The sequence below is a fragment of the Schistocerca gregaria genome, chromosome 8 (genome assembly GCF_023897955.1).
Source record: "Schistocerca gregaria isolate iqSchGreg1 chromosome 8, iqSchGreg1.2, whole genome shotgun sequence".
Classification (NCBI taxonomy): Eukaryota; Metazoa; Arthropoda; class Insecta; order Orthoptera; family Acrididae; genus Schistocerca; species Schistocerca gregaria.
In genome coordinates, this window is record NC_064927.1 from 104,990,972 (window position 1) to 105,062,663 (window position 71,692).

The 71,692-nt window shown below is 49.8% G+C and overlaps 1 protein-coding gene and 1 pseudogene across 1 annotated transcript; both read right to left on the bottom strand.

Annotated features, from left to right (window-relative positions):
* Positions 1–17,575: 17,575 nt before the first annotated feature.
* LOC126285060 (uncharacterized) lies at positions 17,576–43,401 on the bottom strand. Its single transcript, XM_049984383.1, has 2 exons — positions 43,281–43,401; positions 17,576–17,997 (listed from the first exon to the last, which is right to left on the bottom strand). The coding sequence occupies exons 1-2, from the start codon at positions 43,399–43,401 to the stop codon at positions 17,576–17,578; spliced, it is 543 nt and encodes a 180-aa protein (XP_049840340.1).
* Positions 43,402–70,108: 26,707 nt separating this feature from the next.
* LOC126285501 (5S ribosomal RNA) lies at positions 70,109–70,226 on the bottom strand (annotated as a pseudogene).
* Between the last annotated feature and the right edge of the window lie 1,466 nt (positions 70,227–71,692).

Sequence of the window (71,692 nt, forward strand, 5' to 3'; positions counted from 1 at the left end):
TCTGAAGCGTTGGCAAATGCTTTGCGTTGGACGTGATGGCTTTTTGTAAAGCTCTACTGTGGTGTTCATATGCAGCAGTCTTTGTAGCTTGAGTATCTTTCTAGATTCCCCTGTATTTAGCAAGTAGACTTGAAAATTTCTCATCTTCCTCCGTGAGGCAGAGGTGATTCTACCTTCGGCATCTCTTTCTGTTTGTGGTTGCGCCACCTGGTACACGCCCTGCACCTGAAAGTCACTTTCAAGTAGTGCCTGCTTTACTTCGTTTCGGGTCCAGTGTGGTGTTAATCTTTTTATGAGCACTTGTAACGTGTGTTTGGGGTCAGCATTGTATGTGTAGAATTCAATTTTTCTTTTACAGAATTCGTGCTTCAGGAAATGGTATTGTTTACCAAGCAACCAACTCAGATGACTTCGGTCTCCCTTGTATGTCGTGCTGAGGGCCCCTTGTATTTAGCCGATAAATGTTGTGTACCCCTTTGGCTCAAAAACTGTAATGGGGGGGGGGAGAGGTATTTTTCTTCATCTGGCTTGTAGCACCTTTGATATTTGGGTGGCTTGTGTGGTTTTGTTTTGCGGTGCAGGCTGGGCAGTGTCCGTCACTTCTTGTTGTGTTGTAGTAGGCTCCTGATTTCTTGTATCGCGCCTAGTCCTTTCCTGTGAATTGTTTTTCGGGCTGCCTTGTGCCACTTCTTGGGTTGGCACTGCGATGTTTTTGGTTGCAAGCAACTGCTGCTCTTGTTCATGTGTCACTTTTGGACCATGTGGATTCTGTTCTAGGCTCATAAGAGTTACTCTGTTTCCGTTTCGGAGATGGAGGTGGGAATTTGGTTCTATTCCAGGTATTGCGGAATTAGAGTTGCTGTCAGAGCCAGAAGAGTCAGTATCTACTACGAGCTTATCTCAGTGAGGATGAACGAATTGGTGAAATTAGCGGGGCAGGTGGGGCAGTGGATGATATTGATGACTTTGCAGGTATGTCTATTTTGACTTCCTGAGATTCAAGGTCGTGTGGCGCTCCATGGGGGAGGGGGGGGAGGGGAGTCACGAGGTGAAATGGTTTTCTAGATCTTCCCTATACTTCGACCATTTCAGCGCTGATAAACTTTCCCCTACACCTGGCAAGCGCAGGATACCACTATGGGCCTGAGTCAGGCTGATTGACAATGTGGCTCGGCAGGTCCCTGGACTGCGGCTTCCCTAACGCCTATGGCACTGAAATTATCGAATAATAATGACGATTTATAGCCACCTTCTTGAGGCGCAATGTTAGTCTCCTCTCCGTTTCTTCTCGAGCTATGCCATCTGTCAGAACGAGCGCTCCAGTAGTCCAGAAATTCGCACCAGGTCGTGTGTATGCAATACGACTTTTGCTTTTCTTGATTTGACAATGTTGCTTTTCTAGATAACACACACTCGACCACGTCCGGAAATGCAGAAAATAACGCGGTTCGCTAGTTCTATCAATCCGACAAAACACGCCGCTACAGGGCGAGCACACAAGGCGGCGGCCAAGCACACGAGAACCAAGCAGCGAGGCGAGATCTAGACAAAGGCCGCGAGAGCGCGTTGTGGGAATTTCCAAGGAGCGGCGCGGAGCACAGGTAGACGCAGGTCCGTCCACTTTGCAGTCCTACCTCGGAAAATAGGGCCCCAGTGGCGCCTGGCCTGTCCTGGCACCCCCGCCGTGTACAGTCCAATGGCGAGGACCTCTTCTTGGCGGTCCTAGGGGAGGTATGAAGTTCTAGCATATCTGCTTCGCCTTCTCACTGAAATTTATAGGAGCAAAATACTTAATTTTGCAGCCAATATCGCGTTCATGTCTATGTTTGTGATTTCTGTCTGGTGTTTGTGCACATAGCGGCTTTCATAACTAGTTTTTTATTTATTTTTTACACACACACACACACACACACACACACACACACACACACACACACACACACACACACACACACACGCAGTAAGTCAGGCCAGTCGGTGAACTCGGTGTCCCAGTTGACGAATCATTGGGTTCGGTGATTCTTCTGTCTTGCGGTAGAAGTCCCCTGCAGCCTGTTTGAACCGCTCTCGTAGTGGGACGATGTGTGCCATCTCGTGGAGCTGTACTGTTGGGAATTGGTTGTCCAGGTGCAGCGCTCGTTTCAGGGCGCGGTTATGGACTGCCTGTAATCTCTTCAGGTGTTTTTGGGCTGCATTACCCCACACTGGCGCGGCATACTCCAGGATTGGCCGCACCAAGCTGAGACAAAGGATGACGCCCAGCCTTGGTGGTAATGTTGATGTGGGATTGAGCACTGGACACAGTGCCCGGAGTCTTCAACGTGTGGGGCACCCGCAACTCGAATTTGCTGGGTTTCCTCCATGTGTGTAGTAGATCCAGTGCCAGTTGCACTCTATCTTCTCCTGTTTTTACCTTAAGATATTGGAATTTGGGATTTATTTGGTAGTTGATTTAGGATCTCCATCTCTAGGGATTGATGTTGAAAGGATTTGATGATGTTGGTTGTAAGGAGGTGGCACTTTTACCTAGATTCTAAATATTCTATCGATAGTTGTTTTAGGAGTTTTTACTTGGGGGGTGGATTTCCCTGCCAAGGGTGTTGATGAGATGATGGCGTGTTGATGAGATGATGGCGTGACGCGCGTGAACTCTCGTAGAAGTTGTTGGATTTCTGACGGATGATGTGGTAGATGGTATGCCGGATTTCTTCATTGCTGATATATCTATTTACATCAGCTATGATTCAGAGTGCTTTATTTTGCAATGTTTCTATTTCTGATAAATTTGTCTGCAGCCAAACTCCATACCTCTGAGCCATATAGTATGACTGGCAGAATGATGGTTTTCCAGGTCGTGATTTTTGTTGCGGTTGTGAGACCCCTTCCTTTTAGCAGGGAGTACAGCTGGTAGAGACGTGCATATCCTTTGTTGCATGCGTCGCTTATATGTTGCTTGAATGTGAGGTGTTTGTCTAGTTTGAAGCCCATGTATTGTATCGTCTCCCTCCACTGCAGATGTTGATTGTTTACCAGTAGGCTTCTGAGGGGTGGCTTGCGTTTTGTTGTAAATAGTTTCGCCACATTAGTGTGGGTTGATCTTCGTCTTCCAGACGTTGCACCATTTGATCACATCCCCCAAGTGGCGTTGCAGGCTGGCCACAATGCAGTTTAGATTTCTGCCACTATGGTACAGCGCTGTATCATCTGCATACAGCGCTATATTTCCTCTTGGTGCTTTAGGCATGTCATTTATATACAAGAGATACAGAAGGGGACCATGCCCAGAGCCTTTCAGTATCCCTGCTTCTATCTTTTTCAGTGTACTTTTGGCACCGTCTACAGCGGAGTAAAACTTCCTTTTTGTAAGGAAGGATTTTGTAATTAATACTATGTTGGTAGGGATGTTTAGTTTGAACACCTTGTAGAGCAGGCCGCCATGCCAAACATGATCGAATGCCTTTTCGATATCCAGGAATATGGCAGCTGTGTTATCTTCCTGGGCTTTTTCCTTACAGATGTGTTCTACCAGGCGAATGGCCTGGTGTATGTTGCTATCCGAATTCCTCGGGGTACATGATGCTGTTTGTTTGGAGGTGGTTTAGGAGCGGGATCTGTAATAGGATTTCTAGGATTTTTGAGAGGTGGTTTAGTAGGGAGATAGGTCGGTGGTTTTGTGGAAATAGAAGCTTTTTGTTAGGTTTAGAGATTGGTATGATTTTAGCAGCCTTCCATGCTGAAGGGAAGTAATTTGTCTTTAGGCAATTGTTGAGTATGGCTGTGAGGTGTGATATGGCAGGTTCTGGAAGTTTTTTGAGGTAGGGAGGTTTTATACTGTCGAGGACAGGGGCTTTGGAATTGCCGATTCGCCAGATAAGAGCCCCGACTGTACGTTCACTGACTAGGGCGAAGGAGGTGTCATGTCTCTGACGAAGTTTCCTGGTGAGGTAGTGACGGACTTCTCTTTCGTTCCTTTCCAGTACTTCGTCGTCGTCCACGATGTTCTCTCTGAATTGGCGCTCTAGCGTGCTCTCGACATGGCATCCGCTTTTTCCTCAGGGGTGCATACGTTGCCGTTTTCCCTATGTAGTGGATTGATGGTCCTCTGGGGTTGTCTTCTAGCCCTGATTTTGCTCCAGAGACGGTCCGCGTCTTTGTTTGCCTCCTGGAGGCTTCTTTCCCAGCGGGCATTTCTTAGCATTTGTAGTCGCTGTCGTATTTCCCTGGTCGTTCTTTCCATATTTCTTCTGTCACGTAGGTCTTGGAATCGTTGCCAGAGCTTTCGGGTTTTCTTCTTGTCCACAATGAGCTGGGCAAGTTCGGGTGGTAAATCGCTTCTTCCTTGGTCGTGTATGATTTTATTCGTTGCGATTTTGCTGCAGAAGGATACTATATGGGCGAATTCCCGTATAGCGTGATCTATGTCCCTTTTCTGGGGCAAAATCGGGTATATGCAGACCTATGAGCATTTTGTAGCGCTCCCAGTTGGTATGATACATAACTCTTTTTCTTGCCTCTGGGCCATACCGGTCAGCCTCGAATCTTAGGGTTATGGTCAGAGTCAAGGCCGTTCACCAGTTGTTGTCGCTATAGGTATGTTTTTGTTGAGACAGATGTCGAGTATATCTGGATGGCATCTGGAGTCGTAGTGAAAGTGGGTGGGCCCATCTGGGGCGACTATTTCGATGCCAGGATTGTTGTGTAAGTATCGTAGTAGCCTTCTCCCTCCAGTGTTCATAGTGCGGCAACCCCAGGCTCTGTGCTTTGAATTTAGGTCCCCCCCCCCCCCCTATGATGACTCTGTGATTTCCATTTAGTAAGGTGTCCAAGTCTATGGTGGATTATGTTGTGTTCAGGGGGGTTGTATGCGGCGATTAGGTGGGTGACTTGATCGTCAATGATAAGTTCTATTCCTGTTGCTTCTATGACCTGGAAGAAGTGTTATCTTTTGGTGGCATATCCGCTGTTTAACAAGGATTGCTGTCCCGCCTCCTGGGCGGTTTGGCCTGTCAGTTCTGTGTGTGACATAATTTCTGATCCGGAGATTTTGGTTGGGAGTCAGGTGCGTTTCGTTAATGAGTGCTGTATCCAGTCCATGTTCTTCTAAGAAGAGTTCCAGCTCGTGATGTTGCTCATGTATGCCATTTGCGTTCCAGATGGTGATTTTTGGGTGATTATTTCTATTCTCCACTGTAAAAGATGGGCAAGATGCAGGCGAAGATCAGTGAGTTTTGTCATCATGTCTGGGGCAGCCATGATTTGTGCCAAGGCGTCTTTGGAGAACATGGTTGTGAAGTTGATGCGGGTAAGTGACTTACGGAAGTCCCATATTTGTTCTAGCATTTGCTTTGATTCATTGACTTGTGCCTCTTCACGGTTTTGTGTGGCATGTGGAGCTTCTTGTCCAGAGTGGTGTTCTCTGTGTCTTTGTTTTCTCCTGTTGTCGTTTCCGTCGTCTGTTCTGGTAAAGCAGCAGTCGTCTGAACCACGGCTGTTTCCACTGTTTTGTCCATATCATTTGTTGTGTGGGTAGTTTCTTCTTGCGTTTGCTGGTGTGCAGCTTCCTGTGGCACTTGTGTGTCTGGGGGAGGCACGTTGGCTTTTGGCTGTTTTATACCGTGTTTCTGAGACGGGGGTGGAGTGGGAGGAGTGGATGCTGTGGCTTTACTGCGGGTGCTGGGGGCCGCTTGACAGCTGTTTGTGCTCGTTCCACGATTTGCGGGCGAGCTTGCTTGTGGGGTCTGTTAGCAGGCGAGCGGTTTGTGGTAGTTGCCTTTACTGTTTCTGCCATTGTTTTTGCGCCAAAGGATGAAGTTTCATGAGTTTGGTTTTGCGTCACAGGCGGGTTCTCCGCTGTTCCAGGTGGCAGGAGAGGGTGTGTTCCCTCCGTTTGTGTCTCAGGTTTGGGGGGGGGGGCTTGGGGGCCGGTTGTTGTTTTCCCTCAGGTGAGCTGCACTTCGTGGGCTCACCTGTTGTGTGGGGAGGGTTTGGTGCTTGCTTGAGGTTACTGCAGTTCTTTGGGCACGAGCCTCGATAATTTTAAGCCTAACTGGGCATCCCCTAAATGAAGCTGGTTGCTTTCCTGAGGAGTTAGCACAGATTATTGGGTCGCTAGGCTTCCTGGTGCAGGCACTGGAAAGATGGGGACCGGCGTGTTTAACACAGCTAGGAATTAGGTCGCATTGTTTTGCGCCATGGCCAAACCTTTGACAGAGGTAACACTGGGTGGGGCGGGGCTACTTGGTTTTCGAAATCTCTCCACCGAGATTGTCATGTGCAGTAGTCTTTCTAGCTTGAAGATTTTTTGTGCTTCTGCGGTGTTCAGCAGATTTATCTGGAAATTTGCCCTTTTGTTTTGTGGCTGTGGAATGACGTCGCCTGTTTCTGTGAAGATAGTGACTGGTTTTGCCATCTGGTATACTTTCTTGATTGGGAAGCCTTTGGCAATGAGTGCTTATTTGACTTCTTATGTGATCCAATGGGGTGTGAGGTGCTTGATAACAACTTTTAGTGTTCCTCTCGGATCATCTCTGTAAGTGAAAAATTCCAGGTTTTGCTTTCGGAATTATTATTCTAGGTAGTGAAAATCATATGGGTTGGTCGCTTGGTAGACTATGTGGTCCCCTTTGTATGTTGTGCTGAGAGCGCCGGTTAATTTACTCTGTATTTGGCCAATTAGTGTGGTGTACCCTTTGGTTTCGTAAACCGTAATTGGTGGAAATTTTCTTCCCTGTTTTTGTTGTGGTCGAGGCGTTTGCGTAGCTCCTGCCCCCAGGCACGGTGAAGGTGGTTTGGATGGTGGCTTTTCCGCCTCTTCGGAGGTGCCTCCTGGGTATTTGCCTCACGAGTTTACTGTTTTTGGTTTGGGTGCTGCGGTATCATTGTTTGTTATAGCAGCTGCTTCTTTCGATTGTTCGGTTTGTGCTTTCGTGGTTGCACCTGTTGGCTGTTTGGCCGATTTTGCGCATTCTTTTTTCGTCTCGGTGCTGGTCTTTAGTGGCTGCTTAGTTTCTGCAGTTGTGTTCTTTTGTGCTGTTTGCTCTGGTGCCGATTTCGACATGTCAGTGGCGCTTGCTAATTGCTCAGGGTTGTACTTAAGGAGCCTGTGACTGCGCCGTGGGACCTTAGAATAGGAGAACCATGACTCACCAGTGTATGAGGTCGAATCGGCGTCGGTGTCAATAACGAGACTGTACGCTGGCAGACTGTTGTCGGTGTCAGAAACGTCGCCTGATGATGATGGTGATGATGATGGTGATGATGATGGGTGAGTTGATGGGCCTGGTGATTGGCAGGGTGTTTGGTGTGGTGTGGTTTGGGAATGGGTTTACGCTGTTCAGCGGATGGAAGTGATTCCTGTGGTTGTACCATGATGTGGAATCTGCGAGATGTTACTTATTTACAGGGTTTGGTGGCCCTATATTCTGACAATTTTGTGCTGGTCGTATTTCCCAATAATGGGCAGGCGCGGGATACCGGTAACCACTGCGTGGCCTAGACATTCGGCCACGGAGCGCATCGGGTCCCTGGACCGCTAAGAACCCTATCACCTACAGCACAAAGTTCTCGGCAAGAAGTTTTCTTTGTTCTGCCCCTCCTCTTCTTTCTTCCCTAACTAGCTGGCAGCGTGATACTACTGTCTTCTCGGAGAGCTATGCCATCCTCGAATTTGTGGTGCACTGATGATTCAAGAACTGCGCAGTACGGACTCTGGGCGTGGGAACACGAACAATACCGCCAACGACAATGTGCGTTCTCGCCATAAGCGCCCAACCACCACGAACCGCCAGCCCAGAACAACACTACGACCCCTCGCAGCCTAGCGAGCCAACAAGCACGGCGATACAGCGAGAAACACACAAGGCGATGGCCAAGCACATGACACTCCAAACAAAGAGGAAGCTTCGGTCAGAGACGGCACACGTGGTGGGTTTTTCCGGGTCGGGCAAGTAGTAGCGGAGCGGAGCGCTGCAGCGTCCTTTCACTACGTGAAGACGACTCTGAATGGCCTGGACTAGCTGGCACCTGCCGGAGCAGTCGAATCCTCTGGGTTTCCACCCTGTTTGCAAGAAGATTCAGCGCCCGGTGGCGCTCTGTCTTCTGGTTTAACTTCCCTGAATCTCGAGAGTCGTTTTGTTTTGTCTTTTGGTTTTGGGAGCGTTGTTTTGCCCAAATGTATGTTAGGGGGTGGGAGGGGTGGCTCTTTACCTAGATGGTGGTGGTTTTTGCAGTGAGTTTTACATGTCACGCAGAATTAGCTGTTGAAACTGACGATGAATGGTACTAACGGGTGCTTTTTGACGTGGTTGATCTTCCCCACTGAGGGAGTTGATAAGATGAAATTCCGAGTGACGGCATGATGCATAGAAGTTCATGGATTAGTGCTTGACGATGTAATAGATGGTAGGATGACCAAGCATGACCCTGATCTCGTTGCTGCAGTACCACGGTACATATGCTATTATTCTTAGAACTTTATTCTGTAATCTTTCTATTTTGGTTAGGCTTTTATCTGCCGCCATGCTCCATACCTCTGAGCCATAGAGCACAGCTGGCAGTATTACCAATTCCCAGATTTTTATTTTCGCTCTCTACTTTTGAGTAATGGGTATAGTTGCAACAGTCCTGCCCGCCTTTTTTGCAGGCTTCCGTCATGTGCTGGCTAAAGGTTAGTCTTTTATGAATCTGAAGGCCGAGGTACGCTATTCAGTTTTTCCAGGGCAGCTGTTTAATGCCAACTACGATGTTTCGCAGTGGTGGTTTTGTTTTGTTGGTGAAAAGAATGGCCGGCACTTTTAACCGTTAATTTTAGTTTTCCACAGGTTGCACCATCTGACAACACGGTCCATATGGCTCTGGAGCCTGCACACGATGTAGTTTGTCTCCTCCACTGTGGTATAGTGCCGTGTCGTCAGCGTAGATGGCTATTTGGCCCCCTGGGTCTCGGGGCACGTCGTCTGTATATAGTAGGTATAGGAAGGGACCTAGCACAGGGACTTGATGTACTCCTATTCTTCGTTGGATGGTGCCGACAATCCCATTAGGGACATAGAAATAGAACTTCCAGTCTGTCAGGAACGACTTAATTATTTTTAGTATATGCAGAGGGCAGTTAAGTTGGGAAATCTTATATAGCAGGCCGCCATGCCACACCCGGTATAATGCTTTTTCTATATCGAGGAAGATGGCACCAGTACTGTTCCCCTGTTGTCGTTCTGAACATACGTGCTACACCAGGCGAATGGCTTGCTGTGTGGTGCTTTTGACCAGCACGAAATCCAAATTGTTCTGGGGTAAGGATGTTGTTCATGGTAAGGGACTGTTTTAGTGGGAGTTGAATTAGGGTCTCAAGGAGTTTGGAGAAGTGGTTGAGGAGGGAGATGGGTCTGTGGTTTTGTGGGAATAGATGATTTTTGTTTGGTTTGGTGACTGAAATAATTTTTGCGACCTTCCAGGCTGAAGGGAAATAATTCAATTTTAGGCAGTTATTTAGGATAGCGGTGAGGTGGGATATGGCTGATTCAGGGAGGTTTTTCAGGAAAAGTAGTCTGATATTGTCAAGGCCTGGGGCTTTGACGTTGCCGATTTGCCTGATAAGAGCATCTACTGATCGCTCGCTGGCTACGTCGAACGAGATGTCGGACTTTTGTTGGAATTTCTCTTCTAGCTGGCGTCTGACCTCTCGTTCGTTTCTCTCGACTTCCTCCTCGTCGTCGTCGATATCGTTCTCTTGAAATTGGCGTTCGAGAGTGCGCGACATGGCATCTGCTTTCTCTTCCGGTGTGTAAACTATCCCGCTTACGCCGTGCAGCGCATTTACGGTCTTTTGTGGGTTTCTTCGTGTTTTGATTTTGTTCCAGAACTTTACTGGATTTCTCTCTGCTTCCTGCAGGCCTCGCTCCCATCGCTCGTACCTGAACAGTTGAAGTCGTGTTCTTATTTCGCGAGCCATCCTCTCCATGGTCCTTCTGTCTTGTGGGTTCCGGAATTGTTGCCACAGACGTCTCGTGCGCTACTCGTCGTTAATTAGTTGTACGAGGTCGGGAGGTAGAACATCGCGTCTGCGATGGTGTGTGATTTTTATTGTGGCCCTTCCGCTGCATGTCGTCACGATGCGCGTAAACTTCTCAACTGCTGCGTCGATGTGTCGCATGCGGGGCATTGCTGGGGCAAAGTCTGGTATATGGTGGTCGACCAGTGCTTTGTACCTGCCCCAGTTTGTGCTGAAGATCACTCTCTTCCCCTCTGCAGGGTCTGCCTGTTCGTTTTCGAGTCTCAGGATAATAGGGTCGTGGTCGGAATCCAACGCGTTTACGTCCTCTGTCTCCGTTTCGAAGTTAAGGTTTTTGAGCAGGTGGAAATGGGTTGGTGTACCTGGCGGTGTTATCTCTAGCTCAGGGTGAGCGTCTAGCTATCTTAGGAGTGTCCTACCACTGGTGTTCGTGGCTCGACAGGTCCATGCTCTGTGCTTTGCATTTAGGCCCCCTCCTAGGATGACTCCATGGCTTTGGTTTAGGAGATCGTTGAGGTCTATTGCAGGTATATTGCGGCCAGGAGGGTGGTATGCAGCAATGAGGTAGGTGGTCTGGTTATTTATCATCATTTTGATGCCTGTTGTTTCTATATATTGGAGCTGTGGTAGGGGTATATGTCGGTGGCGTATATGTTGCTTAACTAGTACTGTCGTCCCCCCACCTTGTCGGTTGCGTCGGTCAGTCCTGTATGCGACGTAATTTCTGACCCGGAAGTTGTCTGCAGGTGCTACGAGTACAACATCTATTGCATATTCGTCGCGAAACAGCTCCAGCTCATGTCGTCGGTGGCGAATGCCATCGGCATTCCAGATGCACATAACTGGATGCTTGTTCTGCCGTTCCGTTCGTTGCTCATGTCTGGGCATCTGCCCATGTTGTTTTGAAGGTCTTGTGGCTTTTGCCTTAATGCCTTCTGTCTCAGCTTGGGTTTCCAGAAGCATGTTTTTGTTTGATTTATAACATGTTTATATATACAGGGTGTTACAGAAAGGTACGGCCAAACTTTCAGGAAACATTCCTCACACACAAATAAAGAAAAGAGGTTATGTGGACATGTATCCGGAAACGCTTAATTTCCATGTTAGAGCTCATTTTAGTTTCGTCAGTATGTACTGTACTTCCTCGATTAACCGCCAGTTGGCCCAATTGAAGGAAGGTAATGCTGACTTTGGTGCTTGTGTTGCCTTGCGACTCACTGCTCTACAGTCCTAACATTAAGCACATCAGTACGTAGCACCAACAGGTTAGTGCTAACCACAAACGTGGTTTTGCAGTCAGTGCAATGTTTACAAATGCGGAGTTGCCAGATGCCCATTTGATGTATGGATTAGCACGGGGCAATAGCCTTGGCGCGGTACGTTTGTATCGAGACAGATTTCCAGAACGAAGGTGTACCTACAGGAAGACGTTCGAAGCAATTGATCGGCGTCTTAGGGAGCACGGATCATTCCATCCTATGACTCGCGACTGGGGAAGACCTAGAACGACGAGGACACCTGCAATGGACGAGCCAATTCTTCGTGCAGTTGACGATAACCCTAATGTCAGCGTATGAGAAGTTGCTGCTGTACAAGGTAACGTTTACAACGTCACTGTATGGAGAGTGCTACGGGGGAACCAGTTGTTTCCGTACCATGTACAGCGTGTGCAGGCACTATCAGCAGCTGATTGTTCGACGAACCATTCACAGAAGTGTACCTGTGGAGGCCAATTTGTCAATCCTCATTTCAGTGCAAATGTTCTCTTTACGGATGAGGCTTCATTCCAACGTGATCAAATTGTAAATTTTCACAATCAACATGTGTGGGCTGATGAGAATCCGCACGCAGTTGTGCAGTCACCTCATCAACTCAGATTTTCTGTGGACGTTTGGGCAGGCATTGTTGATGTCTTGATTGGACCCCATGTTCTTCCACCTACGCTCAATGGAACACGTTATCATGATTTCATACGAGATAGTCTACCTGTGCTGCTAGAACATGCGCCTTAACAAGTACGACACATGTGCTTCATGCACAATGGAGCTCCTGCACATTTCAGTCGAAGTGTTCGTACGCTTCTCAACAACAGATTCGGTGGCCGATTGATTGGTAGAGGCGGACCAATTCCATGGCCTCCACGCTCTCCTGACTTTCATTTATGGGGGCATTTGAAAGCTCTTGTCTACGCAACCCCGGTACCAAATGTAGAGACTCTTCGTGCTCGTATTGTGGACGGCTGCGATACAATACGCCATTCTCCAGGGCTGGCTCAGTGCATCAGGGATTCCATGCGACGGAGGGTTGATTCATGTATCCTCGCCAACGGAGGACATTTTGAATGTTTCCTGTAACAAAGTGTTTGAAGTCACGCTGGTACGTTTTGTTGCTGTGTATTTCCATTCCATGTTTAATGTGATTTGAAGAGAAGTAATAAAATGAGCTCTAACGTGGAAATTAAGCGTTTCCGGACACAAGTCCACATATCATATTTTCTTTCTTTGTGTGTAGGGAATGTTTCCTGAAAGTTCGGCCGTTCCATGTATTTTGGTTAGGTACTAGTTCACACTAACACATAAAGTGTCTGGTTAACGTATTCTTAGGGTGCTTATAGTTGACATATAGTGGGTCAGATACAGACCGAGTTCTTTGCTGGACAACTGTAGTGATTGTGGCTATGTTTGTGTCTTTGTGTATGAGTGCGTTTGGTACGAACCAGGGAGTGTCTGTTATTATTCTGAGGGCTAGGTTTTGCGCTATTTGCACTTTTCTTAGGTGAGTCTCTGCGGCCATGCCCCAGACCTTGCAGCCATAAAATATTGCAGGAAGGACCACCATCTTCCAGATATTTAATTTTAGTTCGGTGGTCAGTCCATTCCCTTTTAGCAATGGGTATAACTAATACAGCCTAGCTGAACCCTGATTACATGCGTCGGCTATGTGTGAGTTCCATAAAAGTTTGCTATCGATGTTTAGTCCAAGGTACCTTACTGTGTCACACCAGCGGAGGTTCCTTCCATCAATGAAGAGTTGACGGTTGGGTGGCCTTCGCCTGGTTCTGAACATTATTGCGTGGCACTTGATTGGATTGAGTTTAATTTTCCAGAAGTTACACCATTGTGTAATCTGGTCGAGGTTCTAGGTTCGAGGTATGTTTAGAACGATGTAATTTGGATTCGGGTGGCTGGCATAAATAGCCGTGTCATTGGCAAACAGGGCTAGATGGGTGCTGTCCCGCTTTGGTACATCGTTAGTATACAAGCTATATAGGATGGGCCCCAGGACAGAACCCTGAGGCACTCCTGCCTCGATTGACTTAATGCTACTCTTACATCTGTCCATGAACACAAAACATTTCCTGTTACTTAAAAACGAGTGGAGGATCTTCAGCAGATGCTGTGAACAGTCATATTGGTGGAGCTTGTATAGTAGGCCGCCGTGCAAGACACGGTCGAAGGCCTTCGCAATGTCTAAGAAGACTGCCTCCATATTGTGCCAGTTTGCCCTAGCCTTGCAGATCTGCTCCAGCACATGGGTGGCCTGTGAGATGGTGCTGTGTCCGGCACCAAAACCAAACTGCTCTGGGAATGTGATGTTCCTTTCATTGAGGAAGTCTTGGAGTGGCTTTAGGATTAGTCGTTCGAGATGTTTGCCTAGTATGCATAGGGGGGGGGGGATATGGGTCTGTAGTTCTTGGGAAATAGGGGATTTTTGTCGGGTTTGGGAAGTGTGATAACTTTGGCTATCTTCAATGCAGATGGGAAGTGGTCGTGTTCCAGGCAGGTGTTGAGGATGTTAATTAGGTAAAGGAAATCTGAGTTAAAGAGATGTTTGAGCTGTAGTGGCTTTATGCCGTCAGGGCCTGGGGATTTGGAGTTGCCGACCCCGTTTTTCCCCCCCACTGGAAGGGTGGGATGTGCTCATATAGGGCTTACTGCCTGTTCCGAGCCTTAGCTTATCTTACATTTTTCTGTGATGACACAATTTATTTGTTGTAATTTGGGGATGGGATCTAAATTATTGTTTGTCTTTTGTTATATACCTTTCTTGGTTTTTATGTTCTTATTTGTTTTCTTTGTTTGTTTGTTTTGGGGAGAATACTCAACTCTGGCATTTGCCTTGTGACTGAGGGGAAACCCCTGAGAACCTCAGCTGGAGTCTGGTGAAAGTCCTTAGAATTGTCTTCTAACAGAATAAAATAACATAACAACATAGATCTTTGTTTTCCGTTATTGCTTTTATGTCTTCATATTTGTCTGCGTATTCTTGTTCAGTTGCTATTGCTATAATGTGAGGCGGATAACGGTATTTATATGCCCGTGCGTTTAAATGGTGTGGTATGGTATTGTCGTGATTAATGTCTTGCTGTCTTGATTAGTTGTTAATCTGTCATTTCCGTATGTTGCCAGAACGCTGTATCGTCGGCATACAGAGTATTTGTTCGTTGATTCCGGTCGATTTTGAAATGTCGGCTGTATAAAGATTGTAAATGGGGGTCAGATAATAGCCCCTTGTGGTACACCTGCTTTGGGTTTTAGTGTGTCAGTGATCTGTCGTTCCGTATTCATGTTGTTTATTAGTTGCACTATTTCTTTCGGTATGTTGTGTTGTAATAGTTTCTTTAATAGTCCTGCATGCCACACTTCATCAAAAGCCCCCTCTATGTCGAGCATTAGTACTGTTGAAATCATACCCGTGTTTATTGCTTCGACACTGTTACTAACTAATCTTATTATTGGGTCAATTGTACTTCTATTTTTACGAAAGCCCGCTTGTTCTTCTGGTAGTATGCCTTTCTTATCCACCAATTTCTGAATTCTCTGTGTTAGGATTGCGTCTTATGTTTTTCCGATCACCGGCAGTAACGTTATCGGCCTATATGATTCTGGGTCGTGTTTTGGTTTTTGTGGATTCGGTAGCATTCGTATCTGCCAGTTTTCCACCGTTGCGTTGTCTTTTTGAGCCATAATATTGCATTAGAGAGTTTATGTTGGGGCGGTATTATTGTTTGCGGTGGTATCATTCTGAGGTGTTGTCTGGTGATGCCGTCAGCGCCGGGGTTAGTGACTTCACCACCTGCTATGGCCTGTTTTACTTCCTGTGTGGTTATGTCTGCGAGTAGTGCTGTCTGATCTTCGTCGTAGGTGGTGTAGATTGTATCTTCCAGCTCTGTTTTTGTTTCTATTTCCGTTTTTATTTCGTGTTCTTTGTCGAATTTGTCGTCTTGCGAATGTGTATATACGTCTTTTAGCGCTCCTAGGAAGGCGTCTGCTTTCTTCTTCTTGCGCGTCGTGATTTCGTCCTTTATTATCAGTGGTGCTTCGTGTGCTTCTTTCTGGTTCGCCAGTCGTCTGAATTTCTTCCAGAAGTCAGCTGGATTTTTCGGGTCTAGGTTCTGTATTTTTGTGTCCAGTTTTCTTGTCCTCAACTCTTTGTTTTAATTGGTCATTTAGCCTATTACATTGGTTTTTGATAGTAGGGTCCTTAGTGCGTCTGAATTGCGCGTATACCTGTCGTTTCTGTTTGAGTAGTGTTAAGATGTGTGTAGGGATTGCTTCTTTTCCCTCGATTATTTTTCGTATTGGTGCACTTGTCTCCACTGCGTCTTCTGTCACCTTAGTTACGTTCGCGTTTAGGTTTCCTAGTTTTTCGTAGTTATCTATCTCTTCGTTAGTTGTGCATAGGTTCTGGTTGATGTGGTCTAGGTATATTTTCCTGTCTATATTTCTTCTGTTTTTGTACGTTTTTATTTCTGGTTTCGTCTTTTCTGGTGGTTGAGCAGCCGACATGAAATGGCTGGATCTATACCCATGACGCATTTGAAAAACGCTCTGACTTACGAAATAATCCTTGGTGGTGTGGATTCAGGGGTTATGCGGTATTGGCTAGGGGTCGGTTTACCCCTGGGTAGATGATGTTAGTGGAGGCGGCGGCGATGATGATCTAATTGTATGTTTGCGTATGAATACATATGACTATCGCCTGAATTGGCGATGAATGGTAGTTATTGGTGCTCTCTGGTCAGGGTTTTCATCCATTCCCAGAGAGTTGATGAGTTGCTGTGGTGATGCATTGGATGATTCATAGAATTTTAATAATTTTTGCCTTATGAGATGATAGAATGAGGGCTGTCCGAATATTGCTCTAATCTCCTCGTTGTTCGAGAACCACGGAGCGTTCGCAACGATTCGGAAGGCTATATTTTGGATAAATTCCAACTGTTTGAGGTTCGTGTCTGCTGCCATGCTGCACGCTTCTGATCCGTAGAGTATGGCTGGCAGGATGATGGTTTTCCAGAATTTGAGTTTGGCAGGTACTGTGATTCCCCTGCCTTTTAGGGGTGGATATAACTGAAAGAGCCGGGTGGAGCCCGTGTTTCTAGCCTCTCTGGATAAAAATCTAACATTCACCCATCACATCAGTCTTACCCATTGGTAGGTAATTACTTCTTTCCAGGGTAGTACCAGGTCGCTGTGTGTGATGTTCACTATGGGGCGTTTGATTTTGTGGCTGAATAAGATAGCCAGGCATTTGTCTGCATTGATCTTTATTTTCCACATTTTGCACCACTTTGTCTAGGTGGCGTTGTAGGCGGTAAGCTAGATAGTTTATGTTTCTGCTACTGTGGTATAATGCAGTGTCATATGCACACAGGGCAATGTTACCGCCCGGCTCCTTCGGCAGATCGTTGGTGTATAGTAGATATAGAAGGGGGCCAAGCACAGATCCCTGTGGGACACCCACTTCTATTTGTTTTAGGTCGCTGTTTGCGCTATCTACTGTAAAGCAGAATTTCCTTTCTACCAGGAACTAGTGGACTATTTTAAGCAGGTGAAGTGGGCAATTCATCTTTGAAAAAGTGTTAGACAGTTTGTATAGACCGCCATACCAAACCTGGTCGATGTCCAGGAAAATGGCAGCTGTGCTATTACCCTGGCTCTTCTCTGTGCATATGTGCTCCACCAGATGAATGGCTTGTTGTGTTGTACTATGCCCAGCACGAAATCCAAATTGTTCAGGGATAAGAATATTAGTGGCAGATAGGAATTGCAGTAGGGAGGTTCGGATGAGGATTTCAAGTAACTTACTTAGGTGGTTGAGCAGGGAAATAGGTCGATAGTTTTGAAGGAATATATGGTCTTTATTTGATTTCGGGATTGAGAATACTTAAGCAACCTTCCAGGTTGAAGGGAAATAGTGTGCAGTAAGGCAATTATTTAGGATGGCAATGAGATGGGAGATTGCTGGTTGGGGGAGGGCCTTAAGGAAGGGTGGTTTGATGTTGTCAGGACCAGAAGCTCTTGCGGTGCCGATTCGCCTGATGATAGCTGCAACTACACGTTCGCTGGTCAGTTCGAAGGTCGTGTCGGACCTGGCGCGAAATATGCGTTGGAGGTGTCGTGCTACTCGATGTTCCAGGGCATCGGCTTCGTCCTCTGACATTCTCCTGGAATTGGAGTTTGAGGGTGTGTGACATGGCAATCGCTTTGTCTTCCTGTGTGTATACCAAGCCGTTCTGCCCGTATAGTTGTCTGTTTGATTTGTGGGGTTCTCGCCTAGCTTTTATTATCCGTCAGAACTTTCAGGATTACTTTCAGCTGCCTGAGGACTTTGTTCCCACCTGTAACATCTCATGAGTTTCAGCCTGGTCTGTATTTCATGGGCCATTTGGTTCATGCGTCTCCTGTCCTGGGGGTCTCGATAGGTCTGCATTCTTTTGCTTGTTGTTTCTGCTCTAGCTGGTGTTGGGGATGGTGGGGGGTTTACTTCTTCCATGGGTGGCGCTGGAGGTGGGTTGGGGTTTCTCAGGGGCCCCCTAGGAGGTGGTTCCTGCCTTTTGGGAGCTGATACTCGCTGGCGCTTCCACAACTGGACGATCTTCAATCTTTCTGGGCAGCCCCTGAAGGAGGCTGGATGGTTGCCCCTACAGTTGGCACATATGGCCGGTTCTTCCCTTTTCTTTGTGCAGGCGCCAGAAAGATGTGGTCCTGCACATTTAACACACCTTAGGGTGAGTTCACATTGGTTTGCCCCATGTCTAAATCTCTGACATAGATAACATTGTGTGGGCCCGTTTGGTTTTTGGTATAATTATATGGTCACTTTCATGTGTAGTAGTCTTTCTACTTTAAATATTTTCCTTGCATCCGTCGTGTTTAGTAGATTGACCTGGAAATTGGCCGTTTTTCTTCTTGGCGCTGATACTATGTTTCCAGAGTCATCTATTTCTGTTTGCGGCTTAGACATTTGAAATACGTCCTGTACCGGAAAGCAGACTTCCTCTGGGGTCCAGTAGGGCGTCAGTCTTTTAATGACGACCTTCAGTGTACTCTTCGGGTCGTCGTCGTAAGTAAAGAATACCAGATTACGTTTTCTGAATTCTTGTTTGAGGTATTGGAAATGCTCCGGGTTTGTAGCCTGATAGACGATGCTATCGCCCTTGTACGTGGTGTCGCGTCCCAAGCGTGGGTTTTGCGAGGGATTGAGCGACACTGTTCGTAAACGGGAATTAGCCGGTTGACCTAATTGAGAGGGAGACTTTTGATCTGGCTAAGATGTTAAATTCCCTGGTGTGAAGGTACAAGGCTAGGATGTTGGTAGAAGTAAACTCGTATGGACGTTATAAAAGTTCTAATTTATTCATAAAGAATACAGATCACCCTAACTGCGTAGTGATTGTACCTACAGAATAGCCAAGCCCATTACAGAGACGGTGACTGACTTCCACCGTTCTGGCTGCCTGATAGAACTTTCCAGCACTTTGCTGCCCACACTAGCACCCTACGTCAGAGTCCCGCGGTCGCTGCCTAAACGCTCATCGGCGACTATCTCCAACTGTCTGCCTGCAGCCCGCCCTCAGCCCAAGTCGGCTGCTACTCACGCTGACTACCGTCGCTGCCTAAACCCGAGAGAGAGAGATCCCCGGAGCGGCGTGCCTCCGAGTTTTGTTAGCTCTTCCCCTTCGACCCCGCCAGCGCTTGGCATGACGTAGCGTCGAGTGCAACTTTTCCTTATTAGGGATTGTTTTAGTATTAACTTCAGTACTTTTCTTCAGAAGCTGGGTGGAGGGGTAGAGGGGCCTCTCCCTATATGGTCACGCACTGCGTCCTGAGCCCTTCATTGGCTCCTCATGACGTAGTGCGGTCCCCACCTAGGGCCCTCTTTCTTTCTCTCTCCGCTCCCAGACTTCTCCCTCTAGCCAAGAGTGTTGATACTGTAAGTTATTGCTTATTAAGGGACCTGCCCAGAGCGCCCTTTTTATCTTAATAGCTGAGTCTGCTTCCTTGCTTATCACGCGCAGCTGCCTGGCCGCTTGGACCGCCGCCTCGGCTATCTGGCTGCGTCGTTATCTTTTGTGACCCCTCTGACACGCCTGGCGTCCCCTGTTAACTCTATCTCCCCGTATGATTTCTGGTGTATCGTCTGAGAACAGCTGCATTTAGACTTGGCTTTTCTGCGGTTACAACAGTGGTACTGAGGGCACCCATTAGTTTTCCTTGGATTTGCCCTATCAAGGTCGTGTACCCTTTTGTCTCCAACACAGTGATAGGGGAAACCCTTCGTCCTCTGTTTGGTTTTTGATTTCTGTCTTGCGTGGGGCCTCCTTGTGTCTGGGGAGTTTCTAGACATGCTTCCTCTTGTCCCCTGTCGCCGCCTTCTGACGTCATCTGGGTGACATTTGACGTTGGTGTTGCGCTTTCGGCGTTCGCACTGACATCTATTATTGGTATTTGGCGGGGGGGGGGGGGGGGGGGGGTCGGATTTCGTGATTTCCATTCCCGCGCCCTGGCGCTGTTGTGGCAGTTCAGGATTTACCTGCTCTACTGTTTCGACGTGTTTTGAGTTTACTTTTGCTGAGCCAGGTGGCGTGTGCATTTGGTTCTCCTCCGCAATAGCAGATTGCAGGGGCTGCCCAGATTTTTCCTGTTTTTGAAGCAGCCTCCCGCTTCGCCGCAGACGTCCCTCGCCCAATGATGAAATTGACAACCTTGTCATTGCCACCGACAGCGACACCAGCTCTGAGTCCGAACTAGCGATGGAAGATGGTGATGGGGAGGCGACGGTCCATGGACGAAGAATGAGATGACGATGAAGTCATGATAGATGGCGGGTCCACACTGTGTGAGTCGCCACTTGGATGTCGATCTTGTGGGTGCCCCGTGGCGGGGCAACCACGAAATGAAACGGTTTACAGGATTTGTCCTATGTTTCGACAATTTCCGTGCCAATGAACTTTCCCTACACCTGGCAGGCGCGGGATACCAACATGGGCCTCACAGTCGGTCTGTTTGACTATGTGGCTGGGCGGGTCCCTGGACTGCAGATTCCCTAACGCCTATGGCACAGAAATTCTCGAATGATACCGAAATACAGTGGCTGTAATTTTTTAAGAGTTATCTACAGCTAGCGAGTTTCCTAGTATGAAAATGAAATTTCTTCTTTTACGTTACTGCAAACCGATACTATAAGGTTTTTCGTAAGCTATTGAGCTCTGTGATTGCCAATTACTTGTTTAATGAGGCCCTACGTTTCGGAATTCTGTCTCAGTAGCTGCTGTGAGATGAGTTTGGCAAATTACATTGTGACAAAGGTAGTACAATCAAATCAGTCACCGAGAGGAATGTGGCATTTACTCATAAATGGCGATGCTTCTTCAAATGAGGAAAGGTTAACAACTCTCACAAAAACAGATTGCCAATTTCTGTCACCGTAACCCATGGTATTTTTAACACTGAGCGACTGGAATGGAAACTTACCAAAGGATGTTACTCCTTATCTTGATCTGAGCAGTATTAAAATAATGACGAGCGTTCCTTCAGGCGGAATGATAGGCACATGCCAGATACTGTTTACTCACCTAGGGCTTGCCAAACTGACAATGCGTGATCGCGAATAAAATAGTTGTTATTGAGAAAAATAAACAATTGATCTGTCGCGCAACATAGTGATCAGTGTATTGTCAGCAGCGAAGGATAATGCGTGCTACAGGAATGCACAAGCTAGCCACGTGTGACTTGTGAGATGCAGTTCGAAGAACATTGTCATGAAAGTAGATCTGCCTTTGTCAGCAGCACATTTCAACAAACTAAATATATTAAATCATAACACTCTTTGAGGATATTCCTACTTTCGTAATAACACCGACCATTTTATTCATTTATTTAGCCTGTTGTAGAATTGATTTATTAATGCTGATAATGCACATGCAATAATTCAAATGTTTTTGCTCATCACGGTGAACCAATTAAAACATTGTTATTTGTGACGGCTTTTCGACTGTTTCTAGCTTGCAGTGGAAATATGATGTCCACATGCATGTAGTACAGTGTGTCGTATTACATTATTACATCCATATCAGAGTAATCACAGTGAAACTTCTATACTTCAGATCTTGGACGCTTTTTACTACAAGCACAAAGGGATCACACTTGTGGAGATTACCCCTTTCTAAATTTTTTGACAGATCGTACAGATAAGCTAGCTTACTAGGCAGCGAGAATATAACCTTGCTTTAGTTTCCTGGCTTGATTCTTAATCACATGATTTTATAATATTCCTTGCTTCTTTATTCACTACCCTCTGTCCCTTCTTGCGATCTGAAAACATCACGGAGGCATATGGTGCAATTCCAGCGGCCAATGCCTCATCAGTTACTGAAGTATACATTTTTCTTGACAGAAGAAAAGCAAAACAAAACTATGCAGATATAAATAACAGAAAAGTATAATAATAATAAAATAAATGAATAAAAAGTAACAGTAAAGTATAACTTGCTGACGAGTGAAGCTGGAGCGTTTACATGGCGAAAAGCGCAACTCTACCCAAAGGCAATGAAATTCAGTACACTGTAAGCCAAAATTTATCGTATGGGCAATATTACCACTGCTCATACGCGCCGTTCCGATGTGAGCATATGGCCGGGCTACTTCTCCGCTCCCCGCCTCAAATTTCCCACGGTGCAAGCGAGGCAAGCTCGACGCGCGGCGCGAGAAACTGTGCCTCAACCACAACGCTGCGCGACCTCGTCTTCTTGCCGTACGTACCTGCTAATGTGAGCAGCAACTCCGCAAGGGCTGGAGCTTTGCGTCCCCTCCGCGTCCCGAGATGTCGAGCAGCAACAGCGACAGCAGCGATCCGTACCTCTCCGCAGCCTGTTTGGGGCCGGTGCCGGTAGCTCTCTCTTCTATAATTCCTTCCTCTTATCGGAAGTGGTTGAGGTAAAGGTGGTTGTCACTTTGGGACATTTCCTTCGCTGTGACGGAGTCTGTTGGAATGTGCTATACTTTTGTTGTTCTGTTGTATTGAGAGGTTTGTGTTCCTTTTGCTATACCCAGAAGATTATTGACTTAGGGCTCTTGTATCTGTCGTTTCCTTGCTCGTATTGAGCTAGTGTGTTTACAAGATCATTGTGTGAGGTCCCGGCTGCGGCATAAAACTGCTCTGCCAGTTGTCGGAACTGGGATTGGGGTGCTTCAGTGTGTGCAGCAGCGTGCAGATCTGCTATGGGAAAGCGTATGGTTACGTACAGAGCCCGACGGAGGGCTCTGTTTTGGATTTTTTGTAGGCTTCTATTGTCGATCTGGCTGCATAGCCCCATACGGGGCATGCGTATTCCAGTATCGGCCTAATAAGGCTTCTATAGACCGCCACTCCAGTGCTGGGGTCTAGTGTAATGTGTTCATTCAAAATTGGGTAGAGGACCTGCATCCTGCCAAAGGCTTTTCTGCGGAGCTCCTCGATGTGGCACTTCCAAGTTAGTCGCTTGTCCAGTGTCTCACCGAGGTACCTCGCCGTGTTTGTCCAGGGGAGATTTTGCCCTTGTAGCTGTAGCAGTTGGATGGGTCGTCTTAGGGGGCGGCGTTTACCGAGACGTCTTGTTATCATTAGAGCCTGCGTCTTTTCCGTATTTAATGAAATTAGCCATTTCTTGGCCCATGCGCCTGTGCTATTTAATGCTGTTTGTAAACGTCTGGTAGCCAGGTTCCTGTTCGTGGAGCAGGAGAAGAACGCGGTGTCGTCTGCGTATTGCGCTGTTATAACGTGCTGCGTGACAGGGATGTCGGCAGTATAAAGGTTGTACAGGGTAGGACCCAGTACTGATGTCCTACCGGTTAGATAGCTCTGTATAAGTTTTACTATCGTCCCTGGGAAGCCTTGGGTATACATTTTGTGCAAGATTCCGGTGTGCCAGTTTGAATCAAAACCCTTGGCAACGTCTAATAAGACAATCCCGCAGTAGCCCTTTCGGTTTAAGCTTTCTGTAGCTGCTTCATCTACCCTCATTATTTGTTGGGGGGGGGGGGGGGCGTAGTGTTGTTGCTGGTAAACGAATTGAAATTTTGGCATGATTTGCTCTCTTCGGATGTGATCCTGAATCAGAGTTAGGAGGAGGCGCTCGTACAGTGTGCTGATGGTGGGCAGTAGACTAATTGGTCTGTAGTGCTGCGGGAACACCGGCTCTTTCCCTGGTTTTGCGCTAGCTACTACTTCTGTGTGTTTCCACTGGGTCGGGAATTTTTGTGATAGCGTAATTTCATTGAAGATATCAGCTAGATTGGTTATGGTCAGTGGATGGATATGTTTTAGAAGTTTGTTGCTGAGCTGGTCGTGGCCTGGTGCCTTTTTTATTGGCAGCGACATGGTGGCTCCTGCCACATCTTCGGGGCTGAAGAGTGACGTGTATTCATCTTCATCTTCTGCCTCTAGAAAGGTGGCCAGTTGTCTGCGGACTGTTTCTGTGCCTCTGCTGGCGTGAATTGTTTCTCGACCACGTCGGCTAGCGCGTTTGCTTTGTCTACGGCGCTGAACTGCAGTCCACGTTCGCCATGCAGAGGCGGCATTTTTGCGTGTCTTTCCGTGAACTATTTTATGGCTTGCCATAGACCGTGGTCTTCTAAGTTGTGAGTTGATAGTCTTTCGGACCATTGCTGGTTGCGGTGCTCAGTGAGCGCGACTTTCAACTCTCTTTTTGTCTGTTGAGCAGCCTCCTTGTGTTTCTGTTGCCTGTGAGTTTCCACTCTTTGGCGATCCTGTTTTTGCGTCGAATTTGAGAAAGCTGGTGCTGGGAACGTTGCCTGGTGCGGGGAAGATCTCCTGGCGCAAGCGTGGCTTCCTCAGCTGCTTGCAGGATCGCTTTCGTGAGGTCTTCCAGCGTTTGCTCGACAGTGTCTGCTACAGAACTGACCCAAGCTCTGCCTCCAACAGCAAATTGGTAACAGTGCCGCACCAATATAGTGTGTTTGTGTGAGGTTGTGCACTGTGGAATAGAGTGTCATACTCGAGGTCGACATGGGAGAATGGCTGAGTTGTGGTCCAACAACAGTCTGTTCACTGAACTTGCGGACACGAAACCCATGATTTGTTTTGTGAGGGCAATGTCGAGGACATCGACCCTGTTCCTGTTTTTTGGGAAGTGAGTGGGCTCCTCTGGGCCCCACACTTGGAACTGGTGGGTACGCGCGAGTCGTTGCAGTTATCGACCAGCTCTGTTACTTACTCTTGAGTCCCAGTCTGCGTGTTTGGCGTTGAGGTCCCCTCTTATTAGGAGCTTGCCTCTTACTTGTTTTAGTGCAGCTATGTTGTCCTCTTCAAGCGTTGGGGAAGGGGGGCGGTAAACTGCAACGACTGTGACGAGTCCTGTTACGGTGGTTATTTGTATTGCGACCGTTTCTATCTGTTGGGTTACTGGTGGTGTTCCATTCCTCGTTTGACGTATACTGCGACCCTGCCTCCTGCGGTGGTACAATCGCGTCTGTAACAATCGTAATTTGGTACAAATGCCCTTACCCCTGCTACTAGGCATAAGTCAATGTCTTCCTCTTTTACGAATTCTTTGAATTGCAGGGCTTGATTGAACAGACCGTCTGCATTGAAGACGCAGATTTTAAGGCCTTGCGTATTAGGTCGTCTATCCATGGCGGGGAGTGGGGTTTCCTGCGGTAGTCGCCGTGTGCTGCGACTGCTTGGCTGCCGAAGCGAGTTGGGCTGGAAGGTGCGTGATGCTGGCAAGGACGTTGACCAATGGGGCCTTCTGTACTTGGAGCACTTCGGTTGTCGACGCGAGTCCCTCAATAATGGCGTCCTCGGCTGCTTTACGCGGACTGGGCTTGGGGGAGCATGAGGAGGCTTCCGTAGGTAATTCTCCGTTTTCAGTAACCTGAGTTGGGTCGGGTGGTTGGTGTGGTTTGCTGGGATCGCCTACGGTTGCGAAATGTGTACGCGGTGAGTATACTTAAGTGGCTGCTTGCTTTAATTGTCGGTAGGGGGGCGGTTTTTGGCGTGCGGTTGAATTTTCCGCTCTTTTGAATCGGTCGCTGTGATCCTGTTTCCCCCTGAGGCGATCCCTGGCTTGTCAGTATTCAGGGCACCCTAGGTAGCTGACAGTATGATCGCCTTTGCAGTTGCAGCACGTTTCCTGGCCTTCTCCCCTGCATTCGCCGTATGTATGGTGTTCTCCACATGTGACACATCTCATGGGCATACCGCTGTCCATTGCTAGGTGCCGTATGTCCTGGCAGTTGTAGCATCTACCTAGGCCTGACTTCTTTTTCAGTTTTTCAGGAGTTACTGTAACTGCCAGGATTCTGGTCACTCCCATATTCTCCTGTTTTGTGCGGAATGGGGAGGGTGACCGTGTGGAGGGGCCATGGCCTTTTAGGGTGGGTTTTTACAACTGAGTTTACCTCGAAGCCGCCTCCTTCCTGAGGAATGCTTTGATATCCGACGTATTGGTTTTGTGCGGCATGCCGTGGAACATAATCTTAATGGGCCTTCTGGCCGCTATCGGGAATTTGTAGTAGTGGATTATGTTCTGTTTTAGCGTCTCTTTGACTTCCTTCTTCCTTGTATTCGTCTACTGTTTTTCGGGCGACTTTTATTTGATACTCCCCTGTGGTTTTGACTGTGAAATTGCCGTCTCCTACGGCCCGTTTGATTAAATCATAGATGATTTTGTAGGTTTGCTCGTAATGAATTAGTAGTTGTTTTTGCCATGTTTGTTGGTGTTTCATCAGGTTCCGCTGTCTGTGTTGTTTTCATCTACAGCAGCAACAAACCTGTTGTGTTTTGTGACGGGTGAGTGTGTGACGGGAGTGGGGGTCGACAGGCTGTTTTCCTAGCGAGTCTAAATCGGTCCTCGTCTGTGTATGTTATGGTTTTTCTGTCAGCGGGAATCTGTTCTCCCCCCCCCCGCGCGCCACGGCAGACGCCTCGCGTTCTGTGCAGCTGCGCTCCTGCACGTGGTCGGGTGACACGGCCGACCACAGACCTGAGTGCTTTGTTCGCGTGCGCGGTTGCCCTCTCCGCTTCCAGAGTGAGCTGCCGCCTTTGTTTGGTGTTGTTCAGCGCTCGCGTGTGCCGTCTGCTGCTCCGCGCTCGGGCCCGCTGGCAGCTGCGAGATTTTACGTTTTCGTGTTTGCGTTTGTTTCCTTTGTGTAGAAGAGCTGCGCGATTTTTTTGCGGTAGTCTTTTTCTGCCGCGCTCCAATGCTCGGTTTCGGCGCTCGCGTGGGGGTTGGTGACTTTTCTTTTATTATTATTATTTTTAGTCGTAAAGCTCCCATGTAAAAGACGCTCAGTAAAGCTGGTTCTTTTTCCGTTCTTCTTGGTCTTCTGGTTCTTTTTATTTGCCCACCAGTTTTTCATTGTTTGCGAAAATTTAGTTCTTCTTTCTTCGCTCCATTTTGTTCCGGTTCTCGGTGCTTTTGTCTCTGGTTTAACCTCCCACTTTTCAACTTTTGTTCTAAAATTGTTCCTTGCAGCTATTTCTTCTTTACTAATTTTTGCTCATTCCAAATCTTTAACTTTTTGGATCCATTCTCCTCCATTAACAAGAGAATCTACGTATTTTACAATTCTTTTTGTTAATCTGTGTTCAGGAAGTCTCATTATGTGGCCATAGAATTTAAGGCGTCTTTTCCTCATGTCTATATCTATGTTAGAATAACTCCCTGTGGGTTCGGGGGTAAGAATAGGCCCACGGTATTCCTGCCTGTCGTATGAGACGACTAAAAGGAGTCTCAAACGTTTTGGCCATGTGAGATGGTCCCCTAACGGGTTTGACCTCCATCCTTCTAAATTTTCCGAAGAGCGAGCCGATTGGGGAAGGGCGCCTTACAAGGAGCGATGTGTCCATCATGCATTACCATCTCTAGCCAGGTTTGTCGTCATCGCTTAGCAGTCCTGCTCACCTACCATCTCTTGGGCGTGGATTTGTTCTTGGGTGCAGTTTATTGCAGTCTGCTATGCTGTGCCGCTTTATGCGCCAATGACGATATTGGACTACATCACCTGAAATCCAGCACGGTAGCCAGTCCGTTGTGGTGGGGCCGCCATGTACCCTGTTGGTTGTAGCCCCCTTACTACACAGGGATCGCTCTGCTGATGCCAGCGCCGTTAACTCCCCACGTATGCCAAGGAGTAGATGCCTATCTCCTTGGGGCATTGGGACTCCCGGCAATGGCCATCCTGCCAGGTGGTCGTTGCTGAGGCTGGGTGGCGCCCGTGGGGAGGGCCCTTGGTCGGAGTAGGTGGCATCAGGGCGGATGACCCGCAATGAAGCGTGGTACATCATCTCTTGCTGGCGGCCAGCCGCCAGCAGTCTCTAAGCGTTCCAGGGCTCAATACAACGCAACTACATATGACACCAAATCGTTCCCCTCCCTGGCTACACCATGGGAGGAACGAAAGACTAAGGATGCCAGCGAACCATACTCGCCCCGCTACCTGGTGTGTATGAGAGCTGATGGTGAATCCTTTACATCCACGAAGCCTCAGTTCTTCGTCGAGCACTTAGAGGACAAGTTCGGGGAGGTGGAGGGCTTGTCCAAAATGCGCTCGGGCTCGGTTTTGATCAAATCGGCGTCCTCCGCCCAGTCCCGCCGGTTACTCGATTGTAACAAGCTGGGGGATGTTCCGGTTACAATCACGCCCCATAAGAGTCTTAATATGGTCCAGGGCATAATATTCTATCGGGACCTTCTATTGCAGTCCGATGACGAGCTTCGCGCCAATTTAGAGCGGCGAGGTGTTCACTTCGTCCGGCGCGTACATCGTGGTCCAAGGGATAAGCAGGTTGCCACCGGTGCCTTCATCTTGGCCTTCGAGGGTGATACTTTACCTGAGAAGGTCAAGGTGATGGTCTATCGTTGTGCCGTCAAGCCATATATCCCTCCCCCGATGCGGTGCTTTAAGTGCTGGAAGTTCGGGCATATGTCTTCCCGCTGTACTTCCAGCCTCACATGTCGAGATTGTGGACGCCCATCACATCCCAATACTCCATGTGCTCCGCCTCCCATCTGTGTAAACTGCGGAGAGCACCACTCGCCTTGCTCGCCGGACTGCAGGATCTTCCAGAAAGAGCGCAAAATCATGGAGTATAAGACCCTGGACCGCCTGACATACACTGAGGCCAGGCAGAAGTTCGGACGCCTCCATCCTGTTCGAATGACTGCCTCTTACGCCGCGGCTACTACTGTTATGGCCCCATTAGCTCTCCCTCAGACTGCCACCTCACAGAGCCGGAATGCTACACCTGCCCCCTTGATGGTGGGGGGCACTTCACTCCCTGCTGCTCCTGCACTACCTGCCTCAGGAGCAGCAACCCCCCAACCATCGGGGACATCAGTCCCCACTTCTAAGCTGGGGAAGCCTCAAACTTCCCCGGCTCGAATAGCACGGAAAGGGTCCCTTGGGTCCCTTCCTTCCCAGGTTTCCGCCTCTGGGAAGGGTGACGTCAGCCAATGGAAGAAAAGCAGACCAGCGGCTGGTCGCAGGGCTTCCCGCTCCTCCTCCGTCCTGGAGACTGACTCGCTGGAGCCCTCCCAGCCAATGAAACCCAAGGACCAGAGAGACAAGACGAAGAAGAAGACCTCTAAGGCCAAGGACCACGCGGTGGCATCCACCCCACTGCTCCTTACAGGCTCTGCGTCCGAGGATAAGGTGGGGATCCGGGCGTCCACTGAGGACCTGGATCTCGCCGGACCCTCAGACACCATGGAAGCAGATTGTACTGGTCCTCCATCGGTGGCAGCAGGTGACCCAGTGGCGTGATCTGCCTCCTCGGCCCCTTCACGCCTTTTTCGGACATGGACAAAGTGATACTCCAGTGGAACTGCAGCGCTTTTTTCCACCACCATGCTGAGCTTCGCCAACTCATCAGCAGTCACCCTTTCCTCTGCATTGCCCTACAGGAAACTTGGTTTCCGGCAATGCGGACCCCTGCCCTACGTGGGTATCGGGGTTATTACAAGAACCGGGCAGCTTATGAGAGGGTATCTGGTGGAGTCTGAGTCTACATCCTTAACTCTGTCCACAGCGAATGTGTACCTCTTCACACACCTTTAGAGGCTGTCGCTGTAAGGATGTGGACGCCTCAGCCTATTACTGTCTGCAGTTTGTATCTTCCGCCAGATGGTGATGTCTCGCGTCATGTGTTGGCTGCATTGATAGCACAACTGCCTCCTCCTTTTGTGTTACAGGGCGACTTTAACGCCCATAACCCCCTGTGGGGTAGCGCCGCGATTACTGGCCGGGGTAGAGATGTCGAGACTCTTCTCTCGCAGCTTGACCTGTGCCTCTTAAACACGGGAGAGCCGACACATTTCAGCGTAGTCCATGGCACATTTTCGGCCATCGACCTTTCTATCTGCAGCCCCGGACTTTCACCATCCATCCACTGGAGTGTCCATGACGACTTATGTGGTAGTGACCATTTCCCCATCTTTCCCATTTCCCCATCTTTCTGTCACTACCACAGCGTCACTCTTCTGAACACCCCTCCAGAAGGGCTCTGAATAAGGCTGATTGGGGCTTGTTCTCTTCTCTCGCCACTATCGCACCTCCTTCCCATGACACCATTGATGTGGTGGTTCAGTCAGTCACCACCGGCATCGTTTCTGCGGCGGCATCTGCGATTTCCTGTTCATCCGGGTCCTCTCGGCGGAGGACTGTGCCTTGGTGGGCGCCCGAGATCGCAGAGGCGATTAGAGATCGCCGGCGGGCTCTCCAACGCCATAAGCGGCACCCGTCCTTGGAGAACCTCATTGTTTTTAAACAGCTCCGTGCCCGTGCCCGACGCCTTATTCGCCAACGGAAGCAGGAGTGCTGGGAATGGTATGTTTCCACCATTGGCGTCCGTACCTCTGCATCGCAGGTTTGGGCTAAGATTAGGCGACTCCATGGCTATCGGCCGCCTGTCTCTGTCCCTGGGCTTTCGCTGAATTGAGTGGTGTGTACTGACTCCGACACGATTGCGGACCGGTTAGTAGCGCATTTTGCTCAGTGTTCCGCATCTACGAATTACCCACTGGCCTTCCGCTCCCGGAAAGAGCGGTTGGAAAGTTGGAGGCTTTCCTTTCACACGCGCCACGCGGAGTTGTACAATGCTCCTTTCAGCGACTGGGAATTCCAGAGTGCCCTATCTGCTTGCCCTGATACGGCTCCTGGGCCAGACCGCATCCACAGCCAGATGCTGAAACACCTCTCTGTGAATTGCCAGCGACGCCTCCTAGATGTTTTCAATCGCATCTGGGTTGAGGGTGTGTTCCCGTCTCAATGGCGAGAAAGCATCGTCCTCCCCGTGTTGAAACCTGGGAAGAACCCGCTGGAGGTGGACAGCTACCGCCCCATAAGCCTCACCAACGTTCTTTGCAAGTTGCTAGAACGTATGGTGAGCCGGAGGTTGAGTTGGCTCCTCGAGTCTCGAGGCCTTCTGGCTCCGTCTCAGGGTGGGTTCCGTAAAGGCCGCTCTGCCGTCGATAATCTGGTCTCCCTAGAGTCTGCCATCCGTACAGCCTTTGCACGCCGCCAACATCTGGTTGCCGTCTTCTTCGACATGCGGAAGGCATACGATACGACTTGGCGATATCACATCCTGGTCGCACTTCATGGTTGGGGTCTTAGGGGCCCGCTCCCGATTTTTATTCAGAATTTTCTGTCGTCTCGTTCCTTCCGCGTGCAAGTTGCTGCATCCCATAGTTCCTCCCGGGTCCAGGAGAACGGGGTCCCACAGGGATCTGTCCTCAGCGTCTCCCTGTTTTTAATTGCGATCAATGGGCTCGCTGAGGCGGTGGGATCGTCCGTCGCAGCTTCGTTGTATGCAGACGACTTCTGCCTCTACTATAGCTCCGCTGGCATTGCAGTTGCTGAGCGTCAGCTGCAGGGCGCTATCTGTAAGGCGCAGTCGTGGGCTGTAGCGCACGGCTTCCAGTTTTCGGCCGCTAAGACCTGCGTTATGCATTTCTGCCGGCGTCGCACGGTTCACCCTGAGCCACGCCTTTACCTTGACGGTGAACCTCTTGCTGTGGTAGAGACGCATCGGTTCTTGGGACTGGTATTTGATGCCCGGTTGACTTGGCTGCCTCATATTAGGCAGCTTAAACAAACATGCTGGCGGCATTTAAACGCTCTCCGTTGCCTTAGCCACACCGGATGGGGTGCCGATCGGTCCACCCTTCTCCAGCTGTATCAAGCGCTGATCCAGTCCCGCCTTGATTATGGGTGTGTGGCTTATGGTTCGGCATCGCCATCAGCATTGCAATTGCTGGATCCCAGCCATCACTGCGGGATCCGACTCGCCACAGGAGCATTTCGGACAAGCCCTGTTGACAGCTTACTTGTGGAGGCTGGTGTTCCTCCATTGCGGATCCGGCGCGACCGACTTCTGGCCGCTTATGCTGCCCACGTTTGTAGCTTGCCAGGGCATCCCAACTACCGTCTCCTGTTCCCGCACTCGATCGTCCATCTTCCAGACAGGCGGCCCCGGTCAGGGTGTACGATCGCGGTTCGCATCCGGGCTCTACTGTGTGGGATTGAGTTTTTTCCTCTCCTGCCTGTTTTCTGGGCCAATCTCCGTCTGCCCCCTTGGTGTGTGCGCCGACCATGCATTCGGCTGGATTTGGCACAGGGTCCGAAAGACTCGGTCCGTCCTCCGGCCCTCCACCGCCGCTTTGTTTCTCTCCTTGCCGAGTTTCCCGGATCTGCCGTGGCCTATACCGACGGTTCGATGGTCTCTGGTCGCACTGGTTACGCTCTTACTCTAGAGGATCATTGTGAGCAACGGTCGCTGGCACCCAGGAACAGTGTATACACTGCCGAGTTGCTTGCCATCTATCGCGCCCTAGAGTATATCCGCTCCCGCTCAGGTGAGTCCTTTGTCATCTGTAGTGACTCCCTGAGTGGTTTACGAGCTCTTGACCAGTGCTTTCCTCGTTCCCGTCTGGTGATGGCCATCCACGAGTCGCTCCATGCTCTTGCCCGTTGCGACCACTCCGTGGTCTCTGTTTGGACCCCAGGTCATGTCGGCATCCCGGGCAATGAGCGGGTTGACACACTGGCTAAACAGGCAGTGAGTTCACCGGCTCTGGAACTCGGCCTTACGGAGTGTGATCTCCTGTCGCTTTTGCGCCAGAAAGTGCTTGGTGCCTGGGGTGACGAGTGGCGCACCCTGTCCGCGCCCAACAAACTTCGGGCGGTGAAGGAGACGACCGGTGTGTGGCGCTCCTCCATGCGGGCCTCTCGGAAGGACTCTGTCGTCCTCTGCCGGCTGCGCGTTGGCCACACATGGCTGACGCATGGCCATTTGTTGCGCCGGGAGGACCCACCGCTATGTCGCTGCGGGGCAGCTCTGACGGTGGTCCACATACTGGTGGAGTGCCTGCTTTTAACAGGACTCAGTCAGACGTTTGCACTGCCTGATACCCTCCCTGCCCTTTTATGTGATGACGTTGCTATGGCGGACCTCATGTTGAGTTTTATTCGGCCAGGGGTTTTTATCGTATGATTTGAGTGTTTGTCCTTTTATTTCCTGTATTGACTTGGGCCTTTGGCCTGTGGTTTTAAACTGTGGGTTTTAATGTCATTTGGTGGTTGGCTTTACCTTATTTTCATGGTCGGCCAACCACCTTCACACTCGGTGTGATTTTAGTTCCGTTTGTCTGGTCTTTGTCTTTCTTGTATTGTGTCGTCCCTTGTCTCAGTTCTCCGGTTTTAACGACTGACAGTTTTTATTTCATATGATTTTATCATGGAACAAGGGACCGATGACCTTAGCAGTCTGGTCCCTTCAATCCCACACCCAACCAACCTATGTTAGAATATTCTTCAATTTTTGATGTTTTCTGTAATCTATATCCATTCTCGGTCCATCTTGGTCCCAAAATTTTTCTAATTATTTTTCTTTCTTCTTTCTTTAGATTTTCTAGATCAGTTTTCCTGTTTAGTTCCAAGGTTTCGCTGGCATATAACATTGATGGTTTAATGACTGTATTGTAATGCCTAATTTTTGCATTTAAAGATAAACATTTTTTATTATAGAGGTTTTGCACTAATCCTAAACCTTTACAAGCTTTTTGTATTCTTTCTTGTTGTGCAAATTTTTCCGAGAATTTCTCCAAGATATTTGAAGTATGGTACTCTGTTGATTTCTCCGTATTTTGTTTGTAATTTGGAAATTTCTAAATTTGTTGTTGTAAACACTGTCTTTTCAAATGATATCTGTAGGCCGACTTTTTCTGCACATTCTTTTAGAATTTCTACCTGTTTTATAGCCATCTCACTAGAATCTGCCATTATTGCGAGATCGTCTGCAAAGGCTAAGTAGGGGATTCTTAGGTTATGTTTCTTGGTTTCTAATGAAATTGGTTTCCAGCACTTTTCTTCTTCAAGTTTCTTCTCCCATTCTTCCATGACTCTATCCAGAACTACATTGAACAACAAAGGCGACAACCCATCACCCTGTCTAACCCCAGTTTTTATTTCAAATTGTCTTGAAAGTTTTCCCATAAATTTCACTTTGGATTTTGTATTTGTTAACGTCTGTTGAATGATTTTCTGTATTTTCCGATCCAATCCTTTTTCCTCAAGAATCGTAAATAGTGTGGGTCTGTGGATTGAGTCATATGCCTTCTTGAAGTCGACAAAGACATACACTGTAGGCTTGCCTCGCATCTTCCTTATCCTTGTGATTAATTTTAGGTTTAAAATTTGCTCTGGGCATGATCTGTTTGGCCTGAACCCAGCTTGGAAATCTGAGATTTTGGGTTCTAGCATTTCTTGTGCTCTTTCAAGAATACAAGCCGATAAAATCCTATATGTGACAGGAAGTAGAGAAATTCCTCTGTAATTATTTACATCATGTTTATCCCCTTTTTTGTGTAATGGATGTATTAAGGCACACTTCCAATCTTCTGGGATTTCTTCGGTGACCCATATATTTTGAATAATTCCTACTAGCTCCTTTCTTGAATTAGGCCCTAGATTTTTGAGAAATTCAGCTACAATTCCATCCTCCTCGGAGGCTTTGTTATTTTTTAGTTTTTTTATGTGTTTGATAATTTCTTCTTCTGTTGACGGTGAGGAATCTTTTTGCTGCGGGGCTTTGGTGTTGGACATTGGGAGGGTTTTTGTTGGTTCTGGACAGTTTAGCAGTTTTTCAAAATATTCGGCTAATACTTCACAGTTTTCTTCATCGCTTAGTGCTAAATTCCCATCTGGTTTTCGGAAGCAAACATTTTGAGGGTTATAACCTTTAATTTGGTTTGCGAAAGTTTTGTAGAATCCATTTGTATTATAGTTTTTAAAATCTATGTCTATTGATTCTAATTGTTGGATTACATATTTTCTCTTCTCTTGTCTGATAATTTTATTCGAAAGCTTTCGTGTTTCTAGAAAGTTCTGGTGATTCCCCTCATTCTTATTTGAGCTATATTTCTCGAAGGCTTTTTTGCGTAATTCAATGGCATTTTCACATTTTATATTCCACCACGGATGTTTATGTTTCTCCTGTAACGGTATTTTTTCTTTGGCTATTTCTGTAATTCTTGTCTTGAATTTTTCCCAGTTGTTTGCAGGAGAATTTTCCCATGTTTCTATTGTTTCTGCTTCTGTTAGTTTCTGTAGATTAAATTTTGGTACTACCGGTGGTGGTTGCGGTGTTTTTCGTCTTGGAGTGAATTGTACTCGAACCCTGGTGAGGTAGTGATCAGAGTCGATATTTGTGCCTTTCTTAACTTGGCTACATGGTCGATCTGAAATTCTCCAAGTTGGTTTATAGGGGATCTCCAGGTTTTTTGTTTGCTAGGTTTCTTGTTGAAGGAGGTTGAGCTGATTTTCATGTTGAACTGTTGGCAGAGTTGGATTAGTCTCATACCGTTTTTGTTGGTCAATCTGTGTGCTGGATATAAGCCAACTGTCTTCCTAATTTTTTTTTTTTCCTTGCCAATCTGTGCATTGAAATCTCCAAGAAGTACTTTGACGTCGTTTCTTGGTATTTTAGAGATTTCAAGTTCTAATAGTTCCCAGAATTTGTCTACAGCTTCTCGGTTCTTATTTTCAATGTTGCACGGTGCATGGACATTAATTAGGGTGTAGTTTTTATTCTTATTTTTAAACCTAATAAGCATTAGTCTGTTGTTAATGGTTCTTACAGACTTTATAGATTTAACGGCGGATTTTTCAACAATAAAGGCCATACCAAGCATGTTCGCCCCTCTACCAATTTTCCTATTAGTTCCACTTTTGAAGATTCTGAAGCCATTGTAATCAGTGGTTTGATCAACGGGGAACCTTGTCTCTTGTACTGCTAGGATTTGGATTTTCAGTTTCTTTAATTCTTCTGTTACAATATGTAATTTTCCTGGTTGTATCAGTGTCTGTATGTTTATTGCTCCAATGTAATTTTTCTTCTTGTTTTTGTTTTTGGGAAGTTTTCCAGAGTGCTCCAACTCACTCATAAATCGTGTAGGCCCGGTCTCCCCAGAATCCGAATGACCGGTTGCCTCCTTTTTACTAGGTGGGTGGATTTTACCACCTGGGGTAATTTTGTTATTACATACACGAACCATGATTTTACTTGTAATTCATAGTTGGTCTGGCATGTGCCAGTTGATAGGATCAAGGTTGTGGAGCCTTGAAACATGAGTCAGCCGCCACTAACATGTGGAACAGACGCTGTTGGTCACCGCCACTAACATGTGGAACAGTCGTGCCCTTTGGTACTAGTTTTGGTCCACCCCGGTTATTTTATTTCCCCGGTACCCACCATATCTAGTGAGCATCCCCCTATACGCCACCTGGGGAGGCGCCCGGTAGGAGACTAGTAACTCCCGCGGGCTTTTCTTTTATTATTTTCGATTTTAGCGCTCTTTCTACTCGCCATTCGTACTTTTTTCTGTCCTTGACCGTAAGTCCCGCGATGGCGTTGGCGAGCAAGACTTTGGGCTCATTTCGACCTGGCAGTCTGTGTGATCAGTCCTTTGGTCCGCGTATCTGCCAGGCGTCTCTGCGTTTCTCGTGACCGTGAGGACTGTGTGAATTGATCCGTGTCGGGATGGAAGCGGGAGGCTGCCAAAAGAATGTCAGTCAGTGCCTAAGGTTGGCACTGTTAGCTGTCCAGCAGGCGGATCTGACGCTATCACGCGCGGGTAACTGGCCATCGAGCGGGCCCTGGCGTGCAGTGTGCCCTAACGTGGGAGGAGCAGAGCTAGTCTCTGCGAAAGCTCGACGTGGCCGGAAAAGCGGCGCGACAGCAAGAACGCGCCCACCAAAGCGCGCAAACAGCAGCCCACAAAACGCAACGGCAATTTTGCGCACCAGACCCCGTCTTAGGTGCTGGTGCCAATTCGTACTGAGTGCCCGTCTACGTTTTAACGTAGAATCGGGGGCCAACGGCTTTGTGTCACAGACTGACGGAGGCGATGCTCGACACCAGACTACCACGCAGCGAATGCCGGCGCCGGCTGCTGCTTCCCTTTTTTTGTCCTCTTCCTTAAGAGGGAGTGTTGGTGCTGGTTATTGTCGCCTTTGGACATTTCCTCCTCTCTTCTTGTGTGATGTTATGTATCCTCTTCTTTTGTTAGTTACTATTTGTTGAGAGTTGTTATTTATCTTATTTTGCTACTTCAGAAGTAGCGAATTTGGTCTTTTGTATCTGTGCTGTTCATATTGTCCAAGGGTGCTGATTAGCTCGTTTTGTGAATTTTGCGCCGTGGCGTAGAAAGCTTCTGCCAGGGCACGTAAACGTGTTGTTAATGGCTCGATGTCTGCAGCTTCATGCAGGGCTGCCGCGGGGAAGCGCGTGGGGACCTGTAAGGCACGTCTTACAGAAGGTTCAAAATAGAGCGTTAAGCGATCTACCGTCGATGTGGCTGCATAGCCCCATACAGGGCACACATATTCCAGTATCGGTCGACTTAGACTTCGGTGGATCGCTACTCCTGTTGCGGGGTCGAGGGAACTGGTGCTGTTCAGTACAGGGTACCGAACCTGCATCCTGGCGTGAGCCTTTCTGCGAAGCTCCTCTATGTGACACTTCAATGTCAGGAGCCTGTCAAGTGTGACACCGAGATACCTCGCAGAATTTCTCCATGGCAGGTTCTGCCTCTGCAATCGCAGCAGTTGGTATAGCCGTCTGGGAGGTCGGCGTTTTCCATAGCGTCTGGTGAGCAGCATGGCTTGTGTTTTGTCTGAAATGACTGTGATGCGCCACTGCTTGGCCCAGTTTTGCTTTCTGCTTAGGGCGGTTTGCAGACAGCTTGTAATCATTTTCCTGTTTGTCGAGCAGGAGAAGAATGCAGTGTCATCTGCGTATTGTGCAGTGTCATCTGCGTATTGTGCAGTGTGTACTTGTTTAGTCGTAGGGATGTCAGCAGTGTAGACATTGTAGAGGATGGGTCCCAGGACCGAACAATGGGGCAAAGGGTGTACATCTTATGTAGTATCCCGGTGTGCCAGACTGAGTCAAAGACTTTTTCTACGTCTGTGTTGTGGTGGAGGTAGGTGGTTTGGTGGGTCACTGACAAGTGACAGAGAATAGGTGGTGGAGGCGAAGACTTGTGTTTTGACAGTGTTGTTTTGTCTTCTCTTGTGGGGGAGGTGGCCTGGGTGCTGGTGTGTTTTTGTTGCACTGCGGTGTTTTGCTGTTGTTTTTTACCCCTCTGCCTGTCACTTAGAGCTCTGTACTCGGGACACCCTAAATAACTGGCTGGGTGCGCTCCGTTGAAATTTGCGCACTTTTCTTTTCCCTCCCCTCCCCCTTGGTAGTTTGCTCTGCTCATAGGTGTGTTGTTCCGTGCACCTGACGCACACCACTGGCATCGTGCAGTCTCGCGCGATGTATACAAGGGCCTGGCAGTTGTAGCAGCGCCCTGGGCCCGATTTCTTTTTTAATTTTTCAGGTGTGACTGCTAATGCTGAGCTCTTTTTGGCCTCCCAGATATTTCGATTTTGTGCAGAGTCTGGGAGGGTGACCGTATGGAGGGGCCAGGGTCGGTTCGGTCGCGGCAAGACAACCGAGCTAACCTCGAACCCTTCCTCCTGTAGGAATTTTATAATGTCCGCAGTGTCTGTGGTGTGTGGTACCCCGCGGAACACGACTCTAATTGGTCTTCTCGCTGTTAGTGGGAATGTGTAGAAATTAAAGTTCTGTTCCTCGAGCACCTTCCTCACTGCCTTGTAGTCGTCGACGTTTTTTAGACTGATTTTAACTTTGTCCCCGCCGGTTGTTTTGGCGGTGAACCTGTTCCCCCCTATCCTGTTCTTTATGACGTCGTACTGTTTTTTATAGCTGTTTTCGAATTGCACGACGATGGGTGGGATTCTGAAGCTTTTTTGTTGGCCATTTTCCTCAGTGTCGTGTGCTTGTTGTAACTCGTCATCCGCAGATTCTCCCATCACGTCGAACCGGTTGGTGGTGTGGATTGGGGCTGGTGTGACTAAGACGGGGGATCGGCTGGCTGTTTTTCTTGCCAGCTGGAATCCCTCGTCTTCTATTTCCTGTGTGTCGGTCCCTGCGCCGCTTCCGCATCACTCGCTCCCCTCAGCGCACACTTCGGCAACGCTCCGAGGAGATGTTACGTCCCATAGTGCTCAGAGCCATTTGAACCATTTTTGAACGCTCCGAGGTTCCTCCGCTTTGGCATTCTCTGGCGACGGCGAGCCCTAGCCGGCGGTATCGGTTTCTTTCCGCCGCCCGTGCACACTGCAAGACTCAAGTTTCACACGGAATTTGCAGTCTCCCCTTCACAACGGCCACAGGCCGGTCACGTGATTCCACCTCCACGCGGACAGGAGGCGGGGCGTGACTACCAGCGCTCCTGGTTTTACCCGAGAGTAATATGTTGCTGTGCCGCTCGTTAAGGAGTCGGGAGGGTTGTGGGGGGGGGGGAGGGAGGGAGGGAAGCTGGACGCCCCTCTCCACTACTGCGCTGCCGCTCGGCCCGTCCGCTGCTGCTGCTGCCCGTCCGTGTCCGCTGCTGCGCTGGAGCTTGACCCTTCAGCTACGGCGTCCCGCCGGCTGCTCTCCTCTCTAATTTCTTGCTCTTGTTAGAAGTTGTTGCGGAGAAGGTTATTGTCCCGTGGCGACATTTCCTTCGCTGTTACATTGTGTGTTGGGATATTCTGTTCTTTAGGTATTCTGTTTTGTTGAGAGGTGTGTGATTCGTTTGTTTTACTCAGGAGAGTATTGACTTTGGTCTCTTATATTTGTCATTTGTTAAGTCGTATTGACCTAGTGTGTTGATTAGCTGGTTTTGTGCGGTTTCGGCTGTGGCATAAAACTGTTCTGCCAGGTGTCGGAACCGTGTTTGAAGTGTTTCGATATCCGCAGCAGCATGTAGATCTGCTGTGGGGAATCGTGGAGGTACGTGTAGGGCTCTCCGTAGGACTCGGTTTTGAATTTTTTGTAGGCGGCCTATTGTCGATCTGGCTGCATATCCCCATACGGGGCATGCGTATTCCAGTATCGGCCTAATAAGGCTTCTATAGACCGCCACTCCAGTGCTGGGGTCTAGTGTAATGTGTTCATTCAAAATTGGGTAGAGGACCTGCATCCTGCCAAAGGCTTTTCTGCGGAGCTCCTCGATGTGGCACTTCCAAGTTAGTCGCTTGTCCAGTGTCTCACCGAGGTACCTCGCCGTGTTTGTCCAGGGGAGATTTTGCCCTTGTAGCTGTAGCAGTTGGATGGGTCGTCTTAGGGGGCGGCGTTTACCGAGACGTCTTGTTATCATTAGAGCCTGCGTCTTTTCCGTATTTAATGAAATTAGCCATTTCTTGGCCCATGCGCCTGTGCTATTTAATGCTGTTTGTAAACTTCTGGTAGCCAGGTTCCTGTTCGTGGAGCAGGAGAAGAACGCGGTGTTGTCTGCGTATTGCGCTGTTATGACGTGCTGCGTGACAGGGATGTCGGCAGTATAAAGGTTGTACAGGGTAGGACCCAGTACTGATGTCCTACCGGTTAGATAGCTCTGTATAAGTTTTACTATCGTCCCTGGGAAGCCTTGGGTATACATTTTGTGCAAGATTCCGGTGTGCCAGTTTGAATCAAAACCCTTGGCAACGTCTAATAAGACAATCCCGCAGTAGCCCTTTCGGTTTAAGCTTTCTGTAGCTGCTTCAACTACCCTCATTATTTGTTGGGGGGGGGGGGGGCGTAGTGTTGTTGCTGGAAAACGAATTGAAATTTTGGCATGATTTGCTCTCTTCGGATGTGATCCTGAATCAGAGTTAGGAGGAGGCGCTCGTACAGTGTGCTGATGGTGGGCAGTAGACTAATTGGTCTGTAGTGCTGTGGGAACACCGGCTCTTTCCCTGGTTTTGCGCTAGCTACTACTTCTGTGTGTTTCCACTGGGTCGGGAATTTTTGCGATAGCGTAATTTCATTGAAGATATCAGCTAGATTGGTTATGGTCAGTGGATGGATATGTTTTAGAAGTTTGTTGCTGAGCTGGTCGTGGCCTGGTGCCTTTTTTATTGGCAGCGACATGGTGGCTCCTGCCACATCTTCGGGGCTGAAGAGTGACGTGTATTCATCTTCATCTTCTGCCTCTAGAAAGGTGGCCAGTTGTCTGCGGACTGTTTCTGTGCCTCTGCTGGCGTGAATTGTTTCTCGACCACGTCGGCTAGCGCGTTTGCTTTGTCTACGGCGCTGAACTGCAGTCCACGTTCGCCATGCAGAGGCGGCATTTTTGCGTGTCTTTCCGTGAACTATTTTATGGCTTGCCATAGACCGTGGTCTTCTAAGTTGTGAGTTGATAGTCTTTCGGACCATTGCGGTTGCGGTGCTCAGTGAGCGCGACTTTCAACTCTCTTTTTGTCTGTTGAGCAGCCTCCTTGTGTTTCTGTTGCCTGTGAGTTTTCACTCTTTGGCGATCCTGTTTTTGTGTTTTATTTGTGCAAGCAGGTGCTGGGGACGTTGCCTGGGGCGGGGGAGCCCCGCTGGCGCAAGCGTGGCTTCCTCAGCTGCTTGCAGGATCGCTTTCGTGAGGTCTTCCAGCGTTTGCTCGACTGTGTCTGCTGTTGGAGGCAGGGCATGGGTCAGATCTGTTGCCACGTTGGCGCGGAACTGTTCCCAATTTGTGTGTTTGTAAGAGGTTGTTAGCTGCGGGATAGAGAGCCATTCTCCCATGTCAACCTCAAATATGACAGGGTTGTGGTCCGACGACATTCTGTTCATTGAACTTGCGAACACAAAACCCGTGATGTGTTTTGTGAGGGCAATATCGAGGATATCCGCCCTGTTCCCGTTTTTCGGGAAGTGGGTGCGTTCCTCTGGGCCCCACACTTGGAACTGGTGCATGCGCGCGAGTCGTTGCAGTTGTCGACCAGCTCTGTTACTTACTCTTGATTGCCAGTCTGCATGTTTGGCGTTGAGGTCTCCTCCTATTAGAAGATTGCCTCTTATTTGGCTTGATGCTCTTCAAGCGTTGGGGAAGGGGGACGGTAGGCTGCAACGACTGTGAGGGGGGCCTGTTACGGTGGCTATTTGTATTGCGACCGTTTCTATCTGTTGGGTTGCTGGTGGTGTTCCATGCCTCGTTTGACGTATACTGCGACCCTGCCTCCTGCGGTGGGACTATCGCGTCTGTAACAATCGTAATTTGGTACAGATGCCCTTACTCCTGGTTTAAGGTGTGTTTCGGCTACTAGGCATACGTCAATGTTTTCCTCTTTTATGAATTCTGTAAAGTCGAGGGCTTGATGGAATAGACCGTCTGTGTTGAAGACGCAGATTTTGAGGCCTTGTATATTAGGTCGTCTATCCATGGTGGGGAGTGGGGTTTCCTACGGTAGTCACTGACTGCTGCGACTGCTCGGCTGCCGAGACGAGATCGGCTGGCAGACGCGTGACGCTGGCGAGAGCGTTGACCAGGTGAGTCATCTGCTCTGTCAGCATTTTGATCGACGACGCGAGTCCCTCGATAGTGGCGTCCTCGGCTGCTTTATGCAGATTGGGCTTGGGGTGGGGGGAGAACAGAGGGGCCTCCCTATAGGCGATTCTCCGCTTCCAGGAACCTGGTTTGGGTCGGTTCGTTTGCTGGGATCGCCTACAGTTGCTGAGTATGTACGCGATGCGTACACTCTGGTCGCTGGTTGTCTGAATTGTCGGTATGGGGGCGGTTGTTGGGATGTTTTACTTGCCATTCTTTGAGAGCGGTCGCCATGTGTTTGTTTACCTCTGTGGCGATCCCTGGTTTGCCGATATGCAGCGCACCCTAGGTAGCTGGCAGGGTGTGCTCCTCTGCAGTTGCAGCACGATTATTTGCCTTCCCCCCTTGGTACCCTGCATTCGTCGTATGTGTGATGCTCTCCGCATCTAACGCATCTCAAGGGCATACCACCGTCCCTTGCTAGGTGTCCTATTTCCTGGCAGTTGAAGCATCTACCGGGCCCTGATTTCTTTTTCAGTTTTTCGGGAGTTACTGTAACTGCCAGGATTCTCTCCACCTCCCATATCTTTCTGTTCTGGACTGAGTCAATGAGGGTGACTGTGTGGACTTTGATGGGTTTCTTGGCCGCTATTGGAAATGTGTAATAGTGTATTTTGTGATTGGGTATCATTTCTTTTACTTTTTTGTACTCGTCGACTGTTTTCAGCGTTCCTTTTGTCTTCCCCTGTAGTTTTTACTATGAATTTACTATCTCCGACGGCTTGTTTAATTAAGTCGTATATAGTCTTGTACGACTGCTCGTAATGAATCACAAGTGGAGGGATTCTATATTTCGTCACCTCCTTCTGTGTCGTTTTTATCGTGTTGTTTGGTGTTGTGTCGGGTGTCGCTGTCTCTGTTTTGTTCATTTATTGCGTCGTACCTGATGTGTGTTGTGTGTGTGTGTGTGTGTGTGTGTGTGTGTGTGTGTGTGTGTGACGGAAGTGGAGGGTCGACTGACTGTTTTTCTGGCGAGTCTGAAACCATCCTCGTCTGTGTCTGTTGTGTTCGTGTTCACGTCGGCGTGGGCGAGTTTTTCGACGTCGGTCGTGACAGTTCGTTGCGGCCTACCGGCTGCGGCCACTTCATCGTGCCGTGGCCCGCCGGTCGCCCGTTGCGCCACGGCCGGCGCCTCGCCACCTGTGCAGCTCCGAGCCTGCATGTGGTCGGGTGACGCGGCCGGACCGGGCATTGTTCGCGCGCGGTCACCCTCCCCGCTTCCGGGATGGGCGACCGCCTTTGTTTGCTGCTGTTCGGCGCTCGCTTGTGCGGTCTGCTGGTCCGCGCTCGGGTCTGCTGGCTGGTGTGAGATTTTACGTTTGCGTGATCGTGTTTGCGTCTGCTTCTGTTTTCTGTGTGTTGGGGAGCAGCGGGTTTTTTTTGTGGAGGTCTTTTTTTGCCGCGCTCCGCTCCTCGATTTCGGTGGTCGTGTGGGGGTTGGTGTTTGTTATTTAGCTATTTTTGGTTTCAGCGCTCTTTCGAGACGCCGTTCATATTTTTTTTCTGTCCTTGCCCGTGAGTCCCGCGATGGCGTTAGCAAGCAAAAGCTTGGACTGCGGGCTGATTTCGACCTGGCAGTCCGTGTGGTCAGTCCGTGTGGTCAGTCCTTTGGACCGCGTAGCTGCCAGACGTCTCAGCCATTTCTTGTGACCATGAGGACCACTGGGGACTGTGTCATTAGCTCCATGTCCGGACGGAAACGGGAGGCTGCCAAGGGAATGTCAGTCACCGCCTTGGTTGGCACCGTTAGGTTTCCGGCATGTTGTTCTGACCCTAACAAGCCTATCACGCGCGGGTAACTGGCCGTCGACCAGGCCCTGGCGTGCAGTTTGCCCCAACTTGGGAGGAACAGAGATATTCTCTGCGGCAGCAGGAGTACCTGCGCGGCTGAGGCTCTCGACGTGGCCGGAAAAAGCGGCGCGCGGCAACAGGAAGGCGCTCACCAAACCGCGCCAACTACAGTCCGCGAAACGCAACGACAGGGTTTGCCCACCAGACGCCGTCTTAGGTGCTGGTGCCAGTTCGTAGTGAGTGCCCGTCTACGTTTTAATAAAAACGCATCCAGAATCACCCCTTGTTTGTCTCCCATACTAGCGGGGGCCTACGGCTTTGTGTCACAGACTGACGGAAGCGATGCTCAACGCCAAACTGCCACGCAGCGAATGCCGGCGCCACTCACTCTCACTCACTCATTCCTAACGAGCGTTCCTGTGCTCGTGGTGTGGCAGGTTGAGCGTCAAGCGCTATTCCTGCAGAACATGACTTGTCGAATTAAGGGACCTGACTTGATTTCGAACCGGCCTTTTTTTTTCCCTATTCTCAGTTCCTACGTTGGTGTTGCCTATTGGTAGTTCCTGATGATTGATAAAGGTACTTTGACTTTGTGCCAGGCGGTTGGTTCCACCGTGGCGATGTTTTCAAGCCTGTTGTTTGTAGGTCTGAGTCTCTCGATTTTGGTCACCAGTTTCATGGTGGCTTCTGTGACCTGCTCTTCTATGTCTGGCATTTCCAGCTCCCTGTGGATTGCTTCTGTGTTAGTCCATGGAGGTGCTCGTAGGATGAGCTTTAGGCATCTGTTCTGTAATATCTGCAGCGTCTTGATATTTGATTTACACGTGATGCCCCATGAGGAGCACCCGTACAAGATGGCAGGCTGTATTGTCGATTTGTAAATCTGCATCTTAGTCCGGTTTGCCATCTCTTTGCTCGTCAGTAGTGGGTAGATCGCGTGGATTGCTTTTGTAATTCTCATCTTCTTTTCTTTTATGTGGTCCGTAAATAACATTTTCTTATCTAGGGTGACTCCTAGATATTTAACCTTGTTTGTCCATTCGATTCTATGTCCATTTAGTACTATTCTGTCTTGGACATCGGGTCGGCGTCTTGTGAACAGGATGGCTTTAGTTTTTTCTGCATTTATTTTTATTTTGTTTAGCTTTGCCCATCTTTCAGTTTGATTTGTCTGTTCTTGTAATCTTCTTATCGTGGTGTCTAGTCTTCTGTGGCTTGTGAGGATTGCTGTGTCATCAGCGAATTGGGCCAATACTGTGTCCTCTGTTTTCAGTATGTCATTCACATACACTGTGAAGAGGGTGGGAGACAGTACCGACCCTTGTGGTATTCCTTCCTCCAAGATCTTGGTTCCTGATCTCTGCCCATTTACTGTTACGTAACATCTTCTGTCTGTCATGAAGCTGTTGATAATGCGGAGGTAGCATCTAGGTATGTCTGTGTCTTCTTTTAGTTTCACTAGCAGATTGCTTCTCCACACCTTGTCGTACGCTTTTTCTACGTCCAACATTAGTGCTGCAGTGTATCTTGCCAGGTTCATTGATTTTGTAATCTCCTCCGTGATTCTCAGGAGTTGGAGCTCTGCTGAAAGTGTTTGTTGGTACGCAAATTGTTCTCGCCTTATGACGTTTCCGTCCAGGAGAGGTTGCCTTATTCGTGGAAGTAGGACCCTTTCTAGTAGCTTTGACATGGTGCAGAGTAAGCTAATCGGACGGTGGTTCTCGGGCTTCTTCAGGTCTTTGTCTGCCTTGGGTATCGGTACAATTTTGCTGATTTTCCACGCAACTGGAAAGTAGTTGAAAAGCATGCACGCATTTATGATTCGTGTTAGAAGCACCAGCGGTCGCCGCGGGATGTGTTTTAATTCTTCGTTTGAGATGTTGTCCGGTCCAGGGGCTGAGCTTGTTCCTAATCTTGATATTATTCTTCGGACCTCTGTCGGTGTCGTCAGTTCTGGTCTGTCATCTGCTGGCGTGTTTTTGATTTCATCAGCTTCCTGGTTGATGTGTCTGGCGAATTCTGTCTCTTCTTGTGTCGGGTTGCCCTCCTCTTCTATCTTGTTCTGCTCCTCGTAGGTTTGGGCGAAAAGCTCTGCTTGTCTTAGAGCGTCAAATACCAGGGTGTTTCCATCCACTAGTGCAGACTTCCTCGGTTTCGGGTTCTTCAGGCTTCTGATCAGCTTCCAGTCGTCTCTTCCTCTAAGTGTGAGCTCGCTCATTCGGTCTTCCCACTTCTCAACCTTCCATTCTAGTGCTCTTTTGTGTATCTCTCGTGAGAGTCTGTTCACCTCTCTTCTGTCTTGTGGGTTTCTGTATCGGATCCATCGCTTTCTCGCTCTGTTTTTGAGGAACTTGAGGTCTTGAATCAATGGTGGGAGCTCGTTGTACTTTTCTTCCGCGAATGTCGTTCTAATTGTGGCACTTCTTTGAGCTTTTTTGATTTTTTTCCGAGAGGGTGCCAATAGCCTCCTCTATTTGTTGTTCATTGTTGAGTGGGGCTGTGGGGTTGACATTATTGTTCAGCCAGCGGCTGTAATGGTCCCAGTCTGTTGTTATTTTTTGTCTTGGTGGTGGGGGTTTTATTGTCTCCCCTATTTGTGCGGTTACCGGTAGGTGATCTGATGTAAGTCTGTTCCTCACTTGCATATCCATTTCTGGGTCCATGTTCTTGACGATGAATATGTCTGCTATTGAAGGGTACATATGTCGCTTCTAGGGGCGCTGTGACGACGGCTTGGAGTCTTTCTTCTAGGTTTTGTAGAGCTTCTCCTCGTGCATTGCTCCTGTGGGCGTTCCATGCTCCGTTTTTTGCATTTAGGTCGCCTGCCAGTAGGATGCGGTCGTGATTGTCGAAAATCTGTGTTAGGTCGTTTTCTTCCAGGTTTGCTCTTGGGCTGAGGTACGCTGCCACTAGTAGTAGTTTGCCATTGGACGTCTCTATGTTAACCATTGTTGCCTCAAGTGCTGTCATTGGCGGGGTTGGCTCTGGGTGGTGCATTATGTTTTGCCTGAGGAATATGGCAGTTCCTCCACCCATCCTGTTAACTCTATCTGTGCGGTGGCATATCATTTTCCTCAGTTTGCAGCTTTGGGATGGTCGTAGGTGGGTCTCTGTGACCATGAGCACGTCTTTTTGTTCTGCTCTATGAACTCGTTTAGGAGGTCCCTTTTGTTCTTGATTCCACATGCGTTAAAATTGCAGATGCGTAGTAGTTTTTGCCCTCTTCTGTTAATTTCCATTAAAGATTTCGAATATTTTCATCGCTCCTCCAGCGAGAGCCATCAATTTTGACATGGCGTCAGGTGCAGAGTTGACTTCTTGTAGTGTTGTTCGTGCTGTGTTTAGGACTTGCCTCCAGTTGAACGATGCCCAGATGGATTTTACTTCGTCAATGAAGCCCTTGACTCCTTCCATCATTCCTTGTTGTTGGTTGCTTGTTGTTGGTTCTGTTCCTTGCGTGTTTATGTTGCCCCATGCTCTTCTTCTCCCTCTTTGGTGTACCTCTGCCGGTGTTGGCATCGCTGTTGGTCTTATCTGTTGATGTTGACTTGCTTGTCTTTGTTGGTGTTGCTGGTTTTCCGTTCTGTAAGCTTCTGCTGCTTCCTGGTAAGCCCTGCACCCTCTGTGGGACGCCGCATGCCCGTCTTCTCCGCAGTTGATACAGTGTGGGATGGCGTTTGTTGGTAGTTGGCAATCTTTTGCTCTGTGATCCCCTCCACATCTTGCACATCTGATGGGCATGCCACAGTATCCGGCTGTGTGAAAGTATCCCTGGCACCTCTTACACTGTGGCGGTCCATCTCTGTTTTTGTAGGTCTCAATTGTTACTTTTGTATCAAGTAGATACCTCAAGTTGTAAATGTTCTGACTTTCGGGTTTTTTATCTAGTGATATGCAGAACACACCCATGGGTTTGAGTTCTTTCGTTTCAGGGTTCCTTTTCTTGTACTGGTGTACATTATTTGGGTGGAAGTTGTTGTATCTCAGGTCTTCTTCAAGTTCCTCTTCTGTGACTGTGTCAGGCAGTCCTTTGATGAGTACTTTGAGCTGTCTGTCTTCTTGGAGCTGGTGGGTGTAATTTCCGATTTGATGGCGTTTGAAGAAGGCCAGTGCCGTTCTTTGATCTCTGACCGAATCAAAGTGGTATTTTATTGTCTTCCCTTTGTGTATTACCCTAATGGGTCCTTCCATTTCTTTTTTCAGTGCTGCGTTCAATGTCAGGTAGTGGCCTGCATACTGCACGGTTATAGGGGGCACCCTGGGCTTTTTTGGCGCCATTTTCTGCGGTGTTGTCGTGTTTTGGCTCTGTTGAGGCACCCCTTGTGGTGTACCATTCCCTATTTGTAGATTCTGCAGGGCATCAAATTTATTCCTTGTTTCGATCGTGAACTGCTTGTTTTGGGTGTCGATTTCTGTGGAGTTTTTCCTTTTAATGGTTTTTCTCGGCACTCTGAAGCCTTGGTCATCTTCGTTTAGCTCCATTTGTCGCATTCTGAGCGTGTTTTGATCAATTTGTGGCGTGTCTTGTTCCATTTCTTCGTCTTCGCTCGAGGACTCGTAGTGTACAGTTTTCCTCCTTCCGCTCCCACTAAATGGTTTGTTTCTTGCTGGATGTATTGATTAGAGCTATTTATGTCTCTGATATCAATTTGGTGTGGTTCGGTTGGTTCTGTAGCGCCGGTGGCCATCTTGGTTTCTTCCGCGGCGGCGGCCGCTGCGGCGGCCATCTTGCGTTTTTCCGCATCCAAGGCGGCGGCTACGGCTTCAGCGGTCACCGTGGTGGTTTTCTCCCTGTTAAGGGCTGTTGGCTTGGCTGTTTCCAGGGTTTTCGGGCGTTCCGAACTTTCCCTTCGCAGTTTTTCTATGGTTTGGAGCATTGCCTGCTCCATGGCGGACGTCGTTCTTCCTATCTCTTCCCTCTCTGCGCTCTTGTGGTGGTGTCTCTCGGCGTTGCGATGGTGCTGGTGGGGAGACTCAGACCTACTCGCGGCTTTAGGCCTTGCCCTACTTCTTGATCTTTGCCTGAAGGCGCGCGGACGTACCCCGCCCAGGGAGTCGGCCACCTGTCGGTCGACTGCCTGGTGAGGAGGCCCTGGTGCCTCTTCGTTCCCTGTGCTAAACATCCCTAGCCCATCCGGCTATCCCGGAGGATCTCGCCTATCACTAGTAAAAACGGCCCTATCAGGACGACAGTTGCTTTTTCACCCACGGTGGGAGCACTTCAAACTTAAAAAGTTCGCAGCGCGCCCCCCCCGCGTGTGCACACAGCTCGGCTGCTCGGAGACCGATGTGCGTGGCAGCCGCCGCTCGCATAATGGAGAGGTGTTCTTTCAGATGTTGAACACTTCGGAAGTTTTGTTGAAGTTCTGGAAGACTTGATCTTCCTTGCCTTCATTATGTAGGACATGGTTTGTCCATCTTTGTGACTTTTTAGTTCCAGGCTTCCGGTTTTCTAGGCTGCCCTGCTTCGTGGGCAAGAGTTGGTATGATGCTTGCTGCATTTTTTTTTTCTTATGCAGCGGGGTTGTCTAAGTGCTACATGTTTTCTTTGTAGTTAGCCGGTTTAGTTTTGTAATGCTGCATCTGCTGCTGGCCGTCTTAGAAGGTCGGGCCAGCGAAGAGTGCGACGCCAGTGAGGGCGCTGGCCAAGGCTCCTGACTAACGGATTACTTTATGCCTCCGTTTTTTCATAGAACCGCGTGGCCGCGTCCTCGAATCTTCTCCGTAGAGGGACGACATCAGCGGCCACGTGTGTGTCTTCCGTGGGGAAGTCACGTGGCAGGTGGAGAGCCGTCTTAAGCGCCCTGTTCTGCAGGGATTGGAGCCGTAGCAGGTTGGTTTGCGCTGTGTTGCCCCACACTACTGCCGCGTATTCAAAGAGAGGTCGAATGACGGACTTATATAGTGTGAGGCCGACGTGAGCAGGTAGCGTGGAGGTGGGGTTTAGCAGAGGGTAGAGCAGCCTAAGTCTGCCCAGTGCTTTGCCCCTGATGTTTTCGATGTGAGGCCGCCATGTTAGGTGTCGGTCCAGGGTGACGCCCAGGTACTTCGCGGTCTTGCTCCATGGGACTGGGACACCTCGGACCGAGACTGTCGGCGCGTCGTTCTTGAAGTGGCGCGTTGCTATTATGATAGCCTGCGACTTTTCTCCGTTGTAAGCCAGGGGCCATTTCGTCGCCCAGTTCGTGAGGGCGTCAGTAGCCATCTGAAGTTTGCGCTGCAGCGCCTCGACACATCTGCTGCGGCAGTATATGGCGGTATCATCCGCATATAGCGCCATGTTGACGAGGGCCGTGCGCGGTGGGTCTGCAGTATACAGTGAGTAGAGCGTCGGCCCAACGACCGAACCTTGTGGGACTCCTGCGAGTATCCGACGCTCCGCTGAAGTGCCGCTGTCCGCCCTGACGTGGAACGTTCTTCCCGTAGGTAGCTCTGTAAGAGGTTCACGTGCGACACCGTGAATCCCAGGTCAAGTAGTTTGAACAGGAGGCCCCGGTGCCACACGGAGTCGAAGGCGCGCGACACGTCGAGCAGGAGAGCGCCGAAATACTCGCGTCTGTCGATGGCGCCGAACACCTCCTCTGTCAGACGCAGCAGCTGGTGAGTTGTGGCGTGATGGCTTCTGAAGCCAAACTGTTCGTTTGGCAGAATTTGTTCTGTCTCGATGTGCGCCTGCAGGCGGACCAGGTACAAGCGTTCGAACACTTTGGACAGAGCAGGAAGCAAGCTGATTGGCCTGTAATTCTTCGCCCTTCGTGTGTCCTTCCCAGGCTTGGGAAGGGCTACCACCTCAGCATGCTTCCAGCACGACGGGAACTGCTTGCTGCGTAGTATTTCGTTGAAGATCGACGAGAGGACGTCAGCTGCACCGTCTGGCAGTTGCTTCAACATGATGTTGTTGACGTTGTCTGGGCCGCCTGCCTTTCTCCCGTTTAGGCTGCGAAGTTGTAGCTTTACTTCATCCGGGGAGATCGGAGTGATGACATCGTCTGGATCTTCGTTCCTCTCATCTAGGAAGACGGGAAGGCGCTCTTCAACCAGCTGGGTGTGGGCGGCGTCTATCGGGTTGTCGATGGGCGTAAAATTCGCGGCGAACGCGTCCGCTAGGGCTTCTGCCTTTGCGTTCGGCTCGCTCACGAATTCATCTCCCACTTGAAGCGGTGGAATCTTCTGCATGCGACGCAGGTAGCCTTTTACGGTTTTCCAGGCCGTGCCGTCTTCCGTGTCTAGATGTTCTAGCTTGCGCGCTCACTCTTGGTTGCGGTGCGCGTCGACGTCGGCCTTTATGTGGCGGCACATTCTATTGAGCTCTCGTTTTGTGGCTGGGTTGCGAGTCCTCTGCCACTCTCGCTGGAGGCGATTTTTATTTGAGATTGCCTCTCGTATGTGACGAGGCAGTGGGTGTGGTCGGCAGTCATTGTTGTCGGCGTCTCTGGCCGGCGTGGCCGAAGTCGCGGCGTCGACGATCGTCTGCTTTAGATGCTGCAGAGCTGCGTCAGCGCCGTGTTCTGCCGCATCTGGTGAGGCCTCCAGAGACTCGGCGACGGCGTTTCTGTAGGCGTCCCAGCAGATGTTACGCAGATCCAGGCCTCTCCGTTGCTTGGGAAGAGCGTCTGCATTTAGGTCGAATATGACCGGTATATGGTCAGACGACATTTTAGCACGAGTGCTGGCTGTGGCGTGCAGTCGGGTGCCCTTCATGATTATGATGTCCAATACGTCCGGGTGTCCCCGGGGTCTTGGATATATGGTGGGGTCGTGAGGGCCTATGGCGACGGCGTCGTGGCGTTCGACGACGCGTAGAAGGCGACGGCCGCTGGTGTTGGTTACTCTGCGTGGCAGCCCCGTGCTGCGCTTATATGCCCTCGGTGCGCGTGGTGGGAGGAGGGCGAGAGTCTATATAGGGGGGGGGGGGGGCGGCGCTTCTCGACTGAAGCATCCACAAATATACAAGCAGCTACGCAGAACACGAACAATACGGCAACTGGCTTCCCACCGGTCATCATACACAATTAAGTCTCCTAAACAAGGAATTTAACGAAAAAACACAGCCCCACAACATACTACTCTAAGCTCACTGGGGAACACGCGGCACTGTACGTGGCGAACAAGCCAGATTGCAAAAATCTACTGGACTTTCTAAAAGAAAGGAAGGTAGAGCACTTCACGTACAGAACAGTCCTTGGAAAGACACAGCAGTACGTGATCAAGGGGATAGACTCTCGAACCCCGACCGACGCAGTACTCGAAGAACTCTCTGACATTCGGTTTACCCGAATGCACTCCCACCCGAGAGCAGAGTTTGGCACAGCGAGACCGTTTCATAACTACATGGCGGAATTGGCCGACACGGCCAAGTCCCGCGACCTGCAGAAGTTAAAGCTATTTCTTCACATGGTCGTCAATGTAGAGATTTACAACACGCCGCGCAAACCCCAACAACGCCACAACTGCCAGCGCTTTGCGCATTTGCGCTGGCGGTCACACGACCCAACGCAGCAAACTCCCCCATACAGCACCTCGCAAGTGCGCCAACTGTGGTGCTGTCCATCCGGCAAACTATAGAGGGTGCATTGCTTACAAAGCAGCTCTGAGGCGCAAAATAGCGAAACATGCCAAACCTACCGCCATCACAGTTCCGAAACCGCCCCCGCGCCCAGTAAGAAGTGGAATATCCTTCGCTGGAGTGGTCACTGGCAGCCCCAGCAGCGCGGTACGGTCAGAGGAGTCCCAGAGCTCAGGACACGCCCAGCAAACACCCCCAGCGACAGACACACAACAGACAAACACAACACCTGACACCACACCCGCACCGGGCACACCACACACAATCAGCAACACCACCACCCTACCCACTGAGATCGCAGACTGCAGCCCACCACAGGCTACAGAAAACGCACCTACACAGGGACGACCACAGCGTCAGAGGAGGAGAATGAGAAACAGCCGCAGCACGAGGAACACGACCACACCACAACAATTACACAGACAACAGAACACCAACACTCATGAACACAACCCGGACACCAACTCAAAAACCCACATAACACACCCACTCACCACAGAGAATGCACAGGCGCCCACAATCGCGACACGTACAGCCGACCCTCAGGCCAGCCCTTCACCAGACGCCAACACAGGAACAAGCGGCCGCTAACACGACCAGTAACTGGCAGGCCGACATGACCAACATTACGACAACATTCCAGAGAATAATGGAAACATTATTCCCCGGACGCACAACCACCGAAATAGTCACGAAGATTATGGGGTGTGTCTCTCAACTCTGCATGCAGTTCATGTCGAGCACACTCAACTGGACTAGCTTCCAAGCCACTAACACACCACTTTTTACACTACTACATGGATAATACACCACACCAGCCCCGAAACGCAGACCTAAATACAATCACACAGATCCTGTTTTGGAATGCCAACGGGATCGCAAGCAAAAAAGCCGAAATGGCAGCGTTCATGGAGCGAAAGGGTATCCGAATCGCTCTTGTGAACGAAACACTGCCTACGCCTCGCAAACAACTAAACATCCCAGGGTATTGTGTGTACCGTACCGAACGAGAAATGGCAGGAGGGGAGGCGGCACAGCAATCATCATACACAAGACATAGAACACACGAACATCGAGCTCCCTACGCTTGAAAGACTAGAGGCCACTGCCGTTAGGGTCAAGTTCAACGGAGCCAACACCACGCTGATATCGATATACAATCCTCCTAAAAACATAGTAACACGCGATATCAGCACAGTACTCAACTTATCACCGCGGGTAATCGCTGCTGGACACCTAAACGCAAAACACCCGATTGGAACTCACGAATACGAACCTCCAATGGCAAGAAACTGTACGAACACGCACTAGGCCGAAACAACATTATACTTGGGACTGACGTTCCCACGTTCGTGCCTACACAGGCTCGACATAGGCCAGACGTGTTAGACATAGCCCTCATAAAGGGCATCACATGCACACTCAACCTTACGGTTGAAAACGATTTTGACTCAGACCACTTGCCTGTAATACTGCACACGGAAGAAACAGTGCAGGACATCGAACCACGCAGGATGCTTAACTACAAGCGCGCGAATTGGACACTGTTCAAGTTCACGGATAAAGCTTTAGGAATCACCACTCGACAACACAACAACTCCTCCGCGTAGTCGAACATATAACACACGGCTACAACATGAACAAAGCCACAGGGGCCGTGTTCCTAGACATCGAAAAGGCTTTCGATCGTCTCTGGCACAATGGACTCATACGCAAACTAAGCGAAGCTGGTTTCCCGCACGGACTCTTACGTCTCATACACTCCTATCTCACGAACAGATGTTTCAACACTAACGTGCAGGATAAACAGTAAACACAACTTGGTATACGAGCTGGAGTACCCCAAGGAAGCATCCTAGGGCCCATCTTGTTTAACCTGTTTCATTAATGACTTCCCAGCGACACAAAACACGACGTTAGCCGTGTGCGCGGATGACACAGCCATCCTCGCGCAAGACTGGAAACCGTCGAACATCAATTCACGAATACAGACAGCTCTCAGAACAGTTGAGCCTTGGTTGGAGAGATGGCGTATTAAAGTAAACGTCGACAAGTGCGAGGCAGTTCTGTTCACACGCAGACCGAAACTACGGCGCAAACATCAACACTGTAGACCAGTAACACTACATACACGTTTCCGAGAGAAAGTCAGGTACCTTGGTGTGTGGCTGGACCGGAAGCTTACATGGGGGGACCACATCGAATAAGTTGCCAACCGAGCGCACGCGAGGCTCAAACAGCTCTACCGAATGCTCAACAGGGAAAGCACACTGAATAGGAGGGTGTCGAGGTCCATATACATGACATTGATTAGACCTCTGATGACGTGCGCAGCTCCCGTCTGGGGATACGCAGCTCCTACACGATTGCGCCGCTTGCAGATCATACAGAACAAGGTGCTACGAATCATTAGCAACGCAACACACGCACCGTGGATCTTCACCATGAATACCGCCTTGATTCCCTCAAGGAAGTACTCAAAAAACACGCCACACGACTATACAGGAACTCGAGACACTCGAACAATCCTTTCATCCTCACTCTGGGAAATTACGATCACAACCACAGGTGCAAGCACAAGCGGCCAAAGACACTGCTAGCTAGGGAATAGCCACCTATGGTAAACTAACATATGCAGGGTTTGCCGACGTTTGTCGCTTGTTTGCGTATCAGCAATACTGACCGGTAACTACCAGCTGCTATTAGAGCCGACGAGCTCGCCCACAGACGCACAAACAAGCTGCCAAAGTTCCCTCACATTGTGCTTCCGATATATGACATATTGGACACAAGATCGATAACAAACCTAACTGTTGCATGTTGCTGACGCTGAACGAGGACTCTGTACCAGCACCCAGCGCCAGCTGCCGAGCAGCACAACGCCAAGGATCGACATGCATGATACCCACTACTAACAAAGACTATCCTTGCACAACCTATCGCATGCAGCAAGACAACCGCTACTGCTCTTACCACCCGACGTAACTATCGCAGAGCTTTTTTCCCCTTGGCTCTTGCCTCGGTACTTTTTTTTCCTCTGCCATAAAACCGCTACCCTTCGACAGATTTCGACCAATCTATCTCCAGATGAGCCCGTATTAATGGTTAATCTTAACCAGACGTACGCAAACCTCGCAGTACCCACATCCTGCGAAACCTCACTTTAGTGAATATTAACCCTTATGCAGAGATGGCAGTAGACCTTTTGTGTTGGCCATCATGCCGGTGTGGCGTGGAGGGGCTCCACCTCTATTAAAAAAAAAAATCTCGACGTCTCCGAGGCCTTGGACTGCGTGTGGCATGACGGCCTCGTGTACAAACTCTTTGCACACGGGGTACCGAGTCTACCAAATGGCGACTAAAATTTAACGCCGCAAAGAGCCAGGCCATTTTCTTATCAGGAAAAGGCTGCCTCCGAACTTCAGCTAGTCACGATCATGGGAGGCCCCATCCCATGGTTGCGGACAGGAAAATACCTCGGGGTGACGCTCGATCGGCACCTGACGTGGCTCCCCCACGTCCGTGACTACAGGGGGGGGGGGGGGCGTCGAGCTGTGGGGCGTCTTCGGACGGTGTACCCACTGCTCAACCGTTCCTCCACACTCCCTCCACGCCACGTCCTCACTCTGTATCTGGCCCTGGTACGGCCGATACTGGAGTATGCTGCCGTGGTATGGGGCAACGCTGCCGCCTCGCACATCGCGGTGCTTCAGCGCATCCAAAACAGGGCGCTGCGCCATGCCTTCCATAAGCCGCCTCGCTACCCAACGAGGCTACTGCACGAGGAAGCAGGCGTCCCGCTACTGCGGGACCGCTTCCGGCACATCGCCAGAGTGTTCTACAACGCTGCAGAACACTCTGGCAGACGCCTGATTCGTGGGCTGGGCCGCCAAGTCCACCTCAGGCCGACAACGCATTGGCCCGACCTCCTGCGGGAACAGCTAAACTCCCGCGGTGTCGGTGACGTCACTTAGAGCGCCTCCCTAGTCAGAGGCGCTCCCTGAGGACAATTCAAGGAGTTAGGAACCCAAACACAACACAGAGGTCAACGCAGGAACAGCAGCTACGCTGCTTACACTGCCCGCACACCTGGCAGATGTTGCCAGTCTTCTACAGCAGCAGCAGTGTGTTCCCCCTCTCACTCCCTCGTTGCAGCGGTTCTCCAGCGCATCCGCAAGGAAATGAGGAAAGCATGCATGGACACCGAAGGGAGTTACAACGTCCTCGATGACGAGAACGAGGCGTCCAAGCCCGAAACCACAGCCATCACCGCACCTGGAAGAACAACAACGCCTGCAAACCAGGACACAGAAGTTGCAGAGGCAGAGCTCAACTCCTTGTTGGACCTCCTGCCGAAGTCCAACACACCATTGGCGGCCCACCCCAAAGGCGTCCAAACCAAGGAAACCGCCGTAGATGTTACTGAAATGGAACACCAAGCCATTCAGAACAAGAGAAGGCATTCAGACGGAGACGCCCCCGTGCCAGCTAATGCACGTTAATTTCGGAAGGCAACTGGCCCTCCCGCACGGCCCAAGGCTGCAGGCAAAGGTCACAGGCGCAGCAATGGAGGTGGAGCTCAACAGCAGGTAGATGCAGACAGCTTGCAACAAGTGCGGAAACCGGCAAAGCGCGCCAACATCCCATCCTCCACTCCGATAGCAGTGGAAAATCAATATAATGCCCTGAGCGATAACGATAGCGAAGACGATGTGCAAAGGACGCCCTCACCGTCACGCCGCACTAAACCGCCACCGCTGGTACTGGACTACCCGGCACATTCCGCGAGCTGCAACAACTGCTGCAGAAGGTGCTAGGGAAAAACAATTTCATAATACCTGTGTCTACCTCTTCAAAGTCCAGACGAACAGCACCACTGACTATATGATGCTCAATAAGGAAATTCCCGACAGGGGCATCAAATTCTACAAGTACTCGTCAACGAGGGAGAAACCGCTGCGAGTAGTGTACCGATGGCTCTCATACAAAACTTTACCAAGTCATATCAAAGAGGAATTTGAGGACATGGGCAACGCTGTTAGTGTGTCTAAAATGAAAAACCCAATAACGAGAAAAGACTCGCCGCTCTTCTGTGTGTATGCTCCCAACACAGAGCGCAACAGACAGCTGTTCCAGCTCCGATTGATAGCAAACTGCAGTGTAACACCTGAAAATCTGCGCACTAAACAACCTTACGCACAGTACTTCAGATGCCAGCAACTAGGCCACGTCCAAAAACACTGCGGCATGGACGAGAGATGTGTGAGATGCGCAGGTGAACACGCATCTCGCGATTGTCCAATCAATGAAATGAATACCACACAAGGACTTCACACCGTGCGGTGCGGTGCGGTGCGGTGAAAACCACATGGCCACGTACATAGCCTTCCTCGATCGCGCCCAAGAGCAGCAGCAGCAACGCGGAGGGAACACGGCCCAAACTCGCCACGTAGAGGACAGCACCTCCCGGACGCAACCGGGAGTCAGCCGCCGAGTACAGCTCGTCGCCACCAGAGGGCAGCAACATGCAGACGCAGCAGCCGATAAGGCAGTCTCCGCAGCTACCTACAACAAAATTCCGGAGGCCGCTACCACGACGGAGTCCCGCAACTCGCCGCGTGGTGGCAGCACCTCAGGGACACAGCCAGCGGCGAGTGACGCCCAGAGAGGCGCGCCGCTCACAGATGGCAGCACCGCACGGCCGCAGCCGGCACCACGTGCTAACGCGTGGGCACGGCAGCGATCAGCTGATCAGACGGCAGCCACTACAGCTACCGGGAGCGCGCAGCGCGCACGCAAGAACGAGTAAAGGCCGGTTCCCACTAGAGCGCGGCGTGGGGCAACGGCAACGGCAGCGGCAAGCGTTTTCCGCTTTGACGCGGTGGCTCACGGAATTGGCGTTCCCATCTGGAAGCGGCAGACGCTAGCGGTAGCCAATGACGGACAGCCACTGAGGTACGGGGCAGGACCCACTGAAACGCGCGGTGCGTTTGATTAACTATATGTTAAGTAGGGTGAAGACATACCAATTTTTAATTTTCTGTACAATGTACTCTTTCACACTCATGACTGCCGTTCATGATTGTTCACTATCTCCTAACGCATTGACGACAAAAGAGATTATTCAGATAGTTAAGTGAGACAAAAATTTAAAATGTGATACGGGAGCAGGTACACGAAAACAGTAAGAACACGAAGGCTAGGTGGAAGGGGTGAAACTAGAAGCCACCTGATAGTTTCCCACAGAGCATAATGTAATCATCGCCAGCACCTTGCTTAAGAATCGCGAAAGAATAATATATATTTGGAACAGAGTGGCGTACAAGCAAACATGACTGAAGACTGTCAATAGCAAGAAAAGTGTTCTGAAAAAGATGATTTGTTCACACCGAATATGAATTCTAATGGTTGCACTCCACACAAATACCTTTCTAATTGTATGTAAGTGAAACGTGGACGATAAACAGTTCTGTCAAGAAGACAATGGACGCTTTCAAAACGTGGTGATCAATAAGAATGCTGAAGATTAGATACGAGGATCGTGTGACTAAAGAAGAGGTACGGAATTATATAGAAGAGGAATAGGAAATTACGGCACAACTTTGACTACAAGAGGGGTTACTTGACAGAACATGTTATGAGGCGTCAAAGGGAGAGTACAAAGGGGTTGGGTGATAGTATTCTGATAATAATCATCTATTGAAATGCTATTCTGCTATTTTATCTATTGATGTAAGTAGTGAATTTACTCTTCCATGCACTCCTCCACAAAACATTTAAACCAAAACTGAAAACAGCTGAACACCAAATCTTTCAACCACTATCTGACAATTACTGCATTCACTTTCGACTTTCTATAACTATCACTGGCTAGACACACACACACACACATACAGATAGAAGGAGAACAGAAATAAACAAATATTAGTTTTCAGCATATAATTCTGTTGGCAACATGTATATAAACAAACCAAACAGGAAGGAACATGAGGTACACTGTAGTTACGACTTCGAATCAGTGTTTTCGGTAAAATGTCTACAGCTAGTGACAGAAGAAGAAGAAAAAGAACATGAAATTGTGCTTACGTTCCATAATCTAAGTTTTAGTTCAACCTCCTGCATGTGATCAGGTGGGGGAAACGCAGATGTCCGTCAAAAATCGATTCTCTGCAAGTAATCAGTTATTCACGTAAAAAAAGATCTGAACCTTTTTATAATCTGCAAGTATCACATATCAAAACAAAACTGAATCATTCTAGATTCCACCGAAGATACCTTAAAGTAAAAGGCGAAACGCGTCTTGAAACAATAAAGTACACTGGATAAAGAAAAAAAACGTTTGTTACTTACCAAAGGAAATAATCAATAGCTGTAGATACTTAGCAAATTACATCTTATGACATACCAGCAAATTAGTTTCGGTTTAACTTTTCATTCCACATGCTGTTAAATGCCGTTTAAAAAAAATCATCCAAAATCTGTTTATCTACCGAGATATGAAAGTAGCTACAGTTATTCAGAAGGGATAGCTATTTATCATGCGAAAAAAAAAAACCAACGACGTTTCGTTCTCTTGAACCGTTTACGAAATTTGCGGTTGATACAGCCACATGGTTTACGACGAGCAGGACGAACTAGCGGTCGCCTCGCGAGCGGTTCACGGCACAGCCCGTCCGCCGACATATCATTCAATATGTCGAGAACGGTGATAACTATCGATCTGCTCTCAGCTTTAAAAACAATTTCGATATGTTGACTAAATTTCATACGCAATAATGTATTACCTAATATGAACTGTACGCAAAATCCACGCAATGCGTTTTTACCTCTGCAAGCTCATTAAAATTTCGTGTAAAGGTTTACGTAAATGCGATACAGCAAGTAACCACCATGAATAACGGAAAGAAATTCTGTCCTTATCGAGAGAAGATATCAGGCTGTAACATGCCCACGAATCCTTGGAATCGGATAATAAGTGATTCATAGCTGCCGCCGCGTCCGCGCCAGCGGTTCGGCGAAAATTCGCGTGGCCCGGGGTTCCGTACGTGACGTCACGCACAACGTGTTCTCTGATTGGCGGCGCGCACCTGGAGCGCGGCAGGGGAAGCGGTTCGACATGGTCAAACCGCGACGCAGAGCCCACTGCGCCGTGCCGCTGACGCCGCTTCCATGGCAACCACGCCGCTGCCGCGCGGCACTCCTAGTGGGAACCGGCCTTAACGAAGACGCAGCCTCCGGGTGACGCCCACCGAAATAGACAGCCCCGTGGACTTCCCGGAAATGCGCCAGCGCGGAAGCCGCTACCAACAGCGGCACATCCTTCAAAACAACCACAGGAGGAAGACAAGGCCGCCCAAATGCTGCAGCTGTTGGCAGGCCTCATTGACACGGTCCTCCATGTGATCGAGGACCTCCCTAACAAATACGCGGCGTCTGTGAAGAAGGTAACACAGACGTTTACCTTGGCCATCTCCACCAGACATCTTGAATATCAACGACCGCGGTATAAAAATCGGCGTCTTTAACGCCAACGGCTTGCGTCGCCAGGACGCTGAATTCAGGAGCTTCATCTGCGACGAGAATCTGGACATCTGTCTCGTCGCAGAAACACATCTGAAGCCCAGCGTAAAAGTGGGAGTGGCGAACTACCACTGCTACAGGGAGGACCGGTCCACCGCGGGTGGCGGCACGGCGGTGTACAGGAGGAGGACGATGCCCCACCACAGGGTTCACCTGCCGCAACTCGCCACAGTGGAGGCCACGGGAGTAGCCGCACAAACGGACCAGGGGCAGATAAATTTCGTGGCAATCTACCGACTACTGCAGCCAGATGAGTCCGCGGCGCTAATTTCCCTCCGTGGAACCACATTCCTCGGAGACGACGTTAACGCCAAGAACACCATCTGGAGCTCCAGGACAACAAACACAAGCGGTCGCCGTCTACAACGGGTGGCCGAGCAGCTCGGAACGGAGGTTATAGGACCCCACCAGCCGACCATCTTCCCAGCACGAAGAGGCGCGCAACCAGACGTCATAGATGTGGCCATCGTCCGCGGGGTGAGACACTTCATCTCCGCCACGGGGGCCACGATGGCGTCCGACCACGACCCAGTGATCTTCGAACTGAACGCGGACATCGTCCAAACAACCAAACGGGGCCTCGACCTCAGGGGCATCACCTGGGACACGTTTCCAACCGAAATGGCGGCCAAGATCGGAAACGCACCGAACCCGACGGAACACGGTGCGGAAGCGGCGCTGCGGCACCTCACCCGAGGAGTCGCAGAAGCTGTGGCGGCAGCCACTCCAAACAGAAGAATAGATAACGAGAAGCCACGCGCCCGAGAATTCCCGCCACACCTCACAGCTGCCATCACGGAGAAGATAGACTTCGCCGCGAATGGCAGCTAACACGGAATCCCGCAACGAAGCGGCAACTAAACAGGATGCAGCGGGGAATTACAGCAGCTGCCGACGCCCACAGAATAGAAGAATGGGCGCAGAAAACCGAGGACGGAACAGCATGTCACGCAGTGAAAGGATTCATCCGACGCACCGCCAAATTACCGCCACTGCAAGTCGGAAACGTCTTCGTCAGCGAACCGGACGCATAGGCCAACGCCCTCGCGGACGCGTTCGCTGCAAACTTCACCCCGGTGGAAGACCCCGTCGACCTGGCACACGTGGCACCGGTGGAGGAGCGACTGCCGGTCTTCTTGGCGGCCTAAGACAATGACACCGTCCTCCAGCCGATAGAAGAAGCGGAAGTCGAGATCCAGCTACGATATCTTAACGGCAGGAAGGCAGCAGGCTCCGACCTCGTCACAAATCAGCTCCTCAAGCAACTGCCGCCATCGCAATCGGGCACCTCATGGGGATTTTCAACACCATCATCAGAACAGGCATATTTCGAGAGTGCTGGAAGCACGCCGAGATCGTGGCCCTACCCAAGCCAGCGAAGGATCACAGGCAGGTGCGCAACTACCGCCCGATCAGCCTGCTGCCAGCGCTCTCGAAAATCTTCGAGAGGTTATACCTACGTCGGTTGGGAAACCACATCGACGCGGAAGGCCTCCTGCCCGACAAGCAGTTCGGATTCCGGAAGGGACACTCCACCATCCAGCAACTACTGCGGCTGACAGAGGAAGCCTTCTGTGCCCTGGACCGACGCGAGTACTTCGGCGCGTTTCTGCTCTGCGTGTCTCGTGCATTTGATTCAGTGTGTCACAAAGGTCTCCTTTATAAACTGTTTACATTGCAGGAGCTTCACGTGTGACCCAGGAATCCCCAGAGTTACCTCGCAGGTCGGACGTTCCACGTACGGGCAGACTGTGGAATCTCCACAGAACGCTGAATACTCGCCGGAGTCCCGCAAGGTTCGGTCCTGGGTCTAGTGCTATACTCGCTGTACACTGCCGACCTTCCGCGTACAGTTCGGGTGCAACTCGCCCTGTACGCGGACGATACTGCAGTGTACTGCCGCAGCATGCAGCCGCAACTCCTACAAAGACGACTGCAATCCGCAACCAACAATCTGGAAAACTGGGCGGGAAAGTGGCGGCTGACGTACAACGGCGCCAAATCAGAAGCAATCGTCATTGCCCACTGGAAAGTGCCGGCTGACCTCAAGGAGATAACGCTACGAGGAAGACCAGTCCCCTGGAGCGCAACGGCCAAATATCTGGGCGTCACACTAGACAAACAACGAACGTGGCGCCGGACGTCTGCTCCTCGGGCAGGTTGCCATCATGTGCTCCGTGGACCTGCAGATTGATGACGTTTGGGGCTGGCCGTTGTATTGCACGACTCCCCTATGCACGCCGATCGTTACAAAGGAAGGCGTGTGTTTTCTCTGCACCATCGTCACACCAGAGTCCACCGTGTACCGGTGGCCAGCACCCCAGAACTCGCGGTTAACAGATATTACTTCGCCACAAAGACGCAAGTAACGTCCCACTTCGTCAGGCACTTCAAATGGACGATTATACACTTTCAAATGACGCACACCGTATCCGGCGAAGGAGATCTTCACATCACTCACTGTGCCGTCTCTGTGGTGTATTCCACCATGTGTGAACACAAGGGTTTCACACCGTATTAGTGTTTTTAACTTTATGAATAAACTATACAATGTAAAATCGAGCATGAGCCTCTCTAGTTCCTCCTTCTTTATATGCAGTTCGTCGAACATCCATTCTTCGGACTCACGTATTCTCGATCGAATTGCAATTGCAACTGCAACGTCGTGTTCGAGCGGTTATACGTGTTTTCGTGACTTACCGAATCGTTGGATCGTGCGTTAGAAGCGAAACAGCTACGGCTGGCGAAGCGCGGGGGCCGGCGGGCGCGTGCGCGGCGAGGTAGAATGTCGGGCGGCGACAGCTCGGCGGCCGGTAATCCTCGGCTACCTAGGACGCACAATAGCGAGCGGCACGCGTGTTGCCAGACGCGCTCTGGCCGTCGTGGCGGAAGGAGCTCTTAGCCGGTGATGGCCGGTGCATCGGTAGCTATTGGGGCTTAGGCCTCGCTGACCGCTCTGCTCTACAGAGAGTCTTCTTCCGAAGCGCGACAGTAGCGCCCGATGGATCGGCGTAGGGTTGAGCTTGCTCCCTTTCGTCGAGAAACCGCGTAGTTGCGGAAAGCAGAATTGTCGTGAAGAGTCCTAGACTCACAGCAACCCCGTAACGTTTGTTACAAACTGCCCAGCGAGGCTATCTCGTTCTTTGTAGGGTTAATCAGTGCCAGGGGCCCGTTCACGTCGGATCACCCCGCGTACTGTAGGCCGATTCTCTTCTTCCACACCTCCTTTAGGTGCCGCGCCACTGCACTAACGGCGCACGCTAGGCCGTAGGGCACTCCCCCCACTTCCGTAGGGTCAAACAGTTAGGGATTTTTCTTTTCAGAAAGAGCAAAATTGTCGTTCCCCTTTCTCGTCCCTCCCAGAACACCAAGATGGCAGATTCCGCCGGTGCTTCTCCCGCCATAACCCGCAGCAAGGCTGCAGCGAAAGAGGCGCTCGGGTCGACTGACCCCGTCGACGCCAGCGTCCCGCTTGCCGCCGTGGGGGAGGTATTGGCCGACAAGGATCGGCAGATCGCTGCGCAAGCGCAGGAACTGCTGGACCAACGTCGTCTGATAACCGACCTTTGCGGCGCAAACGACACGCCGAAGCGCACCACATTACACATCACGCTGCACTCGCCTGCTACTGGTGACTCCTGCACGACCGTCCCGCTGTCGCTGCTGACTCCAGTGGCGGAATCAGCGGCGGCGGACGAGGACACAGAACAGCACTACACCGGGCCCTGGCAGGTGGAGGGCCCACCACACAGACGCAGAAACACAACAGGCACAGGCGAGCAACTAAACTCGCTAGGCAGCCGAAAGGCGTTGCTGCCTACACCAAAACAAACACTTCCGGCTAGGAACACAAACACTCAAACCAACACGAACCGACCTGCGGTCAGTAATAACACAAGTACACAAACCGCAGCTACGCCCGCACAACAAAAGACTGGTTTTCCCCCAGTCGTGATACAGAACTATGGGGACCTTAGCGTCCTCAACACCACATTCGAAGCGAGACACACACACACCTTGCACGCTCCACACTAAATACTCTGGGGATAGGGCCTCACTGTACGTGGCTACTAACGCAGAATACAAAGATCTCCTGTTCTTCCTCAAAGAACAGGGGATCGAGCACTACACGTACAGAACGGCTGAAGAGCGGACACAGCAGTACGTGGTGAAGGGATTGGACCCCAGCACACCGAACAAAACAGTTCAAGCGGCGCTCAACTTCCTTGGTTTCGACTGCAGAAGTGCTACCCGAATGACGGGCTTCCGCACACACACACCCGCCTACCACACTACCTGGTGGAGATGGCCGATACGGCCGCCTCCCGCGGCCTTCTGCAGATAAAAAGCCTTCTGCGGATGGACGTAAGGGTAGAGTTATATGAACCACCACTCGTCCCCCAACAATGCAACAACTGCCAGCGATTCGGTCATTCGGCCCTTCGCTGTCGCCTGGCACCCCGTTGCCGCGGATGCGCTGGCAAACACGCATCCAAAGCTTGTACACAAGCACAACGAAACGCACGCCGTTGCGCCAACTGTGGTCAAGGCCATGCGGCCAACTACAGGGGCTGCGACGTATACAGAGAGGCGCAGAGGCGTAAAATACAACAAGTTAGAGGACTCAGCGCCATACCACGTCCAAGGCCCGCACCAAACCCTGTCAGGAACGGTGTAACGTTCGCCATGGCTACGAGACCTGGAGGAGCGGTTTGGGCGGCGGAACTTCCGCGCCCATCACACGCGCAAAACACAACCGCTGCGACAACAATACAACCGTCTCAGCCAACAGAAAACACATCAAACACACCGGTTCCAACACCAGCTCCCCAAAACAACACGACCCCACTCCCTGAGGCCACGGCATGCGAAACCACGCAGACCGCACAGGAAGACGCACCCACACAAGGACCCCCAGAACCGAAAACCCAGAGAAGGCGTAGGCGACCTCGAGGGAACAGGAACGGGAACATACGATGGCCACAACAAACGACTCGGCAACAACAGAACACTGAAACGCAGGCACACAGTCAGCAAGCTAGCGACACCAGCACACACACTACTCCACCCGTCACCACAACTGTAACACAGGCACCACAAACTGCAGCACACAGAAGCAACACAAGCGCCAGACCACGCACAACGCCAACACCCGCACCAGCGGCCGCTAACACCACAAACGAGCCACAGGCCGACACGCACAACACAAACACAACACAAGGTGGAATATTGGAAACACTATTCCCCCAGCATACGACCCAACAGATCTTTGCCAGGATCTTCTCGGTCATCACCACACTGTTCACACAGCTCATGACTGCCCAACCCGGACAGCACTTGACTGCCATACAAACAGCATTCACCACACTGTTCACATCCCTACATGGATAATACGCCACACCCGGCCCCCTTCGCAAACAACCAGACACTACCACAGATCCTGTTCTGGAATGCAGACGGGATCAACAACAAAAGGGCGGAACTTGCCGCGCTCATGGAGCGTAAGGGCATCCTTATCGCACTACTGAGCGAAACTAAACTCAAACCGCACAACCACCTAAACTTTACCAGCTACTGCGTCTATCGTACCGACCGACCGGACGGCTCTGGTTTCGGTGGAACGGCCATCATTATACACAAAGACATTGAACACACTAACATAGTGCTCCCTGAACTTGAAAAATTAGAGGCAACCGCCGTCAGGGTCAAGTTCAACGGAGCCTATACCACACTCGTGTCAGTATACAACAGTCCTAAGAACATTGAGACACGCGACATCAGCACTATACTCAACATATCACCGCGCGTAATAGCCGCTGGAGATCTTAACGCGAAACACCCAGACTGGAATTCACGTATACGAAACTCCAACGGCAAAAAACTATACCAACACGCGCTAGGACGAAACTACATTACACTAGCGCCGACCGAACCGACGCACATTACCTACCGGAGGGGACACAGGCCAGACGTATTAGACATGGCCCTCATCAAGGGCATAACAACGACACTCAACGTTGCTGTTGAAAACGATCTGCCCTCAAATCACCAATCTGTTATGCTATACATTGAAGAAACACTGCAGCACATTGACCAACGCAGGATGCTAGACTACAAGCGCGCGAATTGGACATTGTTCAAGGAAACGCTTGACAGTCACATCCCACCTACCCACGCAATTAATGAGACAGCCCACATAGATGATGCTGTTGAAACCCTCACTAACGCCGTCCAAGACGCAATAGCCGGCACCATACCAATCCGCACACCACAACAATACAGTGCTGCCCTGCCCCAGGAGATCCTGGGCCTTATCTCAATGAGGAACCGCCTCAGGAGGTATTGGCAGCGTACCAGGCGCCAGCACTTCAAACGGCACATTAACAGGCTCCAGGGAATAATTCGGGACAAAATACAAACATTTAAAACACAACAGTGGGACCAAAAACTCGCAGGGCTAGACACCACGCGACCTGGCGTGTGGCAGATGGCCCGACACTTCACCAGGGAGAAACACTACACATCCACGCTACAAGGACCCGACGGACCGGCATATTCTGCGGAAGAAAAAGCTGAACTGATGGCCCTCACACTTGCAGCGTCATTCACACCGAACATGGACCCGTCAGATCCAGCGTTCACACATGCAACAGACCAGGAGGTCACTCGCATCCTGGCCCAACCAGCGCGCAACAACATCCGCCAGGCTAGCACAGCTGAAGTGAAATGGGCCATCATGCATACCACTGCTAGGAAGGCCCCTGGTCACGATGGCATTCAAAACCGTGTCCTCCAGGAGTTCACGGATAAAGCAATAGAATATCTCACGCACATCACGAATGCCATACTCAAACACCAACACTTCCCCGCCTTTTGGAAGACGGCCAAGGTCCTGATGTTCAGGAAGCCGGGGAAAGACCACTCCCTCCCACAAAATTACCGACCCATCAGCCTGCTGAGCGCGCTCAGCAAGATCGTTGAGAAGGTAATAATAAAACGACTCACTAGGCACTGCATTACAAATGACACCCTGAGGCCGGAGCAATTCGGCTTCAGGAATCACCACTCGACAACACAACTACTCCTCCGCGTCGTCGAATACATCACACACGGATACAACATGAACAAAGCAACTGGTGCGGTGTTCCTGGACATCGAAAAGGCTTTCGATCGTCTATGGCACAACGGCCTAATACGCAAACTTAGTGACTCACGGTTCCCCGACGGGCTCGTACGTCTCATACACTCATATCTCACGGACAGGAGTTTCAACACTGACGTGCAGGGCAAACAATCAACACGACATGGTATACATAAAGGGGTACCCCAAGGAAGCATCCTAGGCCCTTACTGTTTAACCTCTACATTAACGACCTCCCAGCTACACATAACACGACGATGGCAATCTACGCGGATGACACTGCCATTCTAGCGCAAGATTGGAAGCCGTCTAACATTAACTCACGACTACAGACCGCACTCAGAACGGCAGAGCGCTGGTTGGTGAAGTGGCGTGTTAGAGTAAACGTCGACAAGTGCGAAGCCGTTCTGTTCACCAGAAGACCGAAACTACTGCGCAAACATCAACACTGCAATCAAATAAAACTACACGCACGCCCAATACGTTTCCGAGAGAAGGTCAAATACCTCGGTGTCTGGCTGGACCGGAAACTACTCTGGGGGGACCACATCCAACACGTGACCAACAAAGCAAACGCGAGGCTCAAACAACTCTACCCTATGCTTAACAGGCGTAGCACACTGAATAGGAGGGTGTCCAGGTCCATGTACACCACACTTATCAGACCTCTGATGACGTATGCTGCTCCCGTTTGGGGATACGCTGCGCCCACACGTGTGCGCCGTCTGCAGCTCATACAGAACAAAGTACTCAGAATCATAAGCAACGCTCCGCTCTACACGCGCATCGCTGACCTTCACCGGGAATATCGGCTAGATACCATCTTGCAGATATTCCAAAAACTCTCCACACGACTGTACAGAAACACGAGACACTCGCGTATCCCGTTTATCCTTTCTCTGGGTAACTACGACCACAACCATAGATGGAAACATAATAGACCAAAAACACTATTAGCACGAAACTGAACATCTATGGTCCATAGCACGCTAACATGACAGTACTGGCGAGCCCCTGCAACTCAGCTACTACTGACAACACCAGATGCTTAACCCGCCGAAATACCGGCAATCGCAGGGAAACCGTACTGCACACAGCACGCAAACCAGCCACCCCCCCCCTCCCCCACACTGTGAGCTGATCTATAATCGATCGCCCACTAATACATGACGACAATGAAATGTTTCAGGGACGCAGCAGCAGCAGATCCTGGAACGAGCGCCAGCAACGACAACGGTAACGATGCACGATACCTCGCACTAACCTAACCACACCTTGCATGCGCTGTCGCAGCTAGCAATCCGCTACTGCCCTTACTACCCGTCCTACTGTCGCAGAGGTTTTTTTCCCTTGGCGCTTGCCTTGGCACTTTTTTCCCTCTGCCCTTACAACCGCTACCCTTCGATCGTTTTCGACCACTTCTATCTCCTGATGGACCATGTAAATGAGTAATTTACCCAGACGCATGGATAACATCACAGCCTGCATCCTGTGACTCCTGATTCTGAAACTAACGTGTTATACGGAGGTGACAGTGTAACTTTTGGTTTGGTCACCACGTTGGTGCGGGCGTGGAGGGGCCCCATCCTATTAACACGTGTTGCCAGACGGACAGCCAGCAGTTTTAATGGCCAGTAGTGTAATATCAAGTTACGAATTTCAAATGCAATTGCCCTTTCGTAATTCCGATCGAACATGCATTGCACGGCCTCACCACAGTTTACTGTTGCCATAGCTTCCAGAAATAGTCACTTTTATTCCTGTCCCTTCTATCTAAAGATCAGTACTCGCCCGTAACCCTCAGATACCTGGCACTCAGTGGAGCGGCGGCACACGTGTTCCCAGGCGGTTGCCCATCCAAGTTCTAACCCGGCCCGATGTTGCTTAACTTCGGTGATCGGACGAATACCGGTGTATTCAACATGGTATGACCATTGGCAATACCTAGGAGCTAGCGAGTAGGCGTGGTGTCTTCCACTTACTTATTCACCCAGTAAGCGCTATGGCAGATGAACCGCTACATAAGGGGCGACAGTAGTTGTATTTCCCATGTGGAACGACTTTCGTGGACTCAAAAGGATTAACTGATATTCTTACTTCACATCTCAAGCGAAAATCACTCAGTATTAAATTGAAATGACACAAAAATATCAAGTGAATTTAGCAGGATAGTTCTGTGCCATCAAGGAAGTAACTCGTCGTTCACAGAGTTGCCAAACATAAAGGGTGATTCAAAAAGAATACCACAACTTTAAAAATGTGTATGTAATGAAAGAAACGTAATATAACCTTCTGTTATTCATCATTACAAAGCGTATTTAAAAAGGGTTTTTTTTCTCTCAAAAACAAGTTCAGAGATGTTCAATATGGCCCCCTCCAGACACTCTAGCAATATCAACCCGATACTCCAACTCGTTCCACACTCTCTGTAGCATATCAGGCGTAACAATTTGAATAGCTGCTGTTATTTCTCGTTTCAAATCATCAATGGTGGCTGGGAGAGGTGGCCGAAACACCATATCCTTAACATAACCCCATAAGAAAAAATCGCAGGGGGTAAGATCAGGGCTTCTTGGAGGCCAGTGATGAAGTGCTCTGTCACGGGCTGCCTGGCGTCCGATCCATCGCCTCTGTGGTTGACGTTCAGGTAGTTACGGACAGATAAGTGCCAATGTGGTGGCGCTCCATCCTGCTGAAATATGAATTGTTGTGCTTCTTGTTCGAGCTGAGGGAACAGCCAATTCTCTAACATCTCCAGATACTGTAGTCCAGTTACTGTAGCAGCTTCGAAGAAAAAGGGACCAAAAACTTTATTGGCTGAAATGGCACAGAAAACGTTCACCTTAGGCGAGTCACGTTCATACTGAGTTGTTTCCCGCGGATTCTCAGTGCCCCATATACAGACATTGTGACGGTTGACTTTCCCGTTAGTGTGGAAAGTTGCTTCATCACTAAACACGATCTTTGAAACGAAAGATTCATCTGTTTCCATTTGAGCAAGGATAAAATCACAGAAATCGATTCTTTTAATCTTATCAGCTGCAGACTGTGCTTGAACCAATTTCAGACGATAAGGTTTCATAACTAACCTTTTTCGTAGGATTCTCCATACAGTTGATTGTGGAATTTGTAGCTCTCTGCTAGCTCTGCGAGTCGATTTTCCTGGGCTGCGAACAAATGCTTGCTGGATGCGTGCTACATTTTCATCACTCGTTCTCGGCCGTCGAGAACTTTTCCCTTTGCACAAACAACACCCATTCTCTGTAAACTGTTTATACCACCGTTTAATACACCATCTATCAGGAGGCTTAACACCATACTTCGTTCGAAATGCACGCTGAACAACTGTCGTCGATTCACTTGTGCCGTACTCAATAACACAAAAAGCTTTCTGTTGAACGGTCG

Coding starts and splice junctions, on each gene's coding strand:
- LOC126285060 (XM_049984383.1), bottom strand. CDS start 43,401: ATGCCCGGTCCGGCCGCGTCACCCGACCACATGCAGGCTCGGAGCTGC. Junction 17,998..43,280: donor CGATGAAGTGGCCGCAGCCG/GTAGGCCGCAAC, acceptor TTAAATGTGCAG/GACCACATCTTTCTGGCGCC.